We start from the raw sequence: 52,172 nt of genomic DNA on the forward strand, positions 1-52,172 counted from the left end.
TCTCCACGTTGGTTGAGTGTGGAGTAAGTGCATATGAGAGCATGAGGGTGGGAATGGATGTTTGTATCTGTGTGTGCCTGTATGTCTGTGTCTATATGTCAGGTTGGGTGTCAGACGCCACCTCTCTGGGGACATCTCAGGCCCTCCAAGGTTTGGAGGCCTATCTCCCCCTACCACCACTTCCCCTGCCAGTGGCGGACTCCCTCAGACATCGGTGCGTTGGTGGTTCTTTGTGTCCTGGGATGGGCCTCCAGGTACACACCGGCTCACTCCTTGACGGCCGCTTATCAGGGCCTGGAGCCTGGGGCTCGCTTGGGCCACTTCGGAGGTGGGGTGCCCCCGGCCTCTCGGCCTGGGGCTCGGCCACTCAGGCACGGCTGGCTGCCGGCGGAGCTCACGGGCGCGTCACTGCAACTCCCCCTGGCTTCTGCTCCGCGGCTGCTGAGTGAGCCCTCATCTGGGACTCTCCTCAGCTCTTACTGGGACAGTGGCGCAGCTGCCCCTCTGTTGGTCTTCCTTGGTCTCTTGTGTTCTGGGGGCCTCTGGATGTCTGGAGTTTTGATCTCCTCCATACCTGCTTCATGCCCTGGAGGACGGGGCTGTGGCCCCCCCACACCCTCTAGCAGATCATTACATGAAGTAACCTTTTAAAAACAAGCGCGTCCATGCTCACAGGTGTACACACGGGTGATCACACCCACAAACTACACCCTTTTTGGCTCCTACCTCAAAGCACACTGTGTTCTGTTGATCTTATGTGCTGCACAATAATGTTTAATATTTAGTATTTACTGTCATATTCCCATATATCATTGTGATGTTGTTTATTCTATTACTCTTGTTCTCTTCTGCTTGTTTTCTTTTTTCTTTCTCAGCAGGTGATCCAGGTGATCGATAGATGCATTTTTTTTTCTCTGCCCGTTCTGGTTTTTGTCTTTTGCCCTTCTCCCCCGTCCCTCTTCTCAGCTGTTTCTCTTTCCCTCTTTCTTTCTCCCCTTCTTTCTTCCATTCAAGTCTGTCCCGTATTCAGCAAGTGAAAATAAAATAAACAATAAAAGGTGAATCAAATGGACCATTATGGCAAGGCTGGGATGGTCAATTTGGTAAAGTAAATCCGTTGGGCATCTTTCTTTGCCTTTAGACAACAATTCTGATGGCAAAAGAGCCAAACGGGACAGGCGCAAAATAAATAAATAAATAAATATGGTAATAAAAAGACTGAGTCAGCTGATTCAGGATAAACAGATCTTTATTGTTAAAGGAACAGTTCACTCAAACTACAAGAACAAGTCTAGAAGTTCGATGTAAAACACATTAATCATGGTTAACTATGAAAAACAGGAAGAAGACTCAGAGACGCACACAAACAGGAAGTTACGTTTATTGCTGCTCCTGGGAGGTGGGAGGAGTGTAACGTGTGCAGTACAATTGTGTGTGTAAACTGACTGAATGGAAATGTCTGAAGAAACTCTTTGTTCCCCGAACGTGTTTGATCCCGAGTACATGTAACGTGTAAGCAATGACTGATGAGGTCAGCAGGTATGTCAAGTAGGAGACAGCGAGAAGCGGACAGTGCCGCTTGCTCCGCAGGAGGAGGTGGTGGTGAGTCAATGGGGGAGTTCGTGGGGAACCAGTTTGTAGTGGGAGCCGCAAGATGGACAGCGCTGGGCCTCACCCTCGTGGAGCCAGAACCAGACCACGGCCGTGTTGTCCTCCTCACCTGCACACAGGAAACTGGGTGAGAGCGGTGCCACCTGTACGTCACACGCACGCTCAGGTTTCCCCAGTGAGGATTATGCCCCGCCCATCTTTGAGCCTGGGGCAAAGTTTAACCCTCGCCTGAGAAAGCCGTGGCCGACACTCACACACGCTTACAAACAGGAAACAACAACTCACACACGCATCCCACAATCCTTTTGTTCGTGATGGAGGGAACCAGGTGGGGGTCAGCCTTGGAGCCTGCATAGTGCTTTGGCTTCATCATGTTGAAGGGGTCCTACAGGAGGGGGAGGAGTCAGGTGAGTCGGGGCGTGACAGTATTCAACATCAGTTTCATTTCAAAATTCATTGTTCATCAAGAACGATTCACACGACTCAGAGGCTGACCTCAGATCAGCTGAGGCTGAGCTGCAGACAGAATAATTTATATTAATATTTGAAAATGAGCCGAGCAGCGAATATACCACAAAATAATTATTAATCATTAATAAAAAGGCAAAACATAGAAAACTAATGTTAATCAAATAACTGCTATATGAAAATAAACAAATAATCGAGAATACATTAACAAATATTAATACAAACTTAAACAAGCCCAAAAATACTAAAAATAAATATTATGAGTAACAAAATCAGTAACTACTCAAAATAAAAATGTTTTATAGTTTTGCTGAAATATGTCGACACACCGACAGCTTGAGTCTTCTCGTTTCTCCTCAGATTTTATGTTTAATGATTTTAATCTTGATTTAATTTCTGGTCTGTGTGAAATAGTGTTAAGATGAATCCACATCACGCTCTTCTTTTTCTACTGCTGTTTTTTTTTTAAAAAACATTATGTTTTTCATGTTTCTGGAGCACATGATGTCAGAATTCCTGTGCGTCGGTCTTACCTCGCCCTGTTTCATGGCCTTCATGATGACCTTTTCCAGCCCGGTGGCCTGCTCCTCATCAGTGGGAATCCCTGTGAACAGCACAGTGTGATTAAGAGCTTCAAAGCAAACACTGTTCATCAGAACTGGCTAATGTGTGGACTCCCTGTGGGTCACATGACTACAGTACACGTTATTACAGGTTCTTATGACCTCAGTGAGTTGCTGAGTTTGTGAAACCTAAAGCAGCACGGGTTTCTCTCACAGACATGAAAACATCTCAGTGTAAAACTGAAATGTTTGATCTGATGTTTTCATTCACGTCACTCTGATTCACTTCATTGATCATCGTCAGTCATGGTCACACACAGCAACTTAACCCTTGGTAAAACCTCAAAATCCCATCCTTTCGTGAACCTCGGGACCAAAAATGGTCCCGCCCCAAAAGTGCTCTAAAAATGTTATATATCAATATTTTTTTCTACTTTAAATTAGTCAATCTTTTAAAACTACTTCTGCTTAAAATATCCATGTCAAGTTTTAATTATATTTTCATTGTTTTAACCCTTTAAATCCCAGTTTTATTATATGAGCGCCCTGTTTTTTTAGCCCCAAAAAACAAAAAAACTAAATATTTTCCAAAAAAAACATTTGAAGTAATATTTGTTTGTTATTATAATTAGGCCTTTAGATGGACTAAAGATTGGCACCAACAGTCATTTCGATCGCCTTTTATTTTTTTTTCCAGGAGCGCATTTCATAAAATGCACACTATCGACCACGCCCAAAAAGTGCTATAAAAAATTTATATATTAATATTTTATTCCACTTTAAATTAGCCAATCTTTTAGACCTACTTCTCCTTGAAATATTCATGTCAAGTTTTAATTACATTTCGCGGATTTTAACCCTTTATATCCCGGTTTCGTCACATGAGCGCACTGCTTTTTTTGCCCCAAAAACATAAAACATAAAACATAAAATATTTTCCAAAAAAAACATTTGAAGTAATATTTTATTGTTATTATAATTAGGCCTTTAGATGGACAAAAGATTGGCACGAACATTAATTTCGATCCGGTTTTAATTTTTTTTCCAGAAGCCAAAAATGTCCCCAGGCGGCGCTGCTGCTCCTGCTCCCCCGGGGAGGAGTGCCTCTGCCGCGGGTGTGTTTCGCGCAGCGCCGGAGCATATGGTTCGGTTCCCGTGTCTGCAGCACACACTTCCGCTACCACGTGAAAACAAATACGTCATTTCCTGTTGATTAAAAAAAAAAAAAAAAAATCAAACGAACCTAAGGGTAGAAAATGGTCCGGAACGAGCAGCGGGCCAAGCTGCTGTGGTACGCGGGAAATTAGTGTGCCTTTTCCGGGTATCTGTCTCGAGCAGGCCGCTGGAGAACATGTGTATGTTCCAGCAGGCGTCACATGTGGAGCAAGGGCGCCACCCGGTGGACAAATAAAAAAATTACAACTCTAAGGCCTGTAGTCACTTTTTGGCACAACACCGGAAACCTGACGATCGATTTGACCGTAATTTTTCTGGCGTGAAAAATAGCGTTTATAATGGGTTTCAATGGGGCACAAATCGGCCACGAGGTTCGATAGTGGATGTATGCCTTTTATTCAGCCATTTAAGCTCATTTAAAAAACTCAGACTGAAATTTTAAAATAAAATGGGAAAAAAATACATGTTTGAAAATTTGGCTATACTCCATTAAACACAGTGGAAATGGCGTGGAATTAAAAAACGGAAAGGCCACGAAATGGTCCCAGGTTCTACAGAGGGTTAAAAATGCATTGATCACTGCCTTTAGCTGTTCCAGACTACATACAAATTATTCAGGTTTCTGGGAAACTCTGCAAGTTAAAATGCTATGTTTATCGATACCATTACAATCTTACTGATCACTTCGATCGGCAAACCAGACCAATGACAACTTCCGTTACTCTCTCATGTGTTTAATCTTCATACCGACGAGACGTTCAAGGACCTTCATGGAGAAGGTTAAAATATGACACGTTAATTGTTTCAGATATAAAATATATTTTAGGTTTTAAATCTCACCGTATTGACCGTCGTGATTACTAAATTCTGATATATTAAGACTTTTTAAATCTACAAGTCAAACAATCAGCCAACACACGGTTTTTAATAAATCGCAGGATATTAACATGAAGTCTGATCCGAGAGGAGCCGTCACCAGGACAGGAAGCGCTCGGCGTCCTCCGACCTCCCCGCGGATTAGACCCTCTCTAAGCCGCCTGTTCCGGTTGGTTCCGGGTGTTCTGTGCCGGCTCGTGGCTCACCTCCTGCCGCCATGCCGCGGCTCAGAGCGGGGGTCCGGGCGGAGCGGCAGGCTGCCGCGGCTCTAACGGCGGAGCGGAGCAGTAACCTTGCAGCCATTTCTCCTTCTTCACTGTCAGGGAGGCCGGGCGCACGGAAATGACGTCAGAGCAGCAGCGTGCTGCTTTAAAAAACAAACAAACAAACTTTATTCAGCACAAATAAAGTAACAAGGAAACAGCTGGTCGTGGACAGATGGCAAACATGGCAGTTTGTCTTGAAACAACAATGATCATCTCCACATTTCAACTTTATTCTCAAAACACTTGACTTTTCTTTTCTTAATGTGGCCCTGATACTCCTTCCTACAGTACAGTCTGCTCAAATCAGGTAATAAAACACAAGACAGATATTATGAAACATGACAACATTAAAACTAAGGACGGACATTAAAAAAACAATACATGAATATTGTAATAAATATAAAATAATATAATAAACTTAATTAACATTGACATAGATATTTAAAAGAGGTACGGAAATAAAATAATTAAAAAACCAGGGAACTGAAGAACTTTTCTGACAAAGACAGTTTTTATATTTGAAACTCTGCTGACTGGAGAGCAGTTTTTCCCCACATTTTCAGAGACTCCAAACTATCTGGACAAATTAACTTTTTTTTTTTTTTTTAAATATAAGAACTGTTTTGTAAGAAAGTCAGTGACTGCCTGAAGAACACAGGAGCATCACCACATGCTGTGTGTCCTCCTTGAGATGCTCTGCAGGCCCCCTCTGAGGTCCATAGTCCCAGTCTCGGCTGAAATGCCACCTGTTCACTGAGGCATTTGAGTTTTGTGCGTAAAGCAACCTTGAGTTTATTAAAAGGCTCTATATGAACCTAATTTATACTTCTTATTAATTACGGTAGTAAGACTGGCCAAATAGGACAAAAGAAAAATAAAAGCAATATCCAAACTGCACTTGAAAATGACTGTATTTATTGTTTACTGGTTTTTACAAAGGTTTATTAATTCAGTGATACTGAACAAGTTAATGTGAGTAAAATATCCATCTGAAACACCCACAGCTTTATTAAAATTAACAGGACAATGAGCCAATGACAACTAGATAAGCTCCACATAGTTAGCCGGGAACATGCCGTATTCCCCATCAGGTCCAACACCTCTCCACCAACCCTCATCCAGCATTTCTATCTGAGTAATAATGTCATCGGGGTCAAAGGTGATCTCAGTGTCATCCGCTGTGAGGAAGAGAGAAAACTCAGTTAAACTAAAGGTTTATCTAGAAACACCTTTCAAGAGTTTCAAGTTTAAAATTACAAGCATTTAAAAAAAAGAAATGAAAGAAACTGTTCTGTATACTCGACTTTAGATCTGTATGTAAAACAACAACATTTCAGTGTTTCATCAGGTAAATGTGATAAATAATAACCAAACTGGATGGCTTACTGCACTGTTGAGGTACAACAGCTCTTTCCAAATGTAAGACCACTGCAAGCTTATTTTACAGCCAATAAAAAGCATTATAATAATAATAATAATGGATACTTTATTGATCCCCATGGGGAAATTACTTGTTTTTCTCTGCATTTGACCCATTCACTCAGTGAAGCAGTGGGCAGCCCACTAAGCAGGCGCCCGGGGAGCAGTGTGTAGGGACGGTACCTTGCTCAGGGGTACCTCAGGGTAGCCGTTAAGTGGATTCGAACCGCCGACCTTCCGATCATGGGGCGACCACTTTACCTACTGAGCTATCCTGTTTTTACAGATTTGATTTACAGATTTGATCTTCTTGATTCATTTATTGAGATTCATCCTTCTTTAACAGCTTTTCCCCTGTGACAGTCAATGGTTCATTTAAACACTTTTCCTCAATTGAAGAATACAGAATACATTTTGGTCAAATATTTGCAGGTAAATTTATAAAAAAATGTGGAAACTCAACTAGTTAAGCATTTAATCATTAATATTCAATAACTGATAATTATTTGATAATCAAACCAAATAAATGGATAAATAAAAACATGTCATTTACTGTGAATGATCTGCTGTACCTTCACAGGCCACTAGAGGCCCCAGTGCAAACTCAATTACAATAATGTTGTTGTGATATCACAGAAGTCTTATTTTCATGATATCAGTATGGTGAACAACACTCTGGACTCTTTCCAATTTCATTCAGACATGTTAGACCACAAGACACGATGGTCCTCAGTAGTCACAGAGAAGACGGCAGACCCCACAACTACCAAAAACATGAGTGTGTGTGTGTGTGTGTGTGTGTGTGTGTGTGTGTGTGTGTGTGTGTGTGTGTGTGTGTGTGTGTGTGTGTGTGTGTGCGCGCGCGTACGTACCGGCCTGGTAGTCGTACAGAGCTCTGGCACAGATACCTTGTCCACTGCCATCCCAATTAATACCATCAGCCTGAAATTCAAAAACAGCTAATTAACATTTAAACAGTATTTTAAATCATTTCATTCAATAACTTTTTACTCAAACACTGGAGGACCAAATCTGCCAGAAGAGATTAAATAAATACATGAATCACCTCAATAAATACACTCAACAAAAATATAAACGCAACACCTTTGTTACTGCTCCCATTCCCCATGGGATGGACGTAGAGACCTAAAATTCATTCCAGATACACAATATAACCATCCCTCCCAAACAGTGGTCACAAATCAGTCCAAATGTGTGGTAGTGGGCACATCTGCTATATTGAGATAATCCATCCCACCTCACAGGTGTGCCACATCAGGATGCTGATCTGACATCATGAGTAGTGCACAGGTGTACCTCAGACTGCCCACAACAAAAGGCCACCCTGGAATGTGCAGTTTTGTCTCACAGCAAAATGCCACAGATGCCACAAGCAATGAGGGAGCGTGCAATTGGCATGCTGACAGCAGGAATGTCAACCAGATCTGTCGCCCGTGCATTGAATGTTCATTTCTCAACCATAAGCCGTCTCCACAGGCGTTTCAGAGAATATGGCAGCACATCCAACCGGCCTCACAACCGCAGACCTCGTGTAACCACACCAGCCCAGGACCTCCACATCCAGCAGGTTCACCTCCAAGATCGTCTGAGACCAGCCACCCAGACAGCTGCTGGAACAATTGGTTTGCACAACAAAACAATTTCTGCACAAACTGTCAGAAACCGTCTCAGGGACGCTCAACTGCATGCCCGTCGTCCTCATCGGGGTCTTGACCTGACTCCAGCTCGTCGCCGTAACAGACTTGTGTGGGCAAATGCTCACATTCGATGGCGTCTGGCACGTTGGAGAGGTGTGCGCTTCACGGATGAATCATGGTTCACATTGTTCAGGGCAGATGGCAGCTGAGAATGTCCCAGTTCTTGCATGGCCAGCATACTCACCGGACATGTCACCCATTGAGCATGTTCGGGATGTGCTTGACCGGCGTATACGACAGCGTGTACCAGTTCCCACGAATATCCAACAACCTCGCACAGCCATTGAAGTGGAGTGGACCAACATTCCACAGGCCACAATTGACAATCTGATAGACTCCATGCGACGATGTGTTGCACTGCATGAGGCAAATGGTGGTCACACCAGATACTGACCGGTTCTGGGTCCCCAGACCCCCAATAGCGCAAAAAACTGCACATTCCAGGGTGGCCTTTTGTTGTGGGCAGTCTGAGGTACACCTGTGCACTACTCATGATGTCAGATCAGCATCCTGATGTGGCACACCTGTGAGGTGGGATGGATTATCTCAATATAGCAGATGTGCCCACTACCACACATTTGGACTGATTTGTGACCACTGTTTGGGAGGGATGGTTATATTGTGTATCTGGAATGAATTTTAGGTCTCTACGTCCATCCCATGGGGAATGGGAGCAGTAACAAAGGTGTTGCGTTTATATTTTTGTTGAGTGTAGGTCTACAAATATAGGTATTCATTAACTTAGAAGCCAAGAACTTACAGTGGTTTGCAAAAGTATTCGACCCCCTTGAACTTTTCCACATTTTGTCACATTACAGCCACAAACATGAATCAATTTTATTGGAATTCCACGTGAAAGACCAACACAAAGTGGTGTACACGTGAGAAGTGGAACAAAAATCATACATGATTCCAAACATCTTTTACAAATAAATAACTGCAAAGTGGGGTGTGCGTAATTATTCAACCCCCTGAGTCAATACTTTGTTGAACCACCTTTTGCTGCAATTACACCTGCCAGTCTTTTAGGGTATGTCTCTACCAGCTTTGCACATCTACAGACTGAAATCCTTGCCCATTCTTCTTTGCAAAACAGCTCCAGCTCAGTCAGATTAGATGGACAGCGTTTGTGAACAGCAGTTTTCAGATCTTGCCACAGGTTCTCGATTGGATTTAGATCTGGACTTTGACTGGGCCATTCTAACACATGGATATGTTTTGTTTTAAACCATTCCATTGTTGCCCTGGCTTTATGTTTAGGGTCGTTGTCCTGCTGGAAGGTGAACCTCTGCCCCAGTCTCAAGTCTTTTGCAGACTCCAAGAGGTTTTCTTCCAAGATTGCCCTGTATTTGGCTCCATCCATCTTCCCATCAACTCTGACCAGCCTCCCTGTCCCTGCTGAAGAGAAGCACCCCCAGAGCATGATGCTGCCACCACCATATTTGACAGTGGGGATGGTGTGTTCAGAGTGATGTGCAGTGTTAGTTTTCTGGCACACATAGCGTTTTGTATTTTGGGCAAAAAGTTCCATTTTGGTCTCATCTGACCAGAGCACCTTCTTCCACATGTTTGCTGTGTCCCCCACATGGCTTGTGGCAAACTGCAAACGGGACTTCTTATGGTTTTCTGTTAACAATGGCTTTGTTCTTGCCACTCTTCCATAAAGGCCAACTTTGTGCAGTGCATGACTAATAGTTGTCCTATGGACAGATTCCCCCACCTGAGCTGTAGATCTCTGCAGCTCGTCCAGAGTCACCATGGGCCTCTTGGCTGCATTTCTGATCAGCGCTCTCCTTGTTCGGCCTGTGAGTTTAGGTGGACGGCCTTGTCTTGGTAGGTTTACAGTTGTGCCATACTCCTTCCATTTCTGAACGATTGCTTGAACAGTGCTCCGTGGGATGTTCAAGGCTTGGGAAATCTTTCTGTAGCCTAAGCCTGCTTTACATTTCTCAATAACTTTATCCCTGACCTGTCTGGTGTGTTCTTTGGACTTCATGGTGTTGTTGCTCCCAATATTCTCTTAGACAACCTCTGAGGCCGTCACAGAGCAGCTGTATTTGTACTGACATTAGATCACACACAGGTGCACTCTATTTAGTCATTAGCACTCATCAGGCAATGTCTATGGGCAACTGACTGCACTCAGACCAAAGGGGGCTGAATAATTACGCACACCCCACTTTTCAGTTATTTATTTGTAAGAAATGTTTAGAATCATGTAGAGATGGCACGATACCACTTTTTTATGTCCGATACCGATACCGATATCATAAATTTGGATATCTGCCGATACCGATATGAATCCGATATAGTGTTTTTTAATCAACAAAACTGTTTTTTAAAATATCTTGCTGCATTTTGCAAGTCTGCAAGTTCATACTCAAGTTTAAAACAACAACTACACTAAAGCTATTCTGTTATACCTGTATACAAAAAAAATATTTCATAGTTCAGCAATACTGATCAATCTAATAAACTTAGACCTACACCATCCTCCCTATTCTGGTATTTTAAAGAGTACTTAGCGTAAATATTAAGCAACCTAACTAATAGGGTTCCAACTCCCAGCAACAACAAAAATAAATAAATAAAAAATAGGGAACCACCCCTCACGCTCCACCTCATGATGCTTAATCGACGTAATCAACCTTAATTTGATGCAGTGTGAAAAAAAATGCACAGAAATCAATTTTTCAAGAAATATTAAATAGATTCAACATCTTTCTTCAACAAAATTGCAGACTGCACAGATGGTACCTTCCCAAAGGAAAAAGTACTATAGCTTACTAGGGTATATATATATATATTAGACTTAATAGTCACTATATACAGTAATTGAGTTCTATTCATTTTACATCAAATTAAAACTTTGTGTGTCAGATAATTATTTATTAAAAGCTAGACATTTTAAATGAGAATAAGAAAGAAAAGTATGTCTTTGTGCCCCCTTTTCCCAGTTAATGCCCTATCGGCCCCCCTGGCTAAACTTTGCTAGATCCGCCCCTGCACAGTTACCAGCGTCAGCTACGTAGAAAAAGATCCTGGTGTAGAAAGTAATATTAAATAAATTCTAACAACAGCTTATCAAGCTTAAACGTGCTGCTGTTGTTCAGCCGCTGGTTTCCTCTTTCTGGTGCAAAGTGGGCCAAAAACAAAGACGGACTCGCAACAGAAAAGCCGATCAGCTGATCATTTAAGCAGTTTCACGATTGAAGTAGCAGCCGGAGAGCGAGAGGCAGTCGCTCGTTAAGCTTAACGCAGGAATGCTTTACAAACATTCAGAGATGGACTTACACACTTGCTTTACTTCTCTCGGGGATAACTTTGTCGGAGATGAAATGCCAGGTTGCTAGCGAAGCTCCAAATGCTATCCAGACCACCGACAGGTCCCGCATGCCACAGCCGCTCTATCACGTGATGCATACTGCTCCGACATGCTAACGTTCTGAGGTGAGTTACGGCGTGTTGCAAGTTTTGTGAGGTGCTTTCGTGATATTTAATGGATCGGATTACATTTTTTATTTTTCTCCGATATCCGATCCAGTCATTTAGGTCAGTATCGGACCGATACCGATACGTAATATCGGATCGGTCCATCTCTAGAATCATGTATAATTTTCATTCCACTTCTCACGTGTACACCACTTTGTATTGGTCTTTCACGTGGAATTCCAATAAAATTGATTCAGATTTGTGGCTGTAATGTGACAAAATGTGGAAAAGTTCAAGGGGGCCAAATACTTTTGCAAGCCACTGTATGTGTATTTTATTTCATGACAAATATGAGCTCATTCTGAATCTAATGGTACCAATATATCTGAAAAAAGTTGGAATGAGAAAACAAACGTCTGGAAAAGTAAACAGAAACAGCTGGAAGAGTATTTATTTAAACAGTGCTTCACTGGAAATTCAGAATTATTTCTTATGCTAAATGAAACATTTTCTGATTGAGGCATGGTCACAGTATGTTTCCCATTTCAAGGTTCTTTTTTTGCCATTTGTGCATAAAACTAGCAGTCAAGGCACACTGGAATTCTTGTGCAGAGCACTTTCAGTCATAGTAAGCAAATTTTAGGGATTTTGCATTATTTTACAAAACACAATCCTGTTTATGATTTCTTTGGTTGAGGTGGGACACATTAAAAGGAATGACTGAAGGTTCAATCTTGGTGTCAGGGTTAAACATAGAATTAGATGCTGTGGTTTAGGTTAGTGTTTTGCTATGATTAAACTTGGGTATAACATCTTCAGAAAATGATCAGAACAAACACGCCTCCCCCTGTATCAGTTTATTCTAACAGAGAACAAATTTTAGCCAAAGTCTGAGATCTAGTCATCCAAACAACCTCAAACTCAGCACTGCACTTACTCGAGACCACAGAGATACACCCACTAAGTCTCAGGTCTATTGGTCAGTTTTTGAGTCAGACACATTTCTCAAACTGTTAGTAAGACGTTAAGGGAGGAATCAGAATCAAAATACGTTGTTAATTTCTAAGGAAAATATTTACTGGGAGTGTTGTACATGTAAATGTACTTATGATGAAGAGGACTTACTGCTGGTGCATGCTGGGAAACGTTTTGATACAGGTCCTCGTTACTCCAGGCTGAATGCGGTGCCATGTATGGATCATCTTGAGCTGGACTTCCCTCTGCACATTATAAAAATCACAAGTTTTAAATACCAGAGATGAAAAAGTGTTCTTTGTTTTCCAGGACAGCGAGAAAAGACACAAAAGTACCAACAGGATAAAGTATTAATACTCCAATTCCAGGAAAAGTACTAAGTATCACCACACTACAACCCTCAAAAAACAGAAGTTACAGAAATGTTACTATGAATTATGTTACATAGTCTGAGATTCTGATATAGCCAGTGAACAAATCTATCTATCTAACCAGCGCTGTGCTACAATCGTGGTGTAACAGCTTTACAAACATGAAGGCCAACGAAACAAAAACCAAGCTGTGAGCTGTAAACATGATGGAGCAAACACAGAATAACCACAAATTATTTCAGCTAACGTCCATCATTTGCTGCTGCAAACTCAAAAATTCACTGACTCGCCAACTCTGACAGTGACTCTTACTCAATATGTAAAATAGTTCAAATTAATTAATTTTATTAACCAAAAAATTTGAAAATATAGCAAAGTTTAAACTTTAAACTGCTAAGTTTCCAGTATTTAACATATTTAATTACTTTTGTTTTTTTGTCTTTAATGTTTCAAACGTAAAAGCACCACTGAGGAAAAATTCATTAGTATTCACTTCACAGTGTTATAGATTTAATTTAAAATGGATAAAAGTGACATTTTCAACTCTAATGTTTTCTAATGTGGTTTCAGATTGTTTTAGGTTTATTTTGTTTGCTTTATTATTATTGAGATGTCTGTTATTTTTAAATTTACTGAACATTAGATTCATTGACTAATTAATTGAATTAAATTGATATGGTGTTGTTCTGCAGCTATTTGTAATTCATGTGTTTAAATCTCAGCTGCAGTTATAAGACTAAGAAAACTCTGAAATGTAGCATACTAGAAGTATAAAGTATTGTGTAAATGTACTCGGAGTGATTTTTGTGGGTGTTGATGTTAGTGACAAACTGATCATCATATAAAATATGGTCTTATAGGAAGAAAAAGATAAAAAAAAAACCTAATTCAAACGACTCTGATTATTGATAAATGATCAAAATTGCACAAAACAAAAGTTTAAATGAAATGACGTTAAAGTTCACACCTTGTGCAGCTTCATCTTCATCAAAATCATCTGACCACTCGTCTTCGTCACCATAACCAGCGTCTGTGTTTGCAGGAGGGACGTCTTACTTCATGTCATACACACAACACGCGGGTATTTCACAGTTCAGGTCACTAATCAGTTAAATTAATACATAAAAAAAGGTTTCCAGACTCAACTTTTTCAGCTGATTCAGCATATCCAAAGAAAATATCAGTGTTATGTGAACACAAGTTTTCTACTCATCACACAAATCCACTCCTAAATTTGAAAGTATTTTTAACAAAGCTTAATATTTAAAAATAAAAAGCCACCTTGGTTCTGACTGGCTAACTTCTGGACGCCTGCTGAAGGCCAGCAGTTTTGTGAGAACTGTGAGAACAACAGTTACTCCACAAAACTTACTTTATTTTTTATTTCTGTTCTACACCAAAGAACTGTGGTTCCTTCTGGGAACCTCCTGCAGTTGAAAAGCTGCCTCAATATGTCTCACCTGCAGGCTGCACAGGTGAGTGTGACCTCTCTGGTGCTGTAGTGGAGGCAGGTGCAGCATGTGAGACAGGCAGCACAGGTGAAGCAGATGTAATCAGAGACAGGGGGGTCACTGCTGGAGGAGAGGATGGTGGAAACCGAGGCTGAACCGGGACGTCTCGCTCAAACGATTTCTGCGATAGAAACGGACTCTGCAGCCTCCCTGCAGGGGGAAACTTTAAGGTGAACCACCATCATCATCATCATCCTCATCATTATCATCATCGTGTTTCTTACCGGGTCTGGAGGCAGCAGGTGTGTCGCCAGCATCAAAGCTCTGCTCCTTCTGCTTGAAGATGTCTCTGGGATTAAACGCTCTCTGAGAAATCAGAGATTTCGCCTCCTGTGAATAAAACTGGGTGACATTAAAGTAAAGAGGCAGGATCCTACACTTCTCTCAATGCAACTCTTCAGCCTTTGTAATTCAGCTCTTCCTGTTCAATTCAATTTGGCTTACAGTAAAAAAATGTAAAGGCTTCCAGGCTGTAGAACTAAACATGTGAAGCAGACTACAGTTCCCATGATACGTCTTGGTGGGCAACATCCAATCACAGAGCCAAACAAATGTGAACAAATCACCAAGAAAATCCTAATTTCTCTAGTTTTAACATCTGCTCAGAGCCATCCACCCAGCTGATCAAAAATGAAACTGGAATAACAAAAAAGTTAAACCTGTGTGATCATTTTTTTATGTTTCTGATGCTGTGTGAAAATAAATAATGAACATTTAGAGGGAGAAACAGGAGCAGATATTACGTTACAAGAATTTATGGTCAAAATTGCGCTCACGTTAGCTTTCTGCACCGAGGCAGCAGCGGAAATTCCCGTCATCTTCATGTTCTCCAGCTGCTCATTCTGAAACACAGAAATTATTCATACATGACGTTAAATATAATTTTAACATCACACAACACAGACTTCCCTGCCTCAGTGATTTGCCAAAAGGATTTAAAATCAAGTTTCAATAAAGAAATGACTCATAATCCAGTATTTTTTACTTTCTTAATATGTTTTTTTATTTATTTATGAATTAAATACACAAGTTAGCTCATCCTTTAAAAGTTAAAAACATCTTTCTCTTACCCTCAAAATCAATTAATTAACTAATATCTATGTCATTATTATTGGGTAATTTAAAACATGTTACCCTTTCCATTATTTCCTGTTTATTTACTTTTCATTATCTGAAATAGTTTTCAGTTTAATAACTTCTTTTATGTTTGCTTTTATGTTTGAATTTATTCATGTGTACTTCAGGATTTTTGCCCCTTTATATTTCTGTTTATTTATGTTTATAACTTTTTTTAAAAGGGGTTAAATAGTAATGTTGAATATTGTTTTTTATATTGTTTGTGATCAAATAAACTGTTGTTTTCCAAATTAGATTTATTTTTAATCTATCAGGAGCAGTAATGTGATGCTGGCTGGGCTCATAAACTCAACCGAATCAGGATCAGTGAGCTGAAGCTGAGCTCACCCGACGCTGCTGTTCCTGCTCTCGCTCCTCGTCCTCCCGCTGCTTCTGCCGGAGCCTGAAACACAAAATACTTGAAGTGTCTTCTTCATGAGTTTCTGTGATTTTGTGTTTTGTGTGTCTGACTCACTTCTCCTGTTCGATCTGCTGAGCTCTCTCTCTCGCTATCCTCTCCCTCTCCTTCGACTGTCTCTCCTCCATGTCCCTCCTCTCCCTCTCCGCCTCCTGCCTCTCCTGTTCCACTCGAATGCTTTCCTCCTTTTGACGCATTTCTTCATCCCGCTGAAGGAGAAGAAGAAGAAATAGAGAGTCGTGTGACTTTGCTGACTGAAACCTGTGGTACAATCTTGGAGGACTCGGAGTTGAAACCGAACCTGAGCTTTGACCCAGAAGTCGTCCTTGTTGATTTGTTGGATTTCCTCGACAGCATTGACTTTGCGGTACACAGAACCCTGACGAGAGAAAAGGCTCAGGGATTATAACAGAAATGTCCTGTTTTTCTTCTTTGTGCGCAACCCTGATTATTTATTCTTTATTTCAGCATTCTCTCTCTGTAGACAGAAGTGTTTGAGCTGAAGAAGATCTACATTAATGTTCATGCAGGGGTAGGAGTGCACTGTGAGATGAAATATTGGCTTATTGGATGGTAAAACGAGGCTGTGCTGCCGATTCAGGCGGCGTGATCTCACCACGGGTCCTCTGGGAACGTCTCTGTACTCCTGCGTTTGCTTGTGGAAGTTAAAGTTAGCGCCGGACGCTTTGGCCACTTTGGCCAAGATGGTCTCTGGGTCCACGTCGTCCTCCGCACGGGCGTTTACAGTCACATGGGCTCCCTGTGATGTCACACATGTTAATGATGCAGCTCTTCACACACATTAACAGGAAAAAGAGGCCAGACTCACCTTCAGGAAACCTGCTATGGTGCTCACGTGATTGGCACACTGTCCTTTCCGAGAGTCCTTCACACCTTCACCTGTCTTAGAAAACAAAAATCATCCATTCAATCCTGTGAATATGGCATCCTTCTATCACTCGACACTCATAGAAAGTAAAGTCTGCAGAGCTCTCTACAGGATCTCAGAACTGGATATGGACTGTTTAGCCTCGCAGACTCTGCCAGACTTTAGGAGGAAGTCGGAGGGCTAGTTTCCATCTAACGATGACATGCCATGTTCTGACTGTAGGATCGAAGATGGAGTGAAGTGGGCATATAACGATGACCTACTCGGTGGCTAGGCTAATATGAACACATCAGCAGGCTGAAGATGGAGGATGGGGGTTAAAAAAAAGTACATGTTGAGGGGCTTCCTGTCATGTGACTGGAAGATGCTGAAACCAGCCAAACTTCACTCCAGAGGTCTGAGATGATCCGTCCACAGCATGAGATCACTTATTAATGGTCTGGATTACTCACTGTGAAAAAGTCCTGAGCTTCACATCCACACTGAAATCTTCAGATATTTGTGGTTTTCAGAAAAAAGAAAAACTTCAGGAAAAAAAGCTTTGAGTTAAAGTTGGTCTTACCCAGTTTATGAGGATGTATTTGGGCAGTCCAGAGTTCGGGTCCCTGACTCGACAGAAAGCGTACATCACCTTCCCGCTGTTCAGCTCCTCCACCATCTCCTCCAACCCTCCATCTACACAAAACACAAAGGAGAACATGATCTCATTTAGATCAGACCGCAGACACCTGAAGGCCAGACTGGAGATCAGAAGGTTATGAGGGTGGCTTACGCTGGTGTTCCTGCGCGCACGTCCTGTGTAACACATAAAGAGGTCAAGTGCTGCACGAAAAACCCTCCACAGCTTGTTTGAGACGTTCCTCTGACACTCTTAATGCCGGTGATGTCATTGCATCATTTCTCAGCTGCACAAACCAGTTTGGAGCGCTGAGCAACTTTTTCTTTCTTTCCCACCTGAGAGCAGCACATTCTTATCTGTGTGCTTCAACACACCAGCTGTACCAGCGTTCACAGACCTGAGCCCAGTGGTTTTCTTTGCTTTCACTTGCAGCCTCTGCTCCATTCTGCTGAAACTTATTGGTACATCACAAGATGTAGCCGTGGCTCAGCTGTGGAAGCTGAATGCTTGTAATAACCACGCTGTTAATGTTTGCTTCATATTTAATAATAAGTTTTAAGTGTATTAGGGCAAACACCACTCTGCATGTGGTCGGTATGCTCCTGGATTTTAACATGAAACCCTCAGAAACAGAAAACACTCTGGGAGCAGACCAGAGGAGTCAAACATAAGGCCTGGGGGCCAGAATCAGCCCAGTAAAGCCTTCATTCCGGCCCCCAGGAGGAGATAAATGTTTTTTGCTGCTGACGCTAGAAATGTCTGTTTTTACAGTTGGTCCAAACAAAAGGACATTTTCTGTGATGAACACAACTTTGTTTTATACTTTCGGACAGTCTGGATGAGTGTATTTCTTACAGTCATGATGATCATCACGTGGAAAAAGCTGAACTTGGTTGTCTTACATTAGGAAGTCTTAGGGTTTACATGTGCACAGAGGGACAGACTGCAGCACTGCTGAAAAAAGTCAAACTGAGGTCAAGAAACAGGGTGGAGTGCAAGAACACCTCAAACATCTCCTCAGGTCCAAAAACAGCAGGAAACCAGCAGAGAGAAGAGTCAGAGAGGAAGGACAGCAAAGAACACAGGACCTGACCTTCAAAATAAAACAGGAAGTGAGGGGAAATCCACAGGAAATAAATTCGGAGGGATCAAAAGTTTGGATCCAAGTACTTACCTCCTTTCTGTGCCACTCGGAGGTTGTTGGTGTTTCCTTCGTAGGTGAACAGTGCCCTGAAACAGACAGACAGGTGTGGGTGTGCAGCAGATGTAGGTGTGGACAGACACACAGGTGAACTTTATCTCACCAGTCTGTGTTAGACTTGCCGCTCACCACCTCCTCGTAGGCGGCCATCAGCGCGGCTCCATTCTTGCTCAGATTAACAGACATGTTCCTCCACAGCACGGCAGCAACGACCCAGCAGTACTGTGGCAAACCTCCCACAGGCACCAACTCAGCTCAGGTCTGAGGAGACTAACCGGGCGGGTCGAAGGACCCAAACCTGACTGACCGCATTCTCCCCAGGTGACTCCTCCCACCTACACACCTGTGCTCAGCAGCAACAGGACACAGGTGAGTGTATCATGTGACCCTCTGCAGCAGGGAGTGTGTGTGTGTTACAGTGAACAGGGTGTGATCTGTGTTATTGTTGGCTTATTAGGGGCGGAGCTTGCCATACCTGCTCACCTGAGTTTCTGTTTTGTTTTTTTACAGAAAGGAAAAAAACTTGAAAACCTTCAAAAAGCACAAAAACAAGTGAAACCAGAAGGAACGTGATAAATGTTCTTCAAAAAAACCCAAACAAACCCACTGCTCCGTCTTTCTGTTTCTATAGCCTCACCCGTACGACCCCTCCCACCTCAGAGGCAGACAGCAGGTTAACGAGACTATGAAAGCCACGATCAATGGAGCTCTGACACCAGTATTCACCATGGCAACAGGTAAACACCGAGCAGCTCCTCGTTTGAATCGGGTGGCATTTATCTCACAAACAGGAGACTGAAGACAGAAACGTGGACGACTGTCCACAGTTCAGTGAGCTCACAGACGCCCGACAGAGCGCTCAAGTCACACCACTTCATACCAGTTTATAATTTACTGACACACAACATTTTCAGCTTTCATTTAATAAAACAAGCACACAAACAACATGTTTCATTTTCTTCTTATTCACTCATGAAAACATGAAACTTTAAATCACTCTCCACTCTTCACCTTGAACTCTGACCTTCAGACATGTGGCACACACACACGCACATCAAATGTCAGTCTTGGAAGCTAGAGCGAGGTTATCAAAGTAATAATGACGACATTTGAACTGCGCTGTGATTGGCTGAAGTGGACTTCAGCAGCGTTAATTTTAATTCCTGTTTAAATATTCTCATTCAAACACTAACATCCTTAAAAGGCCACATCACCTCAGTCCATTCTTCTTCTATCAAATAAAATCTAGTGGTCGTATCCGCTTGCTCTGCCTCCCCGTATGTGTCTGCTGTCGCTGTGTCTCATTTGTGGCCCCGCCCACTCTTCCTCAGGCACTCCATAGCCTTCAGCAGTCCAGCGTGGTGAGTAGCGAGGGAGGATCGGAGGAGGAGGAGTTCTCCACGTGTCCAGCGTTGTGGCGCCTGGCCTCCACTGAGGGTTCCCCACACGGCTATCCTCCAAGTGTGGCGGTCTCCTCCACTGATTATCCGCCTGAGGACGTGTCCATCGATACGGGTTGAGCGATGGTGGAGGAGGGGGGAGAAAGTCACCCTGAGGAGGGCGGTGATGAAGGTGGACGTTCCCTTGTCGTGGAGGTCTTTTTTCATTTGAAAAAAAAAGAAAATATTTTTATTCATATTTTTAAATATATGGAAAATTGATAATTTTTTTGTTTTATTTAAGAATATACACACACACACACACACACACACACACACACAAGATTATATTTCAATCATTTAACCCTTTAAGACCTACCATAGAACCAAGTCCGCCAGAGCTAATATTATATTTTTACATGTTGTAGTGCCATTTTTGGGAACATTTCAAGTTGATATACATCAATACAACCATTATAGCCCAAATTTCAATAATATGTATGCATTAAGTGCATAGTAATTACATAAATTGCAGAAAAGTGCAATAAACTACAAAAAAATTAAAATCGTTTTTGTTTTTTTAACATATATTTCTAGTTAGAGAAATTTAAGAGGCTTATCCCTCAAAACTGTAAATACAAAAAAGTTGCACAAAATAGTTTCCCACCACAGGAAATTTATTTTGAGTGTCTTCATAGTTTTATTTTTGAAATACACCAATTTTTATATACTGCAGGAAAAACGAAAATAAATATTATAGTGTAAATTTGCAAAAAAAACAAAACAGCATATGCATCAAAATAAACTATTTCCAGCAGTGTAATATGAGTCCTAAGCATCCCAGAAACGATACAGAAAGTCATAAAGTCAAACACAACTTTTAAAAACACCAGTATAGGCTCATGAGGCCCTGATGGTAAAAAAACTACATTTCCGCAAAATGACGTCACGTCCGGTTTCGGGCAGGTCATGGCGGACATGCGATAGTTCGCGCTGATGGACGTAGGTAGTGTTATGAACAGCTGATCGGATCGGCAAAGCGTGTTTCTGGAATATTATGTTTTTGTTGCTGCAAGTGCTTTTTATGCAGTCTTTGCAAAGCTATACGTGGAAGGAAACTGTGACCTAGATATAAGTACAACTCCTCCGGTTTCATATGCAAAAAACATTTACTGCGCTAGCTCACGTGGTTGCAGTGCTACAAGGATTTAAAAATAGTTACGCAAAACGGAGGATGCCCGCTTCGACCGGCTTTAAAGGGTTAAAAAACTTTATTCACTTCTGTAATGAGTGAATTTGAAAGCAGCAGGATGTAATGATGATTCTCTGACGTTTATTAAACTTGGTTCCTTCCTTCTATGACTGATGAACATATTCAGGTGTGTCGTCCTACCTGTGGTGCCGGGACTTTTGAGCGTGTTCGCGCCTCTTCTGATCGCAGTCATCGCTTGGCAAGCTGGAAAGCGGGCGATGAACAGCTTGACCTCTCATTGGCTCCTGCTCCACCTCCTCCATCCCTTCGTTACTGTGACAATGGACCAGAAAGAGTCAGGAACCAATCAGAGCGCAGCAGTTAGTCGGCATGACGACTCAGAGCAAGACGAAAATGACAACTGTAAATACAATTTCTAAAGGCGAGCTTAGACTGTGGTTAAAAATATATCAGATATGTATTTCTAATATTTTATTTGTACTGTAATAAATAACCAAATAAAATTGAAGAACATTCGTTTTTCCTCAAAAGAAACTTTCACAAACATTTTGAGTATGGAAATGTGTTGATTGTTCTTTGATGAATAATTTGAGATATTTACATTTTTAAATGTTTTTGTCGTGTTTTAGTATTTTTTCTCTTCATTTTTAATATTTTTATTATTTCATAGCATCCATCCATTCACTTCCGCTTATCCTTTTCAGGGTCGCGGGGGGCGCTGGAGCCTATCCCAGCTGTCATAGGGACAGAGGCGGGGTACACCCTGGACAGGTCGCCACTCTGTCACAGGGCCAACACACAGGGACAGACAACCATTCACGCTCACACTCACTCCCACATTCACTCCTATGGGCAATTTAGATTTTTCAATTAACCTATCCCCACTAACTGCATGTCTTTGGACTGTGGGAAGAAGCCGGAGTACCCGGAGGGAACCCATGCAAACGCATAGCAGTTAAACACAAATATTTTAAAATATTCTATGAAAACTTCTGCACCATTTAAATATTTTGAATTCATTCTGATTATGAAAACACATGAAGGGAATTTCTGTTGATATTTTACAACATTTTAAACTTCCTTTAACCCTTATATTCATAATTTATACTGTAAAACAGTCCAAGTCCAACTTTTTTTGCGCCCTGTACCAGTTTATGTCCGACAATATTTTCACGGATTGGCCTTTAAGGTGTCGCAGACAAATACAACAAAATGAAACTAGTACTGGTATTAAAAAAAAAAAAAGATTTATTCGTAACAGACGGGAAAAGACCCAGAGAAACCGAGTTAACGATAAAAACAACTTAAAAAATAACGATAAAGACCCCCAAAAATCCCAAAAAAACATAATTTCACACCCGAGCCTCAACTCTCGCGGCCTGGTACCAAACGCCTCATGGACCAGCCCCGGGGCTGGGGACTGCTGCTGTAAAATATTTGAGACTGTTTAATATTCTTTTTTTTTTGGCTGTTATTTGATTTTTTTGTTTGCTACAAAAAAATTAAAGTTGAAATATTTTTGTCTTTAGGATATTTCTAAAGAGTCTATCTGTTGATTTTGAATAATTCGTGTGGGTGCAGTGAGTGGGGGGGAGCCTCACCTCCTCCTGCGCCCGTGCTGCAGGTCATGCAGGTAGTTCTGCCTCTCGATGGCGTGACCGCGGGACAAGTTAAACACTGCAGAGAGAGACGATGCTTACACATGCTTCACACGTGAAATATGAACAGTGTTGGGAAGGTTACTCTTCAAATGTATTTCACTACAGATTACAGGATACATGGCCCAAAATGTATTTTGTAACGTATTCAGTTACGTTACTCAATGAGAGTAACGTATTCTGAATACTTTAGATTACTTAATATATTATTATGCTTTTTACAACTACATGAATGTACTATTGCTGTGTGATTTATTACTATTACTGAAGGTTAGTCGCCATACCAATACCGACTAGATTTTTAAATCTTAATACAAAATGAGTAACAGTAGGTGGACATTGGGTAAGGCTGCACTTTTTGCAGCGATCTCGTAAAACTATTCCACGCGTATATAAAACAGGTCCGTGGCTCCGAACCGTAGTAAAGGGACCTCTGGCTAATACGTCGGGTTCGTGTCGGGCTCGTAGCCGAAAAATAGCTTTACCGTATTTCCCGGACTACAAAGCGCACCTGAATATTAGCCGCACAAGCTAAAATCAGGGGAAAATCCTGTTTTGTACATACATTAGCCGCACCTGACTAAAAGCCGCAGGTGTTTCAATGTTGACTTATCATATGTAAGAGAATATGCACAAAGGGAATTGTCAGGAAAGAGATGGCTGTTTGGAGACACACCCCTTTTATTAATATTTTGAAAAACAAGTTATGGGTACATATTTGCATAACTTTTTAGGTATAGGTACAAGTAGCGGTAATTACAAGTACGAAACATGTACTGTGCTTCATAAATGAGTAACAAATGTAGTACATAACAATAACCTACAGCACACCAGAAAAATAGACTCAGGTGCAGTGACATGGCTTTAACAAGAAGAAAAGTCAGTCATTCACCATCTTCCTGCGCACTAAAACCACCAAAGTCCTCTTCTCCAGTGTCGGATACAAACAGGCTCAGGATGGCTACGTCATCCACTCTCAGCTTCTTTCCTTCGTTGTCACTTTCAAAACCAAAGAAATCCTCGTTGTCAGTGTCGGAGTCGAACACCCTCTGAAGGGCCGTGGCGGTGTCCTCCTCTCCATCATGCAGCAGTCCAGCCCTTCGAAATCCGTTGGTGATCGTGGATGTTTTCACACTTTTCCACGCTGTCAGAATCCACCGGTGGAGTTGAGCATAACTTGCTTTTCGCAAGTTTATCGCCGCTCGTCATCCACGACTCCCGCTGAACGCGTAGCGTTAATTTGAAGTTTGTTTTTCGCGTTACTTGTATGGCACTATGTTGCCTGGCGGATGGACACGTGACCAACATACCACTCTTGAACCCCGATCCTTCCGCCAGGCAACGTAGTGGCGTACAACAGCGGAACAAACAAAACAAATCGTCTTACGATATGACAAAAATCATGGACAATCCATAGAAAAGCTGCACCTGACTAAAAGCCGCAGGGTTCAAAGCTTGTGCAAAAAGTAGCGGCTTATAGCCCGACAATAACGGTACTTTGTTGTCTGGGTCAACTTTGCTAGCGAGAGACAGAGAGAGGCGTTGAAAGGCTGCTCCAACGGAACTTATTGTTTCGGAGGAAAACACGAGCACAGCGTACAGTCGAGTCGAGTCCACGGCCTCTCTGTGTGAGGATCTAAACGTATTCTACGCTAGATTCGACACAGCGAACACCATGAGACCGGACAGTGTGCGCACCGCGGATGACGTCAGTGCGCACACTGTGTCTGAGGAGGATGTGCGGAAGTGCTTCAGGAAGGTGAACGCACGCAAAGCTACTGGTCCGGACGGGATTCCCGGCTGCGTCCTCAGGTCATGCGCGGCTCAGCTGGCTGGAGTGTTCACACACATCTTCAACCTTTCCCTCTCTCTGTCTGTAGTCCCAGCCTGCTTCAAAATGGCCACCGTCGTCCCTGTACCCAAATCCTCCACCATCTCCTCATTGAACGACTGGCGACCTGTAGCCCTGACCCACATCGTAAGCAAATGCTTCGAGAAGCTGGTCAGGGACTTCATCTGCTCTGCACTACCCGACTCACTGGACCCTCTACAGTTTGCATACCGCCACAACAGGTCCACTGATGATGCCATAGCCCTGACACTACACACTGCCCTGTCACACCTGGAGAAGAGAGACACGTATGTGAGGATGCTGTTTGTAGATTACAGCTCAGCATTCAATACCATCGTTCCCTCGAAGCTGGACAGGAAACTGCAGGATCTAGGACTGAGCAGCTCCCTCTGCAGCTGGATCCTTAGCTTCCTGTCTGACAGACGCCAGGTGGTCAGACTGGGCAGCATCACCTCATCCCCCATCACACTGAACACTGGTGCTCCACAGGGGTGTGTACTGAGCCCTCTCCTGTACTCACTCTACACCTACGACTGCACAGCCACTAACAGCTCCAACATCATTGTGAAGTTTGCGGACGACACTACAGTGGTGGGTCTTATCACCAACGGTGATGAGACGGCTTACAGGGAGGAGGTCAGCGCCCTGACCCACTGGTGTCAAGACAACCATCTCACCCTCAACGTCGCAAAGACAAAGGAGTTGATAGTGGACTTCCGGAGGTGCAGAGAAGTACACACCCCCATCACCATCAGCGGCGCTGCTGTGGAGAGAGTGAGCAGCTTCCGGTTCCTTGGTGTACATCTGGCTGAGGATCTTACGTGGTCAGTACACACAAACAAAACAGTAAAGAAGGCGCAGCAGCGCCTCTTCTTTCTCAGGAGACTGAAAAGATTCGGCATGAGCCCCCGCATCCTCAGGACCTTCTATCACTGTGCCATTGAGAGCATCCTCACTGGATGCATCACCACCTGGTATGGCAACAGCACCGCCTACAACTGCAAAGCTCTCCAGCAAGTAGTGCGGTGCTCTGAACAGATAATTGGAGGTGAGCTTCCCTCCCTCCAAGACATCTACAGGAAGCGCTGCCTGAGGAAAGCGGGGAGGATCATCAAGGACTCCAGTCACCCCAGCCATAAACTGTTCAGACTGCTTCCATCAGGAAGGAGGTTCTGCAGCATCCGGTCCCGAACCAGCAGACTGAGAGACAGCTTCTTCCACCAGGCCATCAGACTGCTGAACACGTCATAGACACCTCAGCTTCACTACTGGAACTTCAACATTATGCACTCCACACTGTATATAAATGCCACTTGTTTTGCACATATTCAACTCTGTATATTTTATATATTTTATTATTATTATTATTTTTTTTTTTTTTTTACTATTTAATTTGTAAAAATGTGTATACACACACACACACACACACACACACACACACGTAGGAAAATATTTAGTATACACATCCAGAAATGCATATACTATTATATATTGTACATATATTTATTAGTTTCAGGTTGGCCATTCTTGTATTTTGCTCGTTTGTGTTGTTGTGTTTGCACATCTCTGTTGCTTGTGGGGCTCGCACACAAGAATTTCACTCGCATGTGCTGTGCCAGTGTGCCTGCACATGTGATGTGACAATAAAAGTGATTTGATTTGATTTGATTTGAGTCTTAACAGCTTACTTACAACTGGGCTCGTCAGGCACTCTTCTTGGCTGCGGTGGTTATTATTCTATTTACATGCTTCCAGCTCTCGTTTCTGGTGGGTCATTTGTTGAATAATAATTTAAAAAAATATTTCTTCACGTCATTATGCGGCTGCAAGTAGTGGTGACATGGGCCGTGAGATTGAGAAACAGGCATTTGAGCCTCTTAATGTACTCATGTACTCATATGTTGTATTTTAAATACGTAACGCCGATACATGTATTCCATTACTCCCCAACACTGAATATGAAATATGGACACAAGAAGCCGACTCACGCTGCACCGCCTCCCTGGGGTCCATCCCATCCACGTCAATCAGATACCTGCAGGTGACACGTGGCAGTTAGATCCCGCCCACACCCTTGAGTCCAGCCAACCAGCAGGCTTAAGTTTGTACATACCTGCAGATCAGGTACCCGGTACGGTTCAGGCCGTGGGTGCAGTGCACGCCAATCAGCTTATCTGCAGGAGACACAAGCCACAGTTAGAGCTCAGATCGCACTTCTTCTACTGTGGTTTCCTATTAAAGGACACAATGCCAATCGCACACGATCTCATTCATGCAAAGCCTAAAAGTCATGTGACCACAGCCAGCATGACGGGTTTGATTGAAGTAGGAAACCAGCAGCTCCTCGTCATGTGACTGCTTGAAATCTGACCAATCAGCTGCCTGCGAGCCTGAAGTCCCAGCAGACTTCCTCCTCCTCCTCATCGGAAGAGGAGGAGAGCTCCTGTGAGACAGCAGCTGATTAAAATGCTCAGAGCTGATTTTCTTCCCAAAAGTCCCCAAATCTAAAATCTGAGCAGCCTCAAATCTGCAAAACATGGCAGTCATGCAGGAGCAGCAGAGCAGCAGGAGGTGAAGGAGGAGATCAGACTTAAACCTGTGTCAGCGAGGGAGGTTCACAGTAGCTTGCTCTCACCGTTCTCCTTATTCTCCCGCAGGAAGCCGCAGACGGCGCGTTTGAAGCTCAGGATGGTGTCATCACTGGGAACCTCGTGACCTCGCGTGAAGATCTTCACACACAGCAGGGACCTGGGAATGTCCTACACACACACACACACACACACACACACACACACACAGTTTACTTTATCATCATCAGAAAGCTGCAGTTCCTCTAATGTCCAGATAAGGCTCTGAAAGAGAATGAACGCCTGGAGAAAATCCATCTTTTATATACATTCTGTGGGATAAGCAGTGCGTCTGTCTGTGTGTTCGTGTGTGTCTGTGGTCAGGTGGAATAATAGCAGCATAATCAATAACACTGATCAGTAAACACAGACTTGATCGATTTGTCTATAAATGCAAGATCTTGTGCTCACCTCGAGCCTGTAGTAACGTGTGGTGAAAGTGAGGTCGATGATCAGCCCAAGCTCCTCCTCCTCGCTGCTGACAGCATCTAGCAGCTCCCAGGGGCCAAACACATCAGAGTGCGGCAGCTGGCGGTTCAGAGACTGCACAGAAGAAGAAGAAGATTATGATCATGATCATGAGTGACGCTGAGCGAGGCATTTGTGGGGAGGAAGCTCAGATGACACACTGACCTGCTTCAGAGGAACTTTGAAGGCGATGAATCGAGTCCCGCGGAGGCGTTTTCCAACCGGCGAGTAATCGAGCCACCTGCAGGACACGAACAGTCAGTCAGCATTGTCATGGAAACCTGAAGATGCCCGATTCTTACTTCTACTGCCGTTACTCTCACCTGAGAGAGAACTTTCACATTAACATCTCAGTTTAAAGATACGGTTATAGATGTTCAAAGACGTTCCCAAAATAACAGTGAACTTCCATGTAGCTTTCCTGTAGCTCTTTTAAATAACTCTTTATTTACTTATTTCACACACAGCTGAATTTTTTAAAATAATCTTTAGAAATAATCCACTCGTGTTTCCTTTGCAGGGGTGGCTGCTTGATGATCACAGATTACACATGAACGCTCAGTGTAAAACCCTTTAAACGTCACATCGGTGACGTCATTATGATCATGCGCTAGATGTTTATTTTTTATATTTACCTGCGGGTCATTATTTGTTTACGTGTGTGATGATGTAATCGCGGTTACTCGTAAGACCGTGCGCTGGTCATGAGGTCACACAGCAGCAGACTGGAGGCTCTCAGGTTCATGAAGCTGTTATTAATAACCGTCTTTGTAATAAACCCCGGACTCTTAGTTATACCTGTGCATGCGCGGAGCTGTAGGCTGACACGCACCTGTCAGGTATGCCGTTCTTCTTCGCGGATCTGGACATGTCTCCACTGCTAGACGTTAGAAATAAAAGAGTAAAAGCTTGAACCCAGCGGAAGTCCGTCTCTGACCACGTGTCTCTGCCACGGCGACTCGGAGCCGGACCACAGCTCCTCCGCCGCTGTGTCGCTCCGCTCGGGGGTAAAAAGGCGGATTAGGTTATGCTGTGCTCTGGACGGTGTGCGGTGTCACGGAAAGTTGGAGCAGTGTCGCAGCACCAATACTGCCGGCGCACACGGATGACGCAATGACAGCCGCTCTGGCGCCTACCTGCCGCCAGACGTCGCACCTGAGAGACTAATCACAGACAGAGGATACGAAAAATAAATGATCTCAGATCAATCCAGGTTATTCCGGATGAAAACAATAAGATTTACTCTTTTAAAAAAGAAATGTGGAACAGCTGTTTTCAGAGGAATATTTCTAGTGCTTGTCCTTTGTTAACAAAGACGGAAATATTGTAATCTCAGAATAAATTTTGACACACTTCATCAGACAACATTATTAAAAATTATAGCAAATTCATTATACTTTTTGGAACATTATATTATATTATATTTTTACATTAATAAACATCTCATCCAGGAAAAAAAAACAAAAACAAAAAAACAAAAGCAAATAGTAGAAACAGGAGTTCTGATGTGATCTTTGTGGTTTTGAAGTAAAGACAGTGTTGAAACAGTTTCAGGCATTTATAGAAAATAAGCAGCAGTTATGGTTTAGTTTCCCGGATTAGTCTTTCCTAAAATCTGGTGTCTTAAAATTTTGGCTGAGGCGTCATTTTGACTCCTAAAAGTTTCTGATGATCATGTGCATCTATCAAAGTGTCACTGTGGTACACACCAGGGGCTATTGTAGGATCAGAGCTTTGGGGGTGCTGAGCACCCAGACGGCTTGTGAAATGGGACGGTCTAGCCTCCGTTGCGCTGCCCAGGTTGCCTAGCAACCATAACACTAACAACTGGAAACGTTTCATACAGCTTTATTTGACAGAAATGAAGGAGAAAATCTTTTGTTCGTGTGTTTGTTTGTTTCTACATGAGCTTTGATTTGATAAGTATCAGAGGCTGAGACCACGGGACTGTGAAATCATGATTATTGGGCTTCACTTCTGTACTGAACAGTCATTTAAGATTAGCTAGTAAATAACAATTAGCTGATGTTGTTCATGAGACTCAAAGTCATCTCACTTTGGTAATGTAAATATAATATGGCCAATATTAAAGTTATAATTTCAATCATTATTAGTTATTACAGCAGTAAATGAACTCTGTGTCAAATACTGAGCTTCAGTAAAGATTCAAGCTGCATTTGTTTATATTATTTATATTTTCTGTCACCTTAAATCTTCACTCAAAGACAGGTTTCTTTGACACTGTATATATATAACTGTGTTATATATATGAGAGACAAATATTGTTCTTTTAATATGTTGGCATTACTAAATTTGTCTCAGTGCTTACTTTAAATATCCATAAAATCATCACATTCTCTGTAAGATTAACGTCAACTATTGAACCAAATTAGTACAAACATCGCTAATGTCACATAACTTTGCCGACATGTGGCTAACAGTAATGTTTTAATGTTCTTCGTTATTAAACATTCACACATAAATAAGTGACATAATATTCAGTACTTACTTTTAAAAGTTTACTCTTCGGCTGCCCCTCTTCCGCCGTTTTTTTTCCGGCAAAACTATCCACACCAGGGGCGATTTTAGCCCATTTTTGGGGTTGCTTCAGCATCTCCAAAAATGAATCAAAGCACCCCCAAAGATTTCTTACTTTTTTTGACAATATTTGCTGTTTGTGTGACACACTGCTAAAAATATAAAAAGCATACAGTACGTAATTGAGATGGAACATTTTAACAACAAAAGTATGTATAAACCCCCCCCCCCCCTCCCAAAATGGTTTGTTCCAGCTCTCCCCTGTTCTGGCTCTAGCGCCGTTGCTGCCAGAGCGATGGTGGCTGAGACGCAGCGGAGCAGAGGTGTGAGTGCCTGGCTTAAAACAGGACATATTAGCTGCATTTAACCTTCTGTTACTCTTTATATAGTTGGTAGGAGTCAGACCATGTTTCTTTTTACTGAAAAACATTACACCAGGTAACCAGGGTGTAAAAAAACTTGTTTTCCAGCGATGTTTGCTACCCTACAATTTGTCCTACACTGCAGTAAAATCAGTGACATTTGAAAACCTAAAACTTAAAATTGTCCGTAGCCTGCTGTTGTTACCACTGTCCTGTTTTAAATCGATACTAACTAGCTAACTGACCGAATGCCCATTAACCTTAGAACTCCTGTTGTGTGTGTGTGTGTGTGTGTGTGTGTGTGTGTGTGTGTGTGTGTGTGTGTGTGTGTGTGCGTGCGTGTGTGTTTTGGGGCCACCCTGGGGCGCACACATGTCAGTGCGCCCCAGGGTGGCTGTGACTACAATGTAGCTTGCCAGCACCAGTGTGTGAATGTGTGGATGACTGGATGCGTAAAGCGCTTTGGGGTCCTTAGGGACTAGTAAAGCGCTATACAAATACAGGCCATTTACCATTTTTTTTTGTACAGAGAGACAGCCAGGTTCATAATGGATATAAGGAAGTTGGTTTTGTTTTTTGTTTTGTTTTTTTTTAAAAGGAGCCACATTCAGGTAAAAGTGTAAAATCAAACGATCCGTCAATCAAGAATAATGTTGGATCAGTGTTTCAATATTTATATCTTTTATTAGATATTCATGTGGTTTGGTTATTTTCCTTTTGGTTGAAAGTAGACTGAGAGAGGACTTTGTGTTAGCGATTTTAATAGTATTTTTTCATATTAATGTAATTTATCATCTAATTGAATACAATCTATTTGTGTATGATTGTCAGTCCAAAGAGGGAGAGAGGAAAGAGGAGAACGTGAGGAGAAAGTACAAGGTCAGGAAGAACCAGGTAAGAAAACAGACAGGGAACAGTGACAGGCAAAACAGAAACTGTTAAACTGACAAAGAGAAAAAACCAGATTTTACTCAAACAATCTGGAAGTTGTGTCCTCCCTATATTAAAGCTGCTGTACAGAATCTGCAAAACAAACTGGGTTGAAACATTTGACCCTCTTTAACAACATTCCAATATAACATTATCATTGATTGGGGAGATTAAAATTAATAATATATTTTTATGTGGTTCAACCACAACTCTACTAAAACCTCAGCCAGTAATAGGTAGGCCAACTTTTGGACTGTCCAGTTGTCTGTATGACTGCTGCGGTACGTGCGCCACATTTGCGCACTATCAGAAAGAGCCAAACGGCCCTGGTGGAGTGAGGAGCTGTAAAGAGAAGTGCTCTGTTTCTAAAAATGTTAAACTTTTTACAGTGTGTACCACCTGAAAGTACCACTATGAAAGCATGAAACCCATAAATCTTACAACACAAAATTTGTATTATTAAATTAGATTTTTATTTGTAATAATTTATTCTGTTTTGGGAGTGTTTTCTTTATGTATATGTATTATATTATACATACACCTTAAAAGTGAATCTCTGTCCAAACAATGCACTCAGTTTACTTTTTACTCACTATGAGCATCACTCATTATTCTCCCCCAGTAATTAAGGTTAGGATATGTTTTCTTTTTTATTCCAATCCATTCTTCTTTTGTAGCATTTAAATAACCTTGATCAGATTTGATGGTTTTGTTACAGACTTTTCAGAAAAGTGTTTTGCTTTTCTTTCACAAATATGGGGATTAAATTGTGTTAAAATGTACAAAACAGTGATGTCATGTTTTGAGACGAGGACCCAGGCACAGAGAGACTTGATGAATTTAAGAATCTTATGATTTATCTTGCCTGGCTGGGCAGCTCTCTGGGTGAAAAGCTCTAATCCTAGAATTGCCCCTGGTTAAGCGACTGGAAAAGAAAAATTTAATTTAATATATTTATTTATGTTTTTTTGTTCATTATTTGTTTGTATAATTGAAGACTGTTAAATGAAATTAATGAGTGGATTAATCCCAGATTATCCCAGATTAAGAAATTACATCATCAAAGCAGTGAAACATAATAACACATGCATAACAAATAATAAAGGAATTCAAGGATCAATAAAAAATGGAAACAATAAAACTACCTGAATAAATGAGTAAATAAAGAAATATTATAAAATAAATAAATACTTGAATAAATGAATGATAAAACGTTATAAATGTAATACAAATAATTGCAAATATGTAAATAAAGCAAATCAAGATATGAATCTTTTTCTTCTTCTTCCAAGTGCTTCCTTTAGGTGGTGCCACAGTGGATCATCTGCCTCCATCAATCCTTTCTGTTTGATTTATTTTGCCTGAAACAAATATTTAAATAAAATCAGAATAACAAATAGATGGTTAAATTGATACATTTAAATATCTAAGGATTCCCAGAGTGTGGACCAAAGGTGCCGCAGGTGGGCTGCAGTAATAACTGAAGGTCATTGTAGTATTAATCATTTATCGCCAGCAGCGTGTGATTTTTATGTCATTTTAAATAAAAAATGTGTAATCACTGTGACAGAATTAAGATCTTTGATTGGGTCATAAATGTGTGGGACAGCAGCATTCTTGACTTTAGGAATGAGTGATCTAATTAAATAGTGAGGAATAGATAAATAGATAGAGGCCATGATGGAGGGGTCAATCAAATTAGATGTGTGGATGTTGGAGGATGAGATTCCCACAGAGGATCAGTTTGGAAATCAAGGCGGGAATTAAAAGAAAGACATACAGAGAGAAAGAAGGAAGAAGAAGACATAGAGTGAATATCTACAGAAATTAAACAATAAATAATTTTTTACTTAAATATTTTGGAGGGATATGCAAATGTCTATTTTTTTAATTATTTGTAAGGACTACATTTTGTATTTATAAATGATCAACTTCTTGTTTTTTCTACTGAATTAATGTTTTTTTCTGTTGTGTGTGGGAGCAGCCGACCTCATCGAGAATTTCCTTTGGGATGAAGTCTGATGAATTAAAATGAAATAAAGACGGGTGTTCGTGCACATATGTGAGCGTGTTCAAGGATTCCTGGAATGCTTTGATTTGTTTACGTGTTATTTTTTATGGACACCTTGTTCCCGTGTGCGGCAGGAAAAGCAGGTTTCCTCTGAGGCATGAGATGCTGATAGGTCAGGCGTGTGACCTGTGATCAAAGTTTACGAGCAGCTGACAGATTAATTCATGAGTGTGACTACAGCAGACAGCACAGCGCAAACAGCTACGTTCCTCACTCACTTCAATCTCTGCAGCAGTCAACCTTGTCCAGACTCCACCACATTACATCTGCATGAGTCAGTCTGTTCTTTATTTATAGAGTGTGTCTCATTACATGCAAACTCAACAAGCTTAAAAAATTAAATCATTGTTTTAATATAGTGCAAAATGACAACAACAGTCACATCAAGGTGCTTTACACTGTAAGCTAGAGACCCTACAACAATACAGAGAAAACCTATCAATCACACAACCCCCTGTGAGCAAGACTTTGGTGACAGTGGGAAGGAAAAAAATCCCTTTAAAGTGGAATAAACCTCTGGGAGAACCAGACTCAGAGAGGACTCTGCTGTAACTGGGGGTGAGGGGAGGAAGACAGGACAAAGACGCAGAACATAAAACCAAAAACCCCTTGTTATCTCGTAGGGACACTTTAACTTCCCTTCAGTTCATCTGCTGCCTGAAACATGAAGCTCAGATAGTCAGCAGTCAGTCAGTCCCGTCAGACACCCATAGACACTTCTTGACCGTGTTTGTGCTGCTGGAGCATTTTTAATGACTTCATCTGACCAATAATATGTCCGCTAGGGCTATGACCAAAATCTCATATCCTGATATAAAACATTTATCATCCCGACAATGATATATATGACAAAAATGTTAAATTTTCTTTAAATTCTGTGAATCCCGGGCAATTCAACTTGTGTGAAGTGTTTTCAGGTGGGCATCATGCACCCGGAGTTGAGTGTATCGACCGATGCGTGAAACAATGCATTTTTAGACATAGGTTGTAACGGCTCCAATTTTCTTTGTGATTATTTATTGCACGGGGAAAAGCCTGTTGTAACGTTTGAGTCTAAGGTTTATTTTCAGCACCAGACGGCTGTGTTTTGCTTCTCATCCATAAACTCTCCATACTCTTTCACATGATTCTTGCGTAGTGTCAGGGTTCTCGGTCGGTTCGACCCAGCATTTTGAGTTTATCATGTTTTGGTTTATTTTTGAATGATCGTTTTGTTACTCTTGTGCTTTGTTGATTATTATTAGAATTCTATCTTTCTGTTTATTCGTTTTCAAGGATTTGTTGTCTCATGTATAGTTTGAGTTCCATGTGTTATTTTCTGTCTGCCTCTCAGTGTTGAGTCTGTGTCTTTGTGTAGTGATTTCGTGTTTCCTGTTTTATTGTGAAGGTCTGCGTCTCATGTGAGTGTATTCAGTTTTACCTCCCTTTTCTCATCTCGTTAATTACTTCCAGCTGTGTCCCCCACCTGTGTGTAATCGCCCTGTGTTTCTCTGAGTGTATTTAAGTCGTGTATTCTGTTGTAATAGTTGCTGGTCCGTCTGTCCATCCACCGTGTTTCATCTGTGTGTTCTCCCTGCTGTCCATCGTCATTTACCTCTACCAATCCTCCTTCATGTTTGTGTTCATGTTCAGTAGATTAGTTCTTTCCAGTATAGTTTAGCTTAATCTCTGTTTGCCATTTTTTCCCCTGTGCTTTGTGTTTCAATAAACCGCCTTCACATCTTCACGAGTGCCTGCAATTGGATCCTCCTTTATTTTTCCCCACACAGCTCATCTCACTCGCCGTGACACATAGGTGGTAGAAGAGGTTTGCCGTGTTTGAGTCTGAGGTGGGGACCAGTTTCATGCATAATTTGCATAGTACAGTTTTCTGGTCCGTGTCAGACTTTTCAAAACCAAACCATGTCAATGCTACAGAGGGAGCCCCTCGTTTAGAAATAAGGTCCTCGATTTGTTTTGAATGGTCCTTCTGCTTGTCATAATTTCAGTTTATTATTTTTTATAAATCTCAACAGGATCTTCAGCTTCATTGTGAAAGGTTTATGTGGAAAACAAACAAATGGAAGGCGGAGCCACACAGTGGGTTTACCATCATTGTTGCTAACGACAACGCGTAAAAACAGTTGCGTAGTGTGGTTATTTTAAATATAAGAGAAAGAGAGAACTTAATATAGCCACTACAGGGACCTGATTTTAAACCATCTGTCTGGAGTTTTCAGGATCACTGAAAGATTCAGACGACCAAACAAACCCCACAGCCAGTGAAGTAGAATAAGGCAGAATAAAGTGGAAACACTCACTTTTATTTAGGTTTTTACTCACAGGGGTGGCAAAAGTCTTGCTTGGAGTGAAACAAACTTTATTTGTAAAGATGACAAACACAAACTTCACATTTTTAGTAAAGTGTTTTTATTAAAATCAAAAATCATAAAAGGCTTTAAAAACTCCTCGATTGTTTTCTGTTACTGCAGGAAAATGTTTGTGTGCCGTGAAATGATGACATGTCATCCGTGAGTGGAACACACCTGGATATCTGGCACAGCGAGAAAAAACATGAAGTTGTGTAAGACTTGAGCACATAAGGCTGATAAGGCAGCAGAGGAAGTTCCAGGTAAGGTAAAGAGGTGTGGTCACACCTTTACAGCTCAGGGGCTCTTAAAGTACTTTCAGTGCAGAGCCAGGAGCTTAAATCTGACAGACACTCACAGAGACAGAGCTCAGCGGACCTCAGCTACATCACCATGTCCCAGCAGAGACGACCAGTGGGTGGGAAGGCTGAGGTGAACCGGGCAGTGGTGGTGTCCGTGGCCGAGTTTTACCCCGGGGTGAAGATGGGGAACAGGGCCGGAGCCAAGAGGGATGCCAAGAGGCTCCACAGTACCCTCAGCAGGCGGGGCTTTAAGGTGGAGTTGCACAGCGACCTGAGCGGCGCCGAAATCTACGAGCTGTTTGAGAAAGGTAACCAATCGCATCACCCCGAAAAGCCCACTTCCAACAATAAAAACAGGACGCAAAACATTCTAACTTTATTTAAACACAGCACAGAGACAAAATATTTAAATTGAGAGAGCTTTCAGCCAAGAACTCATTCATTTAAAAAAACAGCTGATGTCACAGAAACTCAGAGGGGGCGGGGCATCAGTGCCCACAGCAGGGCCTGCGTCTGTGAGCCCAGATAAGGAAACATTTGCAGCTCCATCTCCCTGACAGACACGCAGCTTTAACATTACAGTCTCTGTGTGTGTGTCCACACACACAGACACACCTCTGTTCTATTTACAGGTAAAGGTGAGGCTTACACTGCCCTGACACTCATTGGTGACATGCCAGCGCTGACTGATACATTTGTAATTATATAACATGTGAGGATGTGATTATATGAGTGTGTTTTACAGTGATGGTGATTAAACACTGTTACAACTGATTTCCACTCATAGATCAAACATAGGTCATAAAGTTTCATTAGTTTGAATCTTCTGCATGTGAACGTAAACACAGGCTGGCATACCTGCTGCCATGTATCCAGTGGTATGGCTGCTGTGAGAATGCTGACTGAGGGTCACTGACAGCACTACTGTCTGTTTGTGTCTGTTCTGCAGAGAGCAGGCGGCCCGTGAAGGACTGCTTCCTGGCTGTCTTGTCGTCTCACGGGGAGGAGGACTGCGTGTTCGGAGCCGACGGCAAACCCGTCCGGCTGTCTCGGATCTTCGCATATTTTGACAACGAGTGCATGGAGAATAAGGCCAAAGTGTTCCTCATACAGGTAGGTGGCAGAAGGGCGAGGACAACATGAGTTTAGGTCGTGTCGAGGGAATCAAATGATCTGTTTTCTTCTGTGATGCTGAGGTCATCCTTTTGATGCTGTCTCTGCAGGCGTGTCGCGGAGACGCTCTGGATGATGGAGTGGAGGTGGACTCGGCCGGTGACGCCACCGACTGCAGCTTCTCCCTCCACCTCTCAGTTCCTGTAGATACAGCTGTGATGTATGCCACGCCCCCAGGTAAACACCAAGCCTTCAACAGACCACCACCACTACCCTCTAAACCTCCTCAGCGGCCACTCAGACCTCCTAAACTACCCTTCAAACCTCCTGACAGGCAGCATAACCATTTTATCCATCCCTAGAACCTCCACAGTTACCATGAAACATAGAAATTAAACCATCTTTATGACAACTGCAACACTTGCAATATGATCACATCTCTTCAGGGACTTTTAAGACCTACCAAAGGACTTCTAAACCTCCTTAGTAACCAGAGAAATCTTCTATACTACCCATTAACCTCCTCTATGACTACTGAAATCATTTTAACTGTTCATGGAATCTCCTCACCTGCCACAAAAGTGCCCAACTACCTGTAGACTCTCCCCAATTACTGCAGACCTCTAACTTCCTCTGAGGCCCGCATACCTTTCCAGCTGATCCTGGAGAACCTCCTTCATGACGCACAAACACATTAAAAAAAAAACCTCAGAGCTTTTTTGGTTGGCAGAAACCTTTATATGATGGTTGATACAACAACACAAGTCCGACTCCGGATACTAATAAATCGTGATTTTCTTTCTCAGTTATGTCCTCAGGAGCTCTCAGAATTCTTCAGAGGTTGTACGTGTTTAACCATGTCAGATTTCTCTGTTTACCTCCTCCTCTCTCCATCAGGTTACGGAGCCTTCATGAGCCCGCTTGGATCCGTCTTCCTTCAGACGTTCTGCACTTTGTTGGAGGACGAGGCCCATCAGAACCTGGAGCTGACTCGCCTGATGACCCGCCTCTCCCACAGGGTGGCCTACACCTTCCAGGCCAAAGGTCGTGAGCTGGGCGGGAAGAAAGAGATGCCGTGCTTCCTGACACGACTGACCAGAGAGGTGTTCCTGTCCTCAGAGTCAGAGAGAGCCGGAAAAGCAGAGGGAATCTCAGCCACATTACTGGTTGGTACTGAGAGCACCAGAACACGGACACCTTCCATCAGTTAGACCAAATCACGGCAGAGCACATGGAGGAATGGAAATGATCTTGTTTTTGTGTGGTGTCGTTCTAAAACTGTGTGAAGAAAATGTTTAGCATGTCCTGTACATATGTATGTATGCACTTTATTATTTATCTGCAAATACACAATGTTTGATACAGTCACGGGTCTGCTTGGTCTATTTCCTGAACATCTGTCAGTAACAGGCGTAAATCATCATGCCTGACCAGGTAAACGTGTTTATAGGACGATGCAGACATCGTAAACACACTGGAGCCTGAGCTGGAAACCCTGCACGTTCTTTTTTACAGAGCGGTTGGTGAGATGCAGGGGTAACTTCTGCGAGGCTCATTAATGCTGAATATATCTGCAGGTCAGGGAAGCTCTTTCTGACATCTGAAAACATCTGGACTCTGTGAAGCAGAAACAGGTCAGGAGAGCTGAAAAGCATGAGAGTTTGATCTGCCGTCTGTAGCTCTGCACTGACCTGCGGATGATTTTGTGGAGAGGTCTGTGAACTTGCTCTGTCTTTCCAAGCTTGTGACGTTAGAGAACGAGGATGATGATGTTTGTTTCACGCCTTCAGATTTTAATCATGTGGTCAGAATAAACTCAGTTTGTGACAGGAGCTTCTTTTTTTTACCTTTGTGAATGTAACACTGGAACTATTTTGCTTCTAGAGCACCACTGAATATCCATGTAACGTGTCTAAGCTGTGAATGAAGAGGGTGTAGTGATGTGATGGAGCAGTTGTGGGGAAGTGAAACAGCTGAGTTCTGGGAAATGTCGTGCTGTGTGTCAGACATGAATCATAAATGTGTTGCAGGTACTAAACTGAAAGTAGATGAAGGAAGGCCTCAGGACAAAACCGCTCCCACACCTCTGTGAGCGTAAACTTCCCGACCTGCTGACTGCTCATTCCACGTCACATGATCTGCTTTATTACATATTCAGTGATAACAGGTGTGGACTCTGTAAGTTCTGGTTCACGTCCAGACAGGAAGTACTCAAACCCAGACAGACTGACTTTATGTGATCCCACACGTGTCTCTGTATGAACACACACCTGCTGACTCAAGGAGATGACTCAGAAACATCTCCACCTAAGATTCTCACAACTCCTGTAAGAGGACAAAATATGTGAAATGTAAATCCAGCCTGACCCTGCAGGTTGATTGGTCACCTGTTAACAGATGTAAAGTTCAAACCCTCACCTGGTTTCTGGTTTAAATGCTTAAACATGTGACTCATCCACAGCTGTACCTTCACACTGCTGATGAAGAGGTTAAAACTTTTAAATTACTGTTTATACCGACCTGTTAGACTCACATATGCAGTAAATCTTACATTTTATTGTTAAACATGTGACGGTGTTCTTCAGACTGACACTTTAGTTTAGGAATAATCTTTTTCTTCAACCAACAATTCAAGATTTATTTGTAATGTCTCAATACAGGAGTAGAAATTTTTAAGCACTATAAAAGATTTCTGCACCTACTCCAAATTACTGTTTTTTATTATTAAAAACTACCTGCTGTTAATTTCTGATACTCAGTTATTTGTTCATATTCAGATGTATTTATCAAAGGAAAAATAAATGCAGATATAAAAATGTGTGACTACGTGGATAATGAGTGAATAAGTGAAGAAATAACCTTCATAAATGAGAAAATAAGCTCCAGTTTATTGCAGTCGCATTAAAGTGGATCAATGAACAGCTGAAGTTTGTGAAACTTCTCAAAAAATGGTGACACAACATCTTCAAGAACTTTAGGAAAACCTTTCCCAGGATCAGAGATCTTCTCTCTCTGACTCTGAGGACAGGAACACCTCTCTGGTCAGTCGTGTCAGGAAGCACGGCATCTCTTTCTTCCCGCCCAGCTCACGACCTTTGGCCTGGAAGGTGTAGGCCACCCTGTGGGAGAGGCGGGTCATCAGGCGAGTCAGCTCCAGGTTCTGATGGGCCTCGTCCTCCAACAAAGTGCAGAACGTCTGAAGGAAGACGGATCCAAGCGGGCTCATGAAGGCTCCGTAACCTGATGGAGAGAGGAGGAGGTAAACAGAGATACTGGTCTCTGGACCGTGGTGAAAAATCTGCAGATTATTGATTCAGACAAATGTCACCACCAGGTGTCAAAAATGAAGAGGTTCTGTGGTCTCTTCAAAGGTGTTAGAGTTTTCAGAGAGGGTTCTGTAGGATTTGGACAACACTACTAAAACACTACTTGAGTTGTCAGGAAAAGGTTCTAGAGGTCCTCACAAAGTTGTAGGACTCACTGAGGAAGTTGCACTGGTATTTTAAGTTTAAGGGATCCTGGAGAAATGGAGCCTTGAGGAGATTAGACTGGTCAGTGAGAAGGTTCAAGGTTCTCTGGTAGGCTGGTTATGGCCAGAGAGATTTAAACAGCTGTTTGAAAAGTGAACTTAATATTTAGGATGAAGAAGGTCACCTAGATTCAGTTAGGAATGTGCAGTGGTCATTACAGAGGTTCAAGGGCTTTGTAGTCATTGTGGAGCCTCTAAGCGTAGTTCACGAGGTTTCAGTTGTCAATAAAATGTTTGAGGGGTCTTTAGGATGCTGTAGCAGTCACTGGGGAAGTTTTATGATCACAAAAAAGGTTCAACAGATTCTTTAGAAGATAGAGGTCTGCAGTAATTGGGGAGAGTCTACAGGTAGTTGGGCACTTTTGTGGCAGGTGAGGAGATTCCATGAACAGTTAAAATGATTTCAGTAGTCATAGAGGAGGTTAATGGGTAGCAGGGGCGATTCTAGGATTAGAGCTTTGGAGGTGCTGAGCACCCAGAGAGCTGCCCAGCCAGGCAAGATAAATCATAAGATTCTTAAATTCATCAAGTCTCTCTGTCCCTGGGTCCTCGTCTCAAAACATGACATCACTGTTTTGTACATTTTAACACAATTTAATCCCCATATTTGTGAAAGAAAAGCAAAAAACTTTTCTGAAAAGTCTGTAACAAAACCATCAAATCTGATCAAGGTTATTTAAATGCTGCAAAAGAAGAATGGATTGGAATAAAAAAGAAAACATATCCTAACCTTAATTACTGGGGGAGAATAATGAGTGATGCTCATAGTGAGTAAAAAGTAAACTGAGTGCATTGTTTGGACAGAGATTCACTTTTAATGTGTATGTATAATATAATACATATACATAAAGAAAACACTCCCAAAACAGAATAAATTATTACAAATAAAAATCTAATTTAATAATACAAATTTTGTGTTGTAAGATTTATGGGTTTCATGCTTTCATAGTGGTACTTTCAGGTGGTACACACTGTAAAAAGTTTAACATTTTTAGAAACAGAGCACTTCTCTTTACAGCTCCTCACTCCACCAGGGCTGTTTGGCTCTTTCTGATAGTGCGCAAATGTGGCGCACGTACTGCAGCAGTCATACAGACAACTGGACAGTCCAAAAGTTGGCCTACCTATTACTGGCTGAGGTTTTAGTAGAGTTGTGGTTGAACCACATAAAAATATATTATTAATTTTAATCTCCCCAATCAATGATAATGTTATATTGGAATGTTGTTAAAGAGGGTCAAATGTTTCAACCCAGTTTGTTTTGCAGATTCTGTACAGCAGCTTTAATATAGGGAGGACACAACTTCCAGATTGTTTGAGTAAAATCTGGTTTTTTCTCTTTGTCAGTTTAACAGTTTCTGTTTTGCCTGTCACTGTTCCCTGTCTGTTTTCTTACCTGGTTCTTCCTGACCTTGTACTTTCTCCTCACGTTCTCCTCTTTCCTCTCTCCCTCTTTGGACTGACAATCATACACAAATAGATTGTATTCAATTAGATGATAAATTACATTAATATGAAAAAATACTATTAAAATCGCTAACACAAAGTCCTCTCTCAGTCTACTTTCAACCAAAAGGAAAATAACCAAACCACATGAATATCTAATAAAAGATATAAATATTGAAACACTGATCCAACATTATTCTTGATTGACGGATCGTTTGATTTTACACTTTTACCTGAATGTGGCTCCTTTTAAAAAAACAAAAAACAAAAAACAAAACCAACTTCCTTATATCCATTATGAACCTGGCTGTCTCTCTGTACAAAAAAAATGGTAAATGGCCTGTATTTGTATAGCGCTTTACTAGTCCCTAAGGACCCCAAAGCGCTTTACGCATCCAGTCATCCACACATTCACACACTGGTGCTGGCAAGCTACATTGTAGCCACAGCCACCCTGGGGCGCACTGACATGTGTGCGCCCCAGGGTGGTCCCAAAACACACACGCACGCACACACACACAACAGGAGTTCTAAGGTTAATGGGCATTCGGTCAGTTAGCTAGTTAGTATCGATTTAAAACAGGACAGTGGTAACAACAGCAGGCTACGGACAATTTTAAGTTTTAGGTTTTCAAATGTCACTGATTTTACTGCAGTGTAGGACAAATTGTAGGGTAGCAAACATTGCTGGAAAACAAGTTTTTTTACACCCTGGTTACCTGGTGTAATGTTTTTCAGTAAAAAGAAACATGGTCTGACTCCTACCAACTATATAAAGAGTAACAGAAGGTTAAATGCAGCTAATATGTCCTGTTTTAAGCCAGGCACTCACACCTCTGCTCCGCTGCGTCTCAGCCACCATCGCTCTGGCAGCAACGGCGCTAGAGCCAGAACAGGGGAGAGCTGGAACAAACCATTTTGGGAGGGGGGGTTTATACATACTTTTGTTGTTAAAATGTTCCATCTCAATTACGTACTGTATGCTTTTTATATTTTTAGCAGTGTGTCACACAAACAGCAAATATTGTCAAAAAAGTAAGAAATCTTTGGGGGTGCTTTGATTTGTGACATCTAAAATCTTTGGGGGGCTAAAATCGCCCCTGATGGGTAGTATAGAAGATTTCTCTGGTTACTAAGGAGGTTTAGAAGTCCTTTGGTAGGTCTTAAAAGTCCCTGAAGAGATGTGATCATATTGCAAGTGTTGCAGTTGTCATAAAGATGGTTTAAGTTCTATGTTTCACGGTAACTGTGGAGGTTCTAGGGATGGATAAAATGGTTATGCTGCCTGTCAGGAGGTTTGAAGGGTAGTTTAGGAGGTCTGAGTGGCCGCTGAGGAGGTTTAGAGGGTAGTGGTGGTGGTCTGTTGAAGGCTTGGTGTTTACCTGGGGGCGTGGCATACATCACAGCTGTATCTACAGGAACTGAGAGGTGGAGGGAGAAGCTGCAGTCGGTGGCGTCACCGGCCGAGTCCACCTCCACTCCATCATCCAGAGCGTCTCCGCGACACGCCTGCAGAGACAGCATCAAGAGGATGACCTCAGCATCACAGAAGAAAACAGATCATTTGATTCCCTCGACACGACCTAAACTCATGTTGTCCTCGCCCTTCTGCCACCTACCTGTATGAGGAACACTTTGGCCTTATTCTCCATGCACTCGTTGTCAAAATATGCGAAGATCCGAGACAGCCGGACGGGTTTGCCGTCGGCTCCGAACACGCAGTCCTCCTCCCCGTGAGACGACAAGACAGCCAGGAAGCAGTCCTTCACGGGCCGCCTGCTCTCTGCAGAACAGACACAAACAGTTGTGCCGTCAGCAGAGATGGGCAGTAACTCGTTACTGTAATCCGATTACTTTTTCGAGTAACGAGTAAAGTAAGGGATTACTATTGCAAAAAAGATAATTAGATTACTGTTACTTTCCCATAAGTACGCTGCATTACTGCGTTAATAAAACCGTGATTTATTTGCGAGAGTGTCTCATGACAAGCTGTGTGCAGATCAACAATGGATAATATAACGAGTGCAGGAGAGAGTATGAGCGTGCAGCGTTTAAAGCGTGGAAGTACTGACCTTACTTTGAGTTTGATTCCGTAATAAGTGACAAAAACATTAGCGTCTGTTGTGTGTGGGAAGAAAAGTTCTTTTTACAGCGAAAAAACCCCTAAATGTCCGAGCAAGCACCAAATACGCTGCTGCTGGAATCTGAAATTCACAGAGAAACTCCCAGATCCTTCCACTGACATGATGGCTGTGGCACACCTGCACCAGGGCAAACCTCCGCCTGCCCCACTTCTGCTATATAGGTTAAAATAGAGCAACAGGACCGCTGAGACTTTGATTTTATTTATTTTCTTCTGTGTTTTACTTGCATCTATTTGAAAGAGAGAGTGTAAACACAAAAAATATTTTATTTTATGTGCTGGAATGTGCAGACAATAGGTTTAAATGTTAAACAAATTTCTTCCAGTCAGAGAATGTTGCATATAATTTAATGTTTGCTTGATGCATAAAGTTAAAAGATTAAAACTGATAAAACAAGTATTAAAAAGAGACTTTTTCATTTGATTACATTTTGTATGATGGATTATGCAGAAAAAGTAGAAATGGGCTGAAAGATCTATCGCTTTATCACCTATTTAGGGGATAAATCATGTTTTAAAAAGTAACTAAGTAACTAATTACTTTTGAAAATAAGTAATCAGTAAAGTAACTGGATTACTTTTTTCGGGAAGTAACCAGTAATTAGTTACTGATTACTTTTTTCAAGTAACTTGACCAACTTTGGCCGTCAGTGACCCTCAGTCAGCATTCTCACAGCAGCCATAACACTGGATACAGTGGGGCAAAAAGTATTTAGTTAGCCACCGATTGTGCAAGTTCCCCCACCTAAAATGATGACAGAGGTCAGTAATTTGCACCAGAGGTACACTTCAACTGTGAGAGACAGAATGTGAAAAAAAAAAAATCCATGAATTCACATGGTAGGATTTGTAAAGAATTTATTCGTAAATCAGGGTGGAAAATAAGTATTTGGTCAATAACAAAAATACAACTCAATACTTTGTAACATAACCTTTGTTGGCAATAACAGAGGTCAAACGTTTACTATATGTCTTTACCAGGTTTGCACACACAGTAGCTGGTATTTTGGCCCATTCCTCCATGCAGATCTTCTCGAGAGCAGTGATGTTTTGGGGCTGTCGCCGAGCAACACGGACTTTCAACTCCCGCCACAGATTTTCTATGGGGTTGAGGTCTGGAGACTGGCTAGGCCACTCCAGGACTTTCAAATGCTTCTTACGGAGCCACTCCTTTGTTGCCCGGGCGGTGTGTTTTGGATCATTGTCATGTTGGAAGACCCAGCCTCGTCTCATCTTCAAAGTTCTCACTGATGGAAGGAGGTTTTGGCTCAAAATCTCATGATACATGGCCCCATTCATTCTGTCCTTAACACGGATCAGTCGTCCTGTCCCCTTGGCAGAAAAACAGCCCCATAGCATGATGTTTCCACCCCCATGCTTCACAGTAGGTATGGTGTTCTTGGGATGCAACTCAGTATTCTTCTTCCTCCAAACACGACGAGTTGAGTTTATACCAAAAAGTTCTACTTTGGTTTCATCTGACCACATGACATTCTCCCAATCCTCTGCTGTATCATCCATGTGCTCTCTGGCAAACTTCAGATGGGCCTGGACATGCACTGGCTTCAGCAGCGGAACACGTCTGGCACTGCGGGATTTGATTCCCTGCCGTTGTAGTGTGTTACTGATGGTGACCTTTGTTACTTTGGTCCCAGCTCTCTGCAGGTCATTCACCAGGTCCCCCCGTGTGGTTCTGGGATCTTTGCTCACCGTTCTCATGATCATTTTGACCCCACGGGATGGAGCCCCAGATCGAGGGAGATTATCAGTGGTCTTGTATGTCTTCCATTTTCTGATGATTGCTCCCACAGTTGATTTTTTCACACCAAGCTGCTTGCCTATTGTAGATTCACTCTTCCCAGTCTGGTGCAGGTCTACAATACTTTTCCTGGTGTCCTTCGAAAGCTGTTTGGTCTTGGCCATGGCGGAGTTTGGAGTCTGACTGTTTGAGGCTGTGGACAGGTGTCTTTTATACAGATGATGAGTTCAAACAGGTGCCATTCATACAGGTAACGAGTGGGGGACAGAAAAGCTTCTTACAGAAGACGTTACAGGTCTGTGAGAGCCAGAGATTTTCCTTGTTTGAGGTGACCAAATACTCATTTTCCACCCTAATTTACGAATAAATTCTTTACAAATCCTACCATGTGGATTCATGGATTTTTTTTCACATTCTGTCTCTCACAGTTGAAGTGTACCTCTGGTGCAAATTACTGACCTCTGTCATCATTTTAGGTGGGGGAACTTGCACAATCGGTGGCTGACTAAATACTTTTTTGCCCCACTGTACATGGCAGCAGGTATGCACGTGCTCAATGCACATGCGCCTCGTCTGCAGAGTGGTTACTCATGAGAAACAGGAACACTGAAGCAAAAGCCAGCCTGTCTTTATTTTTTATTACCATCTAATAAGTTGTTAGTAATTAAATAGGTGTTACACTGCAGTTCCTCTGACATCCAGCAGAGGCAGCAGGGAGTCTGTCCCCATGTTCTTCCATGTTAAAACTAGTAAACATCTTTACAGTCTGATACACAAACTGTTTGGTCTCTCCGCATAATTTCTTAACCCATACCTGTTTAAACTGGATTAAGGCTTAAAGTGTGCATTATTAGGGCCGTGGCCTCTTTGACAAACAGGTGGATGGTGACACAGGTGGCTGTTGCTGCTAGCTATCTGCTAGCTTCACCTCAGCTAACTGAAGTGCAAAAGCAGCCCAGCATAGCCAGGCTTTCTCTGTTTTAGCTGGATTAAATCCAGTCTGAGTTGACCGGCATCACGATGGTGGTTACTGGTTAAGGCATGCATGATGTGACTCTGCGCAAAGCAAACATTATCAGTGGTGAAAGAGCTCTGAAGATTATAAAAATACAGCACCAAATACAGAGCTGGTGCTACTATAAGATCAGTGATTAGATACTTTATTGATCCCACATGGGAAATTGTTAAATGAGCCAACACACCTGGGCTACGTGACCAGTAGTCAGTCATGTGATCGTTCAGATAAGATAAACTTACGATGAACTTTTGTTTTGATGTTGGAGCGAATAAATGACGCACCTCGCCTGTCCTGTGAGAAGCAGGTTCTAGCCTGGAGCTGCTGAATGGCACAGTGAGCTGCTCACAGACACTCTACAGTCAGCTGATCATTCACCTCATCACGCTATGATTCAATTTGCCCTCCGGCCTGCAGCTGTTTGGGTCTTTAATATGTAATAATAGAAATAATATACAACATGGAAGCATCCATCAGTATATTCTTCTTCTTTCTTTAATGTATTAGAGCTAATCGGCACTCGTCTCATGGTGCTCAGAGCTGAAAGTCAATAAATCCATAAATCCATAGAGCAATACATAAATGTCCAGAGCTCGCTGTTCCAGAGTCAGATGCAGGTTTGCACACCTAAGCTGCGCTGTCAAAGAGAAAAGAGGCTTTTTCCTTTAGACCGCTGCTGCCGTGAACTTTAACCTTTGACCTGATGGCATGCAGGGACAATAAGCATCTGACTGAGATGACTTTGCTGGGAAGTTTGTACGTGTGCAAGCTGCAGACCTGCTCAGAGCTCTGCATTTACACAGGCGGTCTCACCTGCTGATCAGCAGCACCTGGTTACCTGTGAAATGAGTGAGGCTGGACATGTTCACGCCCACCTGCACATGAGCCCATGCCCGCTGCAGGTGATTTATCCTTCAAACCACACATGATGCTTCCATGGAAATGTTACCTTGCACAAACAGCTCGTAGATTTCGTCACCGCTCAGGTCGCTGTGCAGCTCCACCTCGAAGCCTCGCCTGCTGAGGGTGCCGTGAAGCCTCTTGGCGTCTTTCTGGGCTCCGGCCCTGTCCCCCAGACTCACGCCGGGGTCAAACTGGGCCACGGACACTACCACAGCCCGGTTACTCCCTGCTCTGGCATCCATCACGCATCTGTTAGCTCTCCACCTGCAGCAGATGTGAAGGTTCAACCCCGCCTTCTGGCACACCTGACAGTGTGGTGGACTGCCCTGGACAGGTGTTGCACAACTATGTTTTTTCCTTTCCTGCAGGTAACACTGGTCACGATGCCCTCAGCTGTTTGAGTTTCACAATGAGTCAACACTCACCTGCAGACCATAAATCCAGCAGTTTGACAGCAGTGACGTGGCCCAGCACACTGCTAGGAATCAGCAACAACTGCAGGTCAAAGGTCAAGATGTGTCCTTCGGCCTGTGAGCAGCTCAGCTCACACATGAAAGGCGTGAGCTGAGTGCCTTTGATGTGTGAGATGAGAATAGCAGATTAGATGTGTTTCACTGTAATCTGAGATTAGCAGAAATGAAAATCTCAGTACAATTTATCATCTCTCCCCAGAGATTTATGATATTATAAACTTTAAATTAAACTTTAATATAAACTTTAATCCAAATTTTAAGGTTTTTTTTTTTAATCACTGACTGATAAACAATGGTTTAATTTTTAACAGTTTTATCATCTAAGACAAAAAATTAAAAAACAGCAATTTTTCTGTATTCTTACACTGAACTGACAGTTTATTCTTTTTGGAAATGTGCATAAACTGCCATAAATCACTGGGACACAGTCAGGTTTTTTAAGTGATTTTTACTTTTATTTACTTAAAAAAAATTTTTTATGAAATCTTTAATCTTAGAAAGTATCTGGGGTTATTTCTTGATACAATACTCAACAAAAGACTCAAAAACAACACAAACTTCCACAAATCTACTACAAACTGGAACTGGGAACAACATGCTTTTTTGCACTTTTTGCATCTTGCACGTGTCTTCGTCCTGTTTTGTCTACAATATCCTGAACATAACTTTGTATTGTCTCTGTCCAGTCTTTGTGTATTGTTCATAGATATAGTTCGTAATAGTACATTTTTAGCTCCTAATTTTACCTCAAAATAAAATTATTTTTATTTGTAATTTCTGGTTTTATATCTCTTCGAGATATACTTCTTATATAATTATAATGAACGAGGGGGCTTGGGGTGAAACGGCATTTTGGTATGCTGTATATTGTGTATATTGTTGTACTGACAATAAAGACCTTAAATCTTGAATCTACATGCCATATCAGTGGGAGAAATGTTTCATCATTATCCAGGTGACTTCTTCAGTCTCAGCTAACTGCAGATTTCCAACCTTATAAACAGGACATCTGCATAATGACTGAAACTAGCACACTAACAATATGAGGTCAATTTATGATCATTCATATGCAAATTGTCATGACCATTGTTACAAAATCAATTCTTTTTTATTCCTCGAGGCATCCAGAGACAGCACCGGACTCAGTAGTCATTTTCACAAAACCTTTATTCATCTTCATTCATCTTCATTTAAGCATCTTCTAGAAGGGGAGACGTGCAAGGCTGGTGTCCCTCTGCAGATCTTCCACTCCTTTGTTTGTTACAGTCAGCTTTATAGAAGCGACCCCATGGTGTGTTGCACCTGTGTGTATGTGTGAGTGTAACAGTTTAAGCACTGTGTGTGTGTGTCTCTGTGTACATGACATCCTGCCGGTCATAAAAGTAATCTCACCCAAGCTACACCAAATTCCTCTACACAACATAGAAAACAGAGTTAACATATTTCAAACACTGAGACCCCCACTCTGCATCCACTGGGCCAGTGGCCTCTTGTTGTCTTACATTTACAGATCATGTGGAGAGTCTCCTGCAAACCTACTTCTAAGTTATAACAATTATGAGTTTTTATTAAAGGTACAAGCATCAGCATCAGCAACCCCCAACTGTAGCTTCCTGTCTCCTTTTATGACAGCAGACCTCCAGTGTTAATAAATTTATTTCCCTCTAAACAATTACACACACTCTCAGGCCTAAAGCTAAGCCAAACTGAAACACAGACAAATCCTTCCCTATTCCTCTGATCTAAGCAAATTTAAAACATTATATTGTAATAATGATTTTTTTTGTACTCACACCATTGATCATTGGTCATGAGTACATTCACAGAGAGTTGGCTGCAATCACAGCATTGTAAGAAAAATGAACCCTTAGGCCCCCTTCTCGGTTCAGAGATGGTCTTTTCCTTGAAAGAAAAAGTGAAAGTCAGTTTCAGTCTAGCAGAATCAGGTTTACTGCTATCAGGACGTCTTTGATCTCTCACCAGGACGTCTGCACATCTTTGTTCTCCATGATCACAGGGTTTTTACCTGACAGCATGAAGCAGCATGAAGCAGCATGATGCGGCTGATGTACCTTCAGCTGTGTGAATTGTGTTCAGTGTTCAGGCCCAGATTAGAGTCAAGGTCTTTCCTTCGAGCTCCTCTGCCGGGTCTTTGTCGGAACAGGGTGACACAGGAAACTCTTACCTGCTCAGAGAGCACTGGGCACCTTCCAGAGCACAACTGCACCTAAAACGGCAGAAACTCAAACCTCTGAAATATTTGGTGAGTGATGTTCATGTAATGGTCCAGCAGCGGCTCTGAGTTTGGAGGAAATGTAATGAACAAGTTTATCATGGTTGGTTTCAGTCCAGCAGGTTCAGGTATTCATGACTGGACTCCTGGTTGAGCTTTTGAATCTGGAAGTGCTGTGCAACACTGCAAACATTGGTATTGATCCAATACCAAGCAAACTAAGGGCAGTATTTCTGGTTCTAATACTTTTAACCAGCTGATGTAGGGGAGAGCAGTGTGTCATTATTTATGAGCTTTTTTTTTCTTTTACATTTGCCAAATTCTGAACACATTTTAATTAACACTAAACAACGACAGCATTGTGATTTTTACTACTTATGATGATTAGTTAACAGTTTTCTTACATATTGATGCTGTGTGTTTTGTAGAGCTGGGGTGTAAATGTGCCCGTTTTTAAAGGCCAGCGTCTGTTGTTTAAATGTGCTAAAGACTGTAAACGACTGACGTTTATTCTTTCATAAAAAGATTAAAACATTAATTTAACACAGCTCAGTGGGATACAGTGTGGTTGGGTTAATTGGTGATTCTAAATGCATGTAGGTGTGAATGTAAGTGATTGGTTCACGCCCGACCCCCATGACCATGACCTGCAGAAGACAATGTAGGTATGGGTGGGCGGTGGGATACATACTGGACTTTGAGAAACAAAGCATGGATCCGATACTGGCACCAGTGTTGGTATCGATATGCTGCCCACCTCTAACCAAACACGGATTTTCAGGAATCTTACCTTCAGGAAGGGTCCATGTTTTTCCTTACAACCTCACGGAGAGGAGCCACACTTCTAAAGAACATTCAGGACCTTTTTTACCTTCCTGTGAACGCAGTTACAGATATGTTAATGTTTTAATGACTTTAATCTCAGAACACAGCAGAGCTCTTTAAATTTGAGTTTCTGTACAGATTATAATTTTACAAGGAAAACTTGGATCATCTCTACACATTATCCAAGGTTTTAACTTTTGATGACTTTAATCTACCTTTTTTGTCACCTGCCACACTTTAACAGCCACTGTTAAAATGTGGCACAGATTATTGGGGCCCCCTCACCGTTACTTCCTGAGAGAGTCGCCCTTTTTTGTGATAAATTTCTGTATTTAAATGTTGGATTTTCCAAGTAT

General features: G+C 42.1%; 5 protein-coding genes across 5 annotated transcripts; 1 reads left to right on the top strand and 4 right to left on the bottom strand.

Annotated features, from left to right (window-relative positions):
• Window positions 1–1,549: 1,549 nt before the first annotated feature.
• On the bottom strand, window positions 1,550–5,006 carry LOC146628479 (cytochrome c oxidase subunit 5B, mitochondrial-like). Its single transcript, XM_085357863.1, has 4 exons — window positions 4,901–5,006; window positions 2,613–2,683; window positions 1,897–1,996; window positions 1,550–1,720 (listed from the first exon to the last, which is right to left on the bottom strand). Exons 1-4 carry the CDS (start codon window positions 4,995–4,997, stop codon window positions 1,608–1,610), a joined length of 381 nt encoding a protein of 126 aa, XP_085213989.1. The 5' UTR covers window positions 4,998–5,006; the 3' UTR covers window positions 1,550–1,607.
• A 995-nt stretch (window positions 5,007–6,001) lies between these two features.
• Window positions 6,002–18,866, bottom strand: LOC146628480 (drebrin-like protein B). Its single transcript, XM_085357864.1, has 15 exons — window positions 18,733–18,866; window positions 18,603–18,658; window positions 17,372–17,484; window positions 16,750–16,824; window positions 16,537–16,680; window positions 16,222–16,299; window positions 15,978–16,129; window positions 15,851–15,905; window positions 15,163–15,228; window positions 14,611–14,716; window positions 14,336–14,536; window positions 13,843–13,905; window positions 12,655–12,749; window positions 7,252–7,321; window positions 6,002–6,138 (listed from the first exon to the last, which is right to left on the bottom strand). The coding sequence occupies exons 1-15, from the start codon at window positions 18,813–18,815 to the stop codon at window positions 6,002–6,004; spliced, it is 1,494 nt and encodes a 497-aa protein (XP_085213990.1). The 5' UTR covers window positions 18,816–18,866.
• A 681-nt stretch (window positions 18,867–19,547) lies between these two features.
• Window positions 19,548–28,882, bottom strand: dusp11 (dual specificity phosphatase 11 (RNA/RNP complex 1-interacting)). The gene is made up of 9 exons (XM_085357865.1): window positions 28,659–28,882; window positions 27,992–28,067; window positions 27,770–27,901; window positions 27,367–27,490; window positions 26,845–26,905; window positions 26,720–26,766; window positions 22,823–22,898; window positions 21,402–21,533; window positions 19,548–20,226 (listed from the first exon to the last, which is right to left on the bottom strand). Exons 1-9 carry the CDS (start codon window positions 28,694–28,696, stop codon window positions 19,875–19,877), a joined length of 1,038 nt encoding a protein of 345 aa, XP_085213991.1. The 5' UTR covers window positions 28,697–28,882; the 3' UTR covers window positions 19,548–19,874.
• Window positions 28,883–36,468: 7,586 nt separating this feature from the next.
• LOC146628482 (caspase-3-like) lies at window positions 36,469–38,701 on the top strand. The gene is made up of 4 exons (XM_085357866.1): window positions 36,469–36,685; window positions 37,327–37,490; window positions 37,601–37,727; window positions 38,388–38,701. Exons 1-4 carry the CDS (start codon window positions 36,469–36,471, stop codon window positions 38,699–38,701), a joined length of 822 nt encoding a protein of 273 aa, XP_085213992.1.
• Window positions 38,702–40,485: 1,784 nt separating this feature from the next.
• LOC146628483 (caspase-7-like) lies at window positions 40,486–48,527 on the bottom strand. Its single transcript, XM_085357049.1, has 4 exons — window positions 48,332–48,527; window positions 44,085–44,248; window positions 43,848–43,974; window positions 40,486–40,730 (listed from the first exon to the last, which is right to left on the bottom strand). The coding sequence occupies exons 1-4, from the start codon at window positions 48,525–48,527 to the stop codon at window positions 40,486–40,488; spliced, it is 732 nt and encodes a 243-aa protein (XP_085213175.1).
• Window positions 48,528–52,172: the final 3,645 nt, after the last annotated feature.

Source organism: Diplotaxodon limnothrissa, linkage group LG7 (genome assembly GCF_057381915.1).
Source record: "Diplotaxodon limnothrissa isolate DT_005_m linkage group LG7, D_limnothrissa_male_GT1.1, whole genome shotgun sequence".
Taxonomy (NCBI): domain Eukaryota; kingdom Metazoa; phylum Chordata; class Actinopteri; order Cichliformes; family Cichlidae; genus Diplotaxodon; species Diplotaxodon limnothrissa.

What these genes read in the sequence shown, in the direction of transcription:
- LOC146628479 (XM_085357863.1), bottom strand. Translation starts at nt 4,997, where the DNA reads ATGGCTGCAAGGTTACTGCTCCGCTCCGCCGTTAGAGCCGCGGCAGCC. An exon ending in CCGCGGCATGGCGGCAGGAG is followed by an intron (nt 2,684 to 4,900) that starts GTGAGCCACGAG and finishes TGCTGTTCACAG; the next exon opens with GGATTCCCACTGATGAGGAG. An exon ending in AGGCCATGAAACAGGGCGAG is followed by an intron (nt 1,997 to 2,612) that starts GTAAGACCGACG and finishes CCCCTCCTGTAG; the next exon opens with GACCCCTTCAACATGATGAA.
- LOC146628482 (XM_085357866.1), top strand. Translation starts at nt 36,469, where the DNA reads ATGTCCCAGCAGAGACGACCAGTGGGTGGGAAGGCTGAGGTGAACCGG. An exon ending in CTACGAGCTGTTTGAGAAAG is followed by an intron (nt 36,686 to 37,326) that starts GTAACCAATCGC and finishes TCTGTTCTGCAG; the next exon opens with AGAGCAGGCGGCCCGTGAAG. An exon ending in GATGTATGCCACGCCCCCAG is followed by an intron (nt 37,728 to 38,387) that starts GTAAACACCAAG and finishes TCTCTCCATCAG; the next exon opens with GTTACGGAGCCTTCATGAGC.
- LOC146628483 (XM_085357049.1), bottom strand. Translation starts at nt 48,527, where the DNA reads ATGGATGCCAGAGCAGGGAGTAACCGGGCTGTGGTAGTGTCCGTGGCC. An exon ending in CCAAAGTGTTCCTCATACAG is followed by an intron (nt 43,975 to 44,084) that starts GTAGGTGGCAGA and finishes CTGTCTCTGCAG; the next exon opens with GCGTGTCGCGGAGACGCTCT. An exon ending in GATGTATGCCACGCCCCCAG is followed by an intron (nt 40,731 to 43,847) that starts GTAAACACCAAG and finishes TCTCTCCATCAG; the next exon opens with GTTACGGAGCCTTCATGAGC.
- dusp11 (XM_085357865.1), bottom strand. Translation starts at nt 28,696, where the DNA reads ATGTCCAGATCCGCGAAGAAGAACGGCATACCTGACAG. An exon ending in AAGAACGGCATACCTGACAG is followed by an intron (nt 28,068 to 28,658) that starts GTGCGTGTCAGC and finishes CGTGTCCTGCAG; the next exon opens with GTGGCTCGATTACTCGCCGG. An exon ending in GCGGGAGAATAAGGAGAACG is followed by an intron (nt 26,906 to 27,366) that starts GTGAGAGCAAGC and finishes TGTCTCCTGCAG; the next exon opens with ATAAGCTGATTGGCGTGCAC.
- LOC146628480 (XM_085357864.1), bottom strand. Translation starts at nt 18,815, where the DNA reads ATGTCTGTTAATCTGAGCAAGAATGGAGCCGCGCTGATGGCCGCCTAC. An exon ending in CCTCGGTGCAGAAAGCTAAC is followed by an intron (nt 14,717 to 15,162) that starts GTGAGCGCAATT and finishes TTTTATTCACAG; the next exon opens with GAGGCGAAATCTCTGATTTC. An exon ending in CTCACCTGTGCAGCCTGCAG is followed by an intron (nt 13,906 to 14,335) that starts GTGAGACATATT and finishes CTGCAAACACAG; the next exon opens with ACGCTGGTTATGGTGACGAA.